The sequence below is a fragment of the Cervus elaphus genome, chromosome 30 (genome assembly GCF_910594005.1).
Source record: "Cervus elaphus chromosome 30, mCerEla1.1, whole genome shotgun sequence".
NCBI lineage: Eukaryota > Metazoa > Chordata > Mammalia > Artiodactyla > Cervidae > Cervus > Cervus elaphus.
In genome coordinates, this window is record NC_057844.1 from 74,185,039 (window position 1) to 74,257,127 (window position 72,089).

The following is a 72,089-nucleotide window of genomic DNA, read 5'->3' on the forward strand; positions in this document are numbered from 1 at the left end:
CATTGAATCGTCTTTATCTCTCATTAGGCTGTAAGTTTCTACATATATCTTAATCTCAGTGCTTAACAGAAAATAGATCCAGAACACATGTTTATTGAAAAAACGAGTAATTTGGTGCATGAGAATAAAGCTGCTAAGCAAATTTCTGTATTCCATGTTTCATGCTCCATGAGTCTCTGAGATTTAAATACATCCTGAAAAGTTTGTTTTTCAATACTTTCGACCCCTGATGTCCAACTTATTCCTTCAACAATTATGGAAGTCTGAGTTGATCCCAAACATTGTACCAACTGCCTTCTATGAGTTATCTCACTTGACCACAAGTATCCTCAATAGGTACAGTGAGACTCAAAGAAGATTAATAAATTACCAAAGGTCACACAGCTATAAGTAGGGGAGACAATGGGTAGTCTAACTTCAGAGTTTATGCTCTCAACTCTTCCGCTATTGTCAAGACTATATTCTGTAGATTCTCTACTATTGTGGACTCTCTTCATTGTTAAATATATCAGGGGGTCCCATCCTGAGTCTAAGTTGGGTCCACACTTGGATTCTGTCAAGTTTGGAAGGTTGGTTGGATAGGTCCCTCAAGAGTCTACCTAGAAAAGTTCTTAATAGAAATCTCAGCACACAAGTTCAGGTTGATGAAAATGATCCAAGGTCAAGTGGAAGCACAATTCTACATAGAGCATTATCTGTGACACTCAGGTTTCCCCCATCCCCACTCAGAAATTCATGCTGAGATCTTGAGTGGGTATGGGAGAAGGGAGATAGGCTGGCACCGGTGGACCACGTTGACATCAGGTAGTACCATTGCCTTTGGCCCAGGCAGAAGCAACATCAGCTCTGGTAGCACCTTCACAGCAACCATTGTGTTTGAGCCAGGCATCAGCCTTGGTGGCCTGGTCATCACTTGTGGTATCATCACAACACAGAGAGGAGGAACATGGCAGGAGTCGTGGTGTAGTGAAGGGTTTCATCTGAGAAGCCCACTGCAGACCATTCCCAGTGGGCTCCAAGAACAATCTGAGAGACATCTGAGTGGGTCTTGAGGAGCTAGAGCAATGCTGTTGCATTGTGACCCTGTTTTTACTCTCAAGCTGTGCATAGAGGGCAAGATGAGTTATATAATTACAGCTCCAACCCAAGGAACACATTAAACCCATCAGAGCTTTGAAAGTGAACTAGAAAACAAAGAACAAGCAGTCTATTTGAAAGAGAACAAGGAGAATAATCAGTAGGATGACAAAGAATTTTTAAGAAGGCAAATGTCATGGATGAGGCAGTAAACCAGAAGTGAGGAGATTTTAGTTCCAGTCCCAGTTCTGCCCCAAATATTCTGTTTCACTGATAGGCAGTCAGTTTACCTCTCTGAACCTCCTTCCTTACCTACTGCACAAGAGGACCAGGTTGCATGGATGACCAACCCTAACTCCACCTAGCTCACAAATGTTGTACTTCGGCAAACACTGGGTTGTACATTCTAACACCCATTTGACCTTTAAAATAGCCTTGCTTGGGATTCAACCAGCATGGGAACTGCATGACAATAGCAATACTGAGTGGCTTTCTGGGCTCTGAAAATCACAGCAGTAAAGCAACAGGAAAACTGAATGTGCAGTCAACTGGTATACCCCAGCAGGTTCAAACAGGGTGAATAGATTCCATTTGGGGATGTTACTAAATGCCTCTGGCTGAGCTTGGTCAAGGTAATTGTACATGTGGGTAAATCATAAGACAATGTATATTTCTGAGCTCATAAACCCACAGAGTGTTTACAGATGGATTTAGTAGCCATAGGTAAAATAATGTTGCATAAAAGGACACCCATTTGAGAGCAACACTCTCATGGCTTAGTACCTGATTAACATCTACCTAAACTCCCTCTGTCTCTCTAACTTTTTTTCACACAAACCTTCATGGCATTGTCACTTCACAAAGTTGGAAGGGAAGTTGATTTTCATCAGGTAGCTGTCACAGGACTCTCTGGGCTCTGGGGTTGGCACAGGCTTCTCTCTGTGCATTCACATTACATTTGACAGCTAAGGTCCCTCGGGCTTCTGTGAACTTCCCTTCTAGTATCCATCACTCACCAGTCAAGGGAGACCATGCCACGGACCAAAAATACACCCTGGGCTTTCCTGCCTCCTGCCATTCCTTCTGCTCTGACTCCCTCCTTACCCCTCATTACCCTCTGCCTATCAAATCTTACCTATCTTTTAGGTCCTTAAAGTTTCAATACTCTCTAAAGTCATTTTTACAATTAATGTAATCCTGATCAAAATCTTGACAGTGTCTCCTATGGATCTTGATTCTGAAATGTAGGTGAAGAGTATAAATAGCCAAGACAATTATGAGGAAGAATGAGACAGCAGAAGTGCCATACCAGTTGTAAAGATATTGTATAAAGCACATTTAAAAAGCAATTGGTTCAAGGATAAACCAACAGACCAATGGAAGAGAAAAGAAAGGCTAGAAGCAGACTCAGGACACTTTATATGTGACAGATATGGTGCTGGAGACCAAAGGACTTTTTGTCTTAATAAATGGTGCAAAGATAATAGGGTACCCACGTGGGAAAAATAAAAGTAGAGGTCAACTCACTCTAAGCACTAATCCACTTCACTGTGGATTAAGATATAAATATAAAAAACAACCATTTCAGTACAAACCTGTATGTTGTTTTCTCACGCTCATAACAATCACAGGGAGTGGGTATTTTTCATTCACTCTAAGTGGAGAGCAAGCTCAAATAAATAAAATAATTTACTCATGGTCAGAGAGCCGACACGTGACTGGGTGATAATCCCCAATTGTCACCCCAAAGCTTTACTTTTGTCACCATGCCATATTGTCTCTCCCTCTTCTAAATATTACATTATTTGATTTTAAAAAGTAACTTTGGGTAAGCAGTACTCTATCATTTGTCTAGCCACCCACTTATCCACTTTCGTCTTCTGTTTGTATATCTCATCTGTTTATCTCATTGAAGTCAGAGACCATGTCTTGCTCTGTGGCATTTCTGCAAGGGGCCTGATGTGGGTCTTAGTAATAGGTCTTCCTGGCATGTTAATGATCACTGATTATCCATAGTCACACCTAAACAGTTAGCAGAGAAAGAAGAACAAGAGCAAGTCTCTTCTCTCTTCATTCCTTCTGTCTATCCTGTCATGTGACTGATACCTTTGATTTGAAGAAGTTATACTGGAAAATGCTGACCCAGAGACCACTTTTTGTTAAAAAGTGGCCCACACTTCCACACAGACAACAGAAGGGTTACGCTTTCGTGTGTCTGCTCAGTTCTCTCACACCCATCCTCCCATCAGACTTTGATCTAAGTCAGAAATAAAAGAGCTTTTTCACCTGTGACACCTTTTCTTTCTCATATTGTTACAGGTTTGACTGTGCAAAAAAAAAAAAAAATTCAAAGTAACAGTGATTTCAACAAGATAACTGTTTTTCTCTCATAATAGTCCAAGCACAAACAATTCAGGAGTGGCCTATTGGCTATAGGTACTGGGAATCCATGCTCCTTTTCTCTTCTTAGCCTGTCATTCTCAACATCAGCTTCTATCTCAAAGTCAAAGAAGGCTACTCCAATCCTGCCATCACGTTCACAGTCCAACCAGCATGAAGAGCAAAAAACAGGTAGACAGTATGTATGTGCTCATTAAACTTGGGCGGTTCTATTAGTTCAGGAATAGTGAGGAAATTAATATTTATGGAACAACGAAGATCTTATCACATCTATTTAAGGAATTCATCCAGATTTAGGTGAAGAAAATTTTTTCAAGTGTACTTGCCGTCACACTTTCCTTCTCTCATAGAAAACATACTTCTCTTTGTCCAGGACTTGAAGCACTTCCAATTTAAAGGGAAAGAGAGACATGTAAGTTAAACATAGCAATATAGCACAGAGAATGTTGTCAACATGCAGAGGAAGAAAAAAAAATGAAACCTGCCTGGGTGGCTGTGGAATGGAGTGATTGAAAAGGTGTCACTGCCCTGGGAACAGAGGGACATCCTGGCAAAGGGAAGAGCTTATTCCACACCCAGGAGGAGTGAAAACACATGGCATGATTTGTGAACTGCAAGGATGTCCCTGAAGCTGGGAGGGGAGACGTGGGAGGTATAGCTAGTGGGTGGAGGCCTAGGGTCGGATCAGGAAGGGCCAGAGGCCACACCAAGAAACCTGAACCTCATCTTTTGTGGGGAGCAAGAGTGTGTTTCCAAATGTAAAAGAAGAGACTTGGTGGAAAGAGAGCTTTACTTTCTGCGAGAACTCACAGGACGTTAGAATGAAGAAGATGGGATAGAGACGAACAGTAGATGGATATGTTTGTTATTCACTTTTGTCACCCAGACCTTGAATTCTCTTCTGCAGTTGTAGACTCTTAGATCATACAAATCCAAGCCCACCTTCCACTAGAAAAGCTGAAAAATGCCAGACCCTTGTCAGCCTCCTTTGCTAATAATATACACTGACCTATGATCTATGTTCAGTCAATCAGATCCACCTGCCTCAGACTTTGACTTGAAATATAGTTACAGGTAGGGTGATCAACTGTCCTCATTTGCCTGGGACTGTCCTATGTTAAAACGGAAAGTCCTACAGCCCAGGAGACGTCTCAGTCCCGGTCAAAGCAGGATGGTTGATCACTCTAGCAGGGACCACACTGACAAGAGAATGAGAACTTGCAGAAATACACAAGCCGTGGAGCCACCGCCAGAGCAGAGCTGAGAAAACACAAAAGCCTGGTCGAGGGCAACAGCAGCGGGCTGGGGAGGGGACGGCTTCTGCTGCTCGTTAGAGGGGAAGTCAGCCAAACTCCAGGATGTGTGATTGTGTGGACAGAGATGAACGGCAACAAACGTGAGCCGGGCCTGGCTGTGAAAAGATGCCACCTAACAGAGAGAAGGTCCGTTCAGCCTTGGCCGTGCTGAATTGAGAGTCTAGGAACAGTACTGAAGGAATGGTCTTCACAGGCATTTGTTTCTGTTGCTCTGAAACTCAGAAGATTGACGGAGCAACGGAGCACCTAGCGCGGGACCTGGCACGCGGTTTATGAACATTCTGGTGAATGCTGTTGGCTGTCGAGGTCCCCTCATCAGCCCACACAGGACACGCAGCTCTATGCGCAACAGACACCCCAGAAGGATGTGCTGACTGACGGATTCATTCCTTAGCTCAGCACACCAGAGACATCCCCCTCAAAACTACCTTTTTTTACTGATTAGTTCACTTATTACTGGTTAAATAGAAAAGCTTTTCAGAAGAAAAAGTGTTCTTCTATTAGCTGGGCCCCACTTTAATTTCTGCCTATCAAAACACTGTGTCCCTTTCTTCAATTAAGCAAATATGGGTAAATTCTAGATCTTGCCTGAATTCTAATTCCAATCAAAATCCCTGTGTTTTCTCACATGTCCGAAAACATCACTTTTCCTGAAGACAAAAAACTAGGTTGAAATGACGTTATTTTTCACACTGGGCCAAGAAGAGAAGAAATCATGGTAAATAAAGCAAGCAGTTTTTCATCATCATCACCGTCATTACTATTATTATCATTGTGGGTAGTTTGGGAGAAATTGCTTAGAGGAGAACAAAGGAAAGAGTGGAAGTGGGAGTGGAAAACATTCTCTTTCTTACTCTATTTTATAACAGAGACCAGCGGAGGAAAAACTAATCAATCATTAGTATGAAAGAAGAGCTAGTAAAATAAATGGAGTTTTTTTATGAAAGAAATAAATTTAATAGCTGATATTATGTGCTAGGACTCAGGCACTGTGTCAAACAAAAACTCAAATGTATCAAGTAAGTTTTAAAATTTATTTTTGCATTATCTATTTGTTCTTATAAAATGTCACTAAATGGGTATATACAGTAATCAATAAATACAATAAACAAAAGACAAATGACAGGAAAAGCAGATGAAATTTCTAGTACCTCTTCCATACCTAGTATTAATATTTATAATATTAATACGAAATATTAATAGTGTTTTATTAATAAAACTTCAGAAATGAATCTAGAGGACTAGATGCAGGGAGGTAGAATATGCACCATAGTCCTATGTCTCTAACACTCTCTGTGTCTCCTTTTTAAAGTAACTCATGTAATTGGTGCTTTAGGGAATGAGCCCCTCAAGGAGCCTCAAAGAGCGGGAGCGAATGGGTGTCTTTTCCCTCCGAGGCCTTCCTCCAAAAGCAGACTTAGAAACAATGAGAGAACTGAGATGTTCTCCACTTTCTTTTGGAATAAAGACAATGACATCCAGTCCCATCACTTCATGGCAAATAGATGGGGAAAAAATGGAAACAGTGAGAAACTTTATTGGGTTCCAAAATTACTGTGGATGGTGACTGCAGCCATGAAATTAAAAGATGCTTGCTCCCTGGAAGAAAAGCAATGACACACCTAGACAGCATATTAAAAAGCAGAGACATTACTTTGCCTACAAAGGTCCGTCTAAGCAAAGCTATGGTTTTTCCAGTAGTCATGTACAGATGTGAGGGCTGAACAATGAAAAAGGCTGAGTGTCGAAGAACTGATGCCTTTGAATTGTGGTGCTGGAGAAGGCTCTTGAGAGTCCCTTGGACTGCAAGGAGATCCAACTATCCATCCTAAAGGAGATCAGTCCTGGGTGTTCATTGGAAGGACTGATGCTGAAGCTGAAACTCCAATACTTTGGCCCCCTGATGAGAAGAGCTGACTCCTTGGAAAAGACCCTGATGCGGGGAAAAATTGAAGGCAGGAGGAGAAGGGGACAACAGAGGATGAGACAGTTGGATGGCATCACCGACTTGATGGACATGAGTTTGAGCCAGCTCTGGGAGTTGGTGATGGACAGGGAGGCCTGGCGTGCTGCAGTCCACGGGGTCACCAAGACTTGGACAGGACTTAGCGACTGAAGGATAGCAAAGATGATGACCGAACAGAAGAATGGACAGGGTCGGCTCAGTGAAGAGTTCTCCCCTCAGGGCTTTCCCAAAGAAGATGCACACCCAGAGGTGAGCTCTGGGGAAGTGAAGATGCGTTCCCCACCCGTGTCTGCGGAGAAGTTGCAGACACCAGGTGCCCACTGGGCAGCAGCAGAGCAGGTGCCTGGGGGAGAGGGCACCTCGCTCAGGAGAGGCAGTGGGCACTCCTGCCCACCCCCGGCGTGGGCACAGCTCCTTAGCACATCCTGAGCACTGCAGAAGTGGGGCCGGGACCTGCAGTGAGGAGCGGTCCCCTGCGAAGTGTCTCTGCGGCATCTCAGACTTCACGGCTTTTGTATCTGCACACCGGAGGAACACAAGAGGGTCCATGAGGCGGCTTTGATTTGCGGGAAAAAGAACGCTGATGGGTTGGCAGCAGCCAGAAAGAAGAGAGGAGACTAGGAGGGAGAAATGGAAGAAAAAGAAATGTGATGTGAAACAGGGCAAAGCACAGGAGAGGGTTGTATATGGGGAGTAAAAGAAAAAGAGGAAGGAAAAGAGAAACTGATCTGCAATTTAGAGGAGAGATGGGAGGCTGCAGAGGATGATGGAGAATTAGACGTCTGTTCCTTTGCCCTGTACCTTCCATGATGCTCTCAAAACAGTTGCTCTGCATCTTTATTCACCAAGGTAAACGGGAAACACTGAAATGTAGCAGAATGATAGCTCAGCAGGTTTTTGTTTTTCCTTAAAAGTCGCTACCTTTTCCTCTGTAGACAGTCAGAATCCTGGAAATGAAGGCAAATAAAAGCCAAGAGGCTGTCAAGACCTCCAAAATGCCCCATGAACATTCTCAGAGCTTTAATGCTAGGGAAGGCTGACCGCCGTACTATCGGTTGAATGGACATGGAGGTAGAACAGACTGGTCCCTACTCACTGGAGACAGCTGTTATTCACCAGTGGAAGCCTGCCAGCTCCTTCCCCCTGCAAATGGCAACGCACAACCGTCCCGTGGTCCTACTAAACCAAGCCACGGAACTCTCAGTGGGCTCCCAACCTGCTGATCACATTGTAACTGCGGCGATGCAAATGTCACAGCTATTCCCAGCACCCTGCTAATGAATTATGTTTAACTACATTAAAAAATAATGATCTGGAAAGGCTACAATTATTATATTTAAAATATGAATTGCACCCAACAGATATTACATGCGGGCTTTGCACTCCCTCTTGCATTAGGAGCCTCACAAATATTCTTTTATCCTCTGAAAGAAAATGGGCAAACAGACTGATCAAATAGCTCACTCCAAGCAATTAAAACTTTCCATTACCATATGGAAGGATGTATGACTTGTTTCCAGAACACTTGACTCTAATAAGGATGTATTAACAACTGCCAACTGGAGTTCAGAAGTTAAATAAGATGGCAGTAAAGGGATTAGGAAGTAATGAAAAAATGTTTTTCCAATAAGGCAGAAAAAAGCTTGATTTATCCTGGAAAAGCAAGTTTTACATACATATAACATATATGTATATAATTTGTTGTTTAGTCACTAAGTGCTGTCCAACTCTTTTGTGACCCCATGGTCTGTAGCCCACCAGGCTTCTCCATCCATGGGATTCCCCAGACAAGAATACTGGAGTGGGTTGTCATTTCCTTCTGCAGAGGATCTTCCTAACTCAGGGACTGAACATGGGTCTCCTTCATCTCCTGCATTGGCAGGCAAATTTTTTATCACCAAGCCATTCGGGAAGCCCCATATATATACATATAAGCATGTGTGTATGCTCATATACATATGTGTGCTTGTGCAACACTCCCCATCTCATCTCAGCAAAGGTAGGTTTACCATTAGAGCAATTGTCTTAGCTCAGACTGCCATACAACACCATAAACTAGGTGGCTCAAACAACAGAAACTTATTTCTCACAGTCTTGGAGGCTGGCCGATTTGGTTCCCAGGGAGAGCCCTCATCCTGGCTTGCAGATGGGGACCTTCTTGCTGTGCCATGGAGTGGAGAGAGGAAAGGGGTGGAGAGAGAGAAAAACCTCCTCCTCTTCTTGAAAGGTCACCAGTCCCATTGGATTAGGGCTCTGCCCTTATGACTTCATTTAAATGTGTTGTCATTCAGTTGTTCAGTCATGTCCGACTCTTTTTGTGACCCTATGAACTGTAGCTCACCAGGCTCCTCCGTCCATGGGATTCTCTAAGCAAGAATATTGGAGTGGGTTGTCATTTCCGCCTCCAGGGGATCTTTCCAGTCCAAGGATCCAACCCGAGTCTCCTGCGTCTCCTGCATTGCCAGTGGAGTCTTTACCGCTGAGCCACCTGAGACTTAATCACCTCCTGAAGACCCCATCTAAAAATGCAGTCACACTGGGGGCTAGGGCTTCAGCATATAAATTGGAGGAGATACAGTTCAGTCTGTAATAATAATAATGAAGCTTAAATTCCAGGGCTTTTTTTCTCGCATACTTCCCTTTTAAGTCTCTGACCTACATTTGTGTTTGTAGCTTTATATATATATATATTTTTTTTTTCCTTAAAAATCATTCCTCAAGTTATATAAGCATTGGGCCCTACAAATCCCAGAAGTTCCCTGTATCTCAAGTCACAAAGTATTTAAGTGAGTTCCAGATACATATAAGAAATAAGTAAACCATGTAGTGGGGCTATATTGTCAAACACAATATTCAATATACACCAAGATACTGAGTGGAATTTTCCTGGTATCCTAGAGTTGTTATTAAGGCCTATAGCTAAGAACAAACTGGACTAAGTACCTTATGTGCTAAGCAAGATGGTAGCAAATTTGCTTAGTAGGGTCCAGCTTTCTCTCCCAACACCCGCCCCCACCCCCCACCCCCAGGCAATTAAGAGAACAGGCAGAAAGGGAAAGGAGTGAGTGGCCTGTAAGCTCTTTCCTCCCATGAGGAGAAAGGGAAGTTTCCTCTCCCTGGAACCAAGAGGTACGTATTTCATTTCCCGGTTGGATTTTGGGATGCTTAATTTTATGTGTCAACATGGCTAGACTGGGGTGGCCAGTTCTTTGGTCAAACACCAGTTTATATGCTGCTGTGAAGGTATTTTGAAGATGTGATTAATACTTAAATCAGTAGACTCTAAGAGGGGCCAGTTACCCTCTATCACATGGATGGGCCTCACCTAATCAGTTGAAGGCCTTAAGAGAAAAGGCTGAAACCTCCTGAATAGGCAGAAATTCTGCCTCCAGACTGCCTTTGGCCTCAAGACTTCAATATCAACTCTTCCCTGGCTCTCCAGCCCGTCCACATCCCCTATAGATTTTAGACCTCCCAGCCCCACAATCACATAAGCCAGTTCCTTAAAACCCACCTCCTCTCTGAAGGAGGTGTGTCTCTCTCTGAAGACATGCATACAAGCATCCTTTTTCCTATTGGTCCATCCTCTGGATGAACCCTGACTAATACAGAGTTTGCTCAGCCAAGTGCGGGTCTGACACCTGAGTGGGAAAAAGAATTAGAGGGAGATGGAGGGGTGGATATGGTGGACCTGGAGGAAATGGTTATTGGGGTGCCTTCTGCACTCCCACCGCTGTGCAACAAGAATATGTTATGTGAATGTCCCTTTGGTCAAGCAAGTATTCTGGAAAACACTGTGGCTTCCTCCATCTTGGGACTTCCCTTGTGGCTCAGCTGGTAAAGAATCTGCCTGCAATGTGGGAGACCTGGGTTCAATCCCTGGGTTGGGAAGATCTCCTGGAGAAGGGAAAGGCTACCCACTCCAGTATTCTGGCCTGGTGAATTCCATGGACCATACAGTCCATGGGGTACCAGAGTCAGACACGACTGAGCGACTTTCACTTTCACTTCACTTTCTACTATCTTGCCAAGCCCATGTGCATGTGCTAAGCCACCTCAGTCATGTCCTATTCTTTGCGACCCTGTGGACTGAGGCCCGCCAGGCTCCTCTGTCCATGAGATTCTCCAGGCAAAAATACTGGGGTGGGTTGCCATGCCCTCTTCCAGAGGATCGAACCCATGTCTCTGATGTCTCCTGCATTGGCAGGCCGGTTCTTTACTACTAGTGCCTCCTGGGAAGCCCACAGAACCCTTCAAAGGACCCACGACATGCCTCAGAACAGAGCCAGCACTCAGATGTCAGCCAGATGGGCAGTGAGACTTAATGAGCTGGGAAAGTAACAGCACCCAATCAAGGAGAGGACCACCATCACGACCAGCTAATGAAAGGACCATCAACCCTTTCCCCATCCTCCTTCCTACCATACACCCTGGAGGACCTAGAGAGAAGCCGTGTGGACCAGCATGATGGACCACTCCCACACAAGCTGCTTTCCAGCAGCAGTTCTCAGCCTGGGTCGCACGTTTGCATCACCTGGGAGGTTAGAAAAATATACTGCTGCTCGAGCCTGACCCCAGAATCACTCAGGGTGGGAGAGGTTTAACAGCTCCCAGTTGCAGCCGGGGCTGGGAACTATCTTGTTAGTGCCACTGACAGATTACCCCAGCTAAGACGAAGAGAGAAAAACAGCTTTGAGGTTGGACACCTGAGACTGCATCTTAAACCCCAGAATTAGACTGTTCTAGTCACCTCTTGTGGAGAGAGAGTTACAGAATCGGGCTAAGATATTATCACAGGACTCCAGACCCAATGTGTCCTAGTCGCCTCTGGTGGGTGGAAGGTTACAGAATATAGTAAACACACGATCCCAGGACAGATTACTCAATGCAATAATAGCTTTGGGCTTAAGTCATTGGTAAAAATTAAACTGAGAAGGTAAATTGCAGGTGCTGACCACAATGGATTGAGACCCCTTTCAAACGAGTTTCAAAAGCATCGCTTAATATACCCACCCCATCTTCAGGCTTTGTGGTTTATGCTTCATGTGTGTGAGCACACGCGCATGCATGCTCAGTCATGTCTGACTCATTGAGATCCCATGGACTGGACCCCACCTGGACCCCACCAGGCTCCTCTGTCCATGGGATTCTCCAGGCAAGGATACTAGATTGGGTTGCCATTTCTTCCTCTTATTCTGCGTGATCTTCTACAAATCAAATAGCCTGATAGTTTGGTTCCTATTACGGGAGCAGGATTTTAAATGCAAAGTTACCTAGGTGTTACTCAAGCCAGAAATGTATGTCTTCTCCAAAGCCAGTGCCTCCAGCTGTTCCCTGCTCTTCCTCAGACATCCGACAGCTGGCAGCCTCGGAAGCAAAGCCAAATTCTGGCTCCTGCCCCATCTCTCCCATCTCTCTCTGCCTCCTGGCTCTGCTCCTCTCATCTCCAGGCCAGGCAGTGAGAGGATGGTCCCCATCTGCCTATTTTTCTTGTCCACTGCTCACAGAAATACAAGCATGGGATAGGGGTCCTTTGCTATTTTTCCTGCTGACCATCCCACCTGCAGATAAAGAGACTGAGAAGGGTATGGGGGAGGGAGTTAGGGGGTGGCTGGCTTCCCACCATCTTCTCTCATTCCTTCTCCCTTCTTCCTGCTTTCTAAACACTTCCCTCCAACTCTTTTGTGATTGTTTCTGGCCTTACTGTAGTGACAGACAGGTGGCTGGAGGTAGCTAAGCCCCTCCTTAGCTACCAAAATCAATTTGGAATCTAATCACCTGCCACCAAAAGGCCTTCAAGCATGAGTCTGCGAGTAGGTGTCTGCTTGTGCATCCCCGCATGCATATTTGAACTGTTGCACCTTTATGGAAAAGGAGTCCTTCAGGGCAAAAGCTGTGTAAGAGTCTATATTTCAAATGGGAAAAATTTAATACCTCATAAATTATGATGTGATCACTTAAATGGAGTATCATGACTTTTGAAAATAATGTTTCCAATTATTATTATCGCAAAGCAAACAGTAATATCTGGCAACATTTTATTATTTACTCATCATCAAGTACTGGGAACTATAAAGTACTTCCCACACAGTAGCAGATTTCTTTTCCACACACACACACAATCCCTTGAGGTAAGAGATAATCTTCCCATTGTCCAGGTAAGAAACTGAGACCCAGGAGAGATGAGGAAGTTGCTGTAAAGATGAGACATAGTAGATAAGAGAGAACACAAATGAAAACCTGTCTGATTCCAGGAACCATGGTTTTAACCATAGCCTTCATACAAAACAAATACTAAGCAAACATCTTCAGATGAATTTTGGAGAAGGCAGCTAGCTGCAGGAACATCAGAGTCACCCTAGTTAATGTATTCTCGGATTAGCATAGGTCCACAGGGACAGAGGAGCCTGGTGGGCTACAGACCACAGCGTCTGAGAGTCAGATACGACTGAAGTCACTTAGCACACATGCACAGCTGCCTATGGTAATCTCACAGAAATATTCTGAACAAGTCACAGAATTTGTGTCTAAGAATTTAGAGGGGTCTTCCCAGGTGGCTCAGTGGTAAAGAATCTACCTGCCAATGTAGGAGACTCAGGTTTGATCCCTGGGTCAGGAAGATCCCTTGGAGGAGGAAATGGCAACCCACTCCAGTACCGTTGCCTGGAAAATCCCATGGACAGAGGAGCCTGGTGGGCTACAGTCCATGGGGTGGCAAAGAGTCAAACAAGACCGAGAAACAACACATGCACACAGGAATTTAGGGAACCATTTCATCAACCCTTCAATCCTTGGGTAAAGCCACACACATGTGCATTATAGATGTGCAATCTGCTTTTCTAAAAACCATCAGAGCACATTCTCTAACTTCTTTCAGGGACCAATTCCAGTACTTAACAGCACTCCTAACGGAGCAATTTTTACATCTAAACCTATTTCTTTACATATTCAATGTGCACTAAGAAAAGCCGATCCCCAGTTTTTTTTTTTTTTCATAATTACTTTTCATCGGTTTGAAGGCAGCCACAAAATTTCTCTTCATTGACAAATAATCTTAGTTCTTTTCATTTTGTTTTTTTAAACCCTAACATTTGCAAGCTTTGATTAATGTGTGTGCCTCTGCTCCCTGAGTCTCCTCCAAGATTTTTCATGTCGCTGCCAAAGCCGTGGGAGCCAGAGCCAGATGAGGAGGTCCGGGCTCCAGGATGGGCGTGGGCTGAGGCTCCCTGCTCAGGTAGATCCTATTAGGCTCCCTCACTTGCCCAGAGCCTTTCACAGCTGAGTCACGATGCCTGGGACACTCCAAATGTCACCTAGAGCTACGGCAAGCTCCTTTCTTCCTGATGTCCTCATCAAATTACAGTCTCAAGGCTGTGCTCTGCTTAGTCACTCAGTCGTGCCTGACTCTTTTGCGACCCCATGGACTGTAGCCCGCCCGGCTCTCTCTCTCTGTCCATGGGATTCTCCCGGCAAGGATGCTGGAGTGGGTTGCCATGCCCTCCTCCTCCAGGGGATCTTCCCAACCTAGGGATGGAACCCAGGCCTCCCGCATTGCAGGCAGATTCTTTACCGTCTGAGCCGCCAGGAAAGCCCCACAGTCTCAAGGCACCTGATATCATACACTGCAAGGGATATTGATGGTTAAGACGAGCGTCAAACCATATAGCTTTAGGGCAAATAAATACACCAGTTCCAACTCTCATTAGAGGGATCACACAACCAATGTTCCAAGTACGTTTGATGAATGAAATAACAAATAAGCCCATTTAACTTGATGAAGATTAACTTGTCTGCACCTCATTTTGGACTAACTCCATCATGCGACTCTATCCTGCTGAGGTGGGCGGGAACCTGGAAGAATCTCATAGGAATGAGAGGACTGAGTGTGGTGAGTCTGCAATTCGAGGGTTTTATGTGAAATATATTTTGATTGGGAAAGCCTTCCCCCAGAGCAGTCTTAAAAACCAAAACAATTTGTCTGTATTTCTGAAATAATTAAATAATAGTCATTAGAATTGGAGAGTATACAAGACTTACTTAAGAAATAGCCTAAACCCGCCCCGAAAACTGGAATAAGCTGTCATCTCCTCCTCCAGGATGGTCTTACCAGCAAAGTGCATAAGAATAAGGACTCTGGAGTCCAATACTCCAGGTTTAAATTCCAGCTCCATCACTCACTGACAGTTCTTGCCTGGAGAATCCCATGGACAGAGGAACCTGGCGGGCTACAGTCCATGGGGATTGCAAAGGACACAACTACTGAGCATGCACGCACATGATTAGACTCTATTTTGAAAAAATGTCCTATAACAACTTACTCCTAAATAAGCATTCAACTATTTATTCATTTACTGGTCACAAACACTAACTGAGCACCAATAATAAGTACTATGTTAAAATGTAGTCACAGGGATGACTAGGCATGGTCTTGCCCTTCAATAGGTTCACAAAATCTTATAAAATAATTGTAATCCAGGGTTACTGGCAAGCACCATGTAAAAAGGGAATTGGGAAAGCAAGACATTATGTGTGCTCAGGGGAATATGGAAGGGTCCATGGAGGAGATTTCCAGTGATTTCCAGTGGGGAGGGTGTTGTGAGCAAGTGCTTGGTTCTGTCTGGCCAAACCTGAGTGTATGTGGTACAGAGGACGCAGCACAGAGGCAGGAGACAGGGCTGGAAAGGAAAGTCAGGTATCGTCATGGAGCACCTAATATACTGTGCTGAGGGCAGAAGGGAGCCACTGAAGGTTCCTTAGCAGGGGGAGCATCCTGGTCAAGCCATAGGATGATAACCTGCCCAGCAGCTGGAGGTTAATTCAGAGAAGAGGACCACATGACTCCAGGGGAAAGAGCTAGGAGTCAACTTGCAGTATTTCAGGGAAAAAAATTGATAGTAATGGACTGGACCAAGGTGACCTACATGTAGGGAGCAGAAAGGAAGAGACCCAGGAGGACACTGTCTGATCACACCCTCACCACCCTGACATCTCACTCTGCAGCCACCAACACTGAAATTTCTGCAAGTCATTTTCTCTCCCCACTGGTGACTTTCCAACACCGGCCAAGCTGTGCTCTTTCCGGTTCCCGGAATTTCCACACCAGTCCTTCAGCCGCTGCTGTCTGGCCTCCTTATCCAAAGGGCAAGACCTTCCTGCTCCCCGGACTCCTGCAGGAATCTGACACCCACTGCTTCTCAGTGAATGCTTTTAAGTGACATTGAACTGTCTGTTCCAGTGCATCCGCAAAGCGTTTCTGTTTGACCTACGGAGACGTCACATTCCGGGTCAGCAGCACGCTCTCCTGGGCTGTTAATGCATGACTAACTACCTTAATCACGAAAATAAGCTCCCCATCCGTGGTATTTTGCAGGTACAGGTGCAGAGATCTCAGCAACGGCAGAGTGCACTCGGGCACCATGGCAACCAGTGCGTCAGCCCGGGTACCCTCCGCAGTGTGGAAACAGTCAGCTCTCCATTCATTTTAGCTGACAACAAAACCGAGAGGCATTCCGCCCTCCCCTGTCCTCTCAGGGGATGTCTGGCAGGTCCCCGGGTAGTGAGGATGCTGGTCTCTATCCCTGGGGAAATTTGGGATGGGGGCTGCAGCCCAAATCAACCCGGATGCTTTCTGGTCCCTCTTCAGAGGCTGTCTTCTACTGGCGCTCTTGGCGAGGGCTGGTGGGGTGTGCCTGCTGGCTGTGGTTGGCTCACATATGTTACTTTAACTTGATTTAAAATCAGTTGCCAGAGACTTTGCCCCACCTCTGCAGCCCCACAATCAGGGGGGCTTACAACATAATGTGCATTTTGGGATTACCATTATAACTCCTGTGCAATTGATGTCTAAGGTACCCAATGTTATTTGTAAGTAATGTCTAAGGTACCCAGTGTATTGTGGCTTTCAGGGGTGTTCTGTAAGAGATGGAAACTCAGCTAAAACTATCTTAAGCAAAACTGAGCATATAAAGGCTTATGTAGAAAAATGAATTTTTTTTAATAATAAAGGCTTATATAACTGGGCAGTCCAAGACAGAGCTGACTTCAGGATTCGAATGATATGATTCTGTTCTCTCTCTTCTCTGTCTCTGTCTTCGTCTCTCTCCGATACCCTGACTAAGTCCTCCCTGTTCCTTATGGTCTACAGAAGAGCAGGGCCTGCCCATAGGCAGTTTTAGCCTGACTGCCACCACAGAGCAAAGCCATAACAAAAGGAGAGCGTCTTTCTGCCAGGGTGTGCAGAGAACATCCCAGGGAAGTGTTCTGATTGGACTGTCCTGGGGCACGTGTCCACATCCAGTGAGACTATGAATAGTGTCCAGCCAAACAGGTGCCTATCACTCTGACAGAGGAGCAGCTTCTATGATTACCCGACCCAGAAAGACAAGGAGGGCTGTTACAAGAAAGAAGGAAAAGAGGGTGGCCACGCTGAAATAGGCCAAGCTAAAAATGTAAGGGGGGGAGGGAATCTCTCAACTGGCTTCACCAGATTTCCCACTTTGGAGGGCAACAGCTGTAACAGTGCAGGGAAGCCCAAGTTCAGAGGGTACCGTTAACTCCGCATCCCATGGAAGGCCTGCCGGGGAGGCCTTTCATGAGAATACTGTGGGAATTCTGCCCTGGAGTTGTGCGACCTCAGGCTCTGCTCACTCCTTGAGGAAGAAGAAGGGAGATGTCAAGGGTCAGGGGCTGAAATCAAGACAGCCAGAGACCAGTGCCGCAGCACTCCTGGAGATCTGAGGAAAGCCAAAGGTCTGGGAGATGGGAAGCTGTCAGGGCATATAGAGCCCATCCAGGCAGGAAAGTAATAATAGCCATGGAAGCATGAAAGGCGGCCTGCTGGGGATGGATGCCGCTGGATGCTGTTGGCTCTCTGGCTTCCAGTCCATATGTCCACAGGCATGAGCATCTCTGAGAACACAGTGGGTAACTCCAGCTAGAGGAACCGAGTCTACGGGGTGCTTGAATCAGAAGCAGGAGAAGAAGAGGGGTGGGTGCTCTTGCCTTTGTCAGCCTGGCTCCCCAGCAAACGCACTGTCTGGCTTCCAGCCACCTGAGCTGCTGGGCAGAGCAGCCCAGTGGTGAGTGCAGTATGTGCTAGACAGGCTGATTTTCAGCTGGATAGAATACCCTGGCCCCACCCGTGACTGGCTCATTCCCTGGTGGCTCAGGCAGTAAAGAATAAGCCTGCCTGCAATGCAGGAGACCTGAGTTTGATCCCTGGGTTGGGAAGATCCCCTGGAGAAGGAAATGGCAACCCACTCTAGTATTCTTGCCTGGAGAATCCCATGGACAGAGGAGCCTGGTGGACTACAGCCTATGGGGTCACAAAGAGTTGGACACGACTGAGAGACTTTCATTATCACCAGTGACTATCATCACCAACGCCCACTCCAATTGCTTAAGCACCTGTCCCAACCGGTCATCAACTGTGTTTCACTACCTCCTGGATGTGGGTGTCCACGCCAGAGTCATGCCTTCCCCGCCTCTTACTTTTCTGGACCCCGTGCTCCATCTCCCAAATCCAATGACATCTCTGACAAAGGAATCGTGCTGCTCACAGCTTTCAAAGGAAAGCACTCTGAGCCCTTCCAAAGAGACCATGTCCTCTATTATTTCATATTAGACTTGTTGGTGACCCTGAGGGGAAGTGTAGTTACCAACTGGGAAAGGCTTCCTCCTAAGGCCAGGGCTTGTCTGTTAGTCAAGTCACCGTCTATGGGCCTCCCCTCACCACCAAACAGACAGATCTTCCTCTTCAGCCCTGGCCCTCAAGGGGAAGTGGGAGTGACCTGCGACCCTGGGAGGGAAGAAGGGTCCAGAAAGGGAAGCTTTGGGGAAGTTATTCTGTGCAGGGAGCTCAGGCAAGAAAAGTAAACCAAAACTGACACTTCCTTTTACTGCGCCAGCCCATTCCGTCTGGGAGTAAACCTTGGATGAAAGTGGGATCAGAAACCTGTCTGGGCTCTATGCGTTCTCCCAGTTTCTAAGCGTTTGAAGGGCTTACGTGTCTGTCTATTCTTTGATTTCTTAACTCATCTGGAAACCCCACAATGTTCTTTTACTAACCTCAGATGGTGTTAAGAGGTGTTGCATGGACGTGTGTTGGGAGCAGAGAGGTTGGATGAGCAACCCACCTGCCATGAAGCCACGTCTCTTCTGGTTTGCCCCTGACAAGCGAGTCTGGTGCCTCTAAACACCCCTACCTTGAACCGTGCCTTCGGCTGTTCCAAAGCTTGGAGGGAAACCCCAATGGTATGTAAATTCAGCTCCTTCTGTGAGGGCAAAGGCAAACTTCACAAGTCCCATATGGGCTGGCTCTTGGAAGAAATCATTGTTTCTTCTTCTCGACCCTTCTCCAGCCTCCACAACCTGTCCAGGCTGGAGCTCCAGTGTGTGCGGGATGCTCCCGAGAAGGGCCCCTGCCTTCCCTGCGTGCCCAGCTCAGCCTCCCGCCTGCGGACTCAGATGGAAATGGCTTGGATTTGAATCATGGCTCTGCCTCTTGCCAGCTGGGTGAATTTAGGTATGTTTCCTAATTTATCTGTAACCCTGCTTCCATATCGATAAACTTGGGGAAATAATCACTTCATTTATCTTGGGGTTCTTGTGAGGATGAAATGAATTATTGCACTAAAAAGTGGTTTTAGTCAATTTTATGTTATGTATGGTTTGTTCACTTGTGCATAGTCTCTCAGTCGTGTCTGACCCCTTAGGTCTCAAAAAGTCGTACACTTTACCACAGTGTAAAAAAATAAGTAAATATTTTTTAAAAAGAGGTATTGTTGTGGTTCTTTAGCCACTAAGTCATGTCCAGTTCTTTGCAACCCATTGCACTGTAGCCCACCAGGCTCCTCTGTCCATGGGAGTCTCCAGGCAAGAATACTAGAGTGGGTTGTCATTTCCTTCTCCAGGGGATTTTCCCCACCCAGGGATCAAACTGGAATCTCCTGCATTGATAAGCAAATTCTTTACCACTGAGCCACCAGGGAAGCCCAAATAGTGGTATATTACATTTTATCAAATGCTTTTTTCTGCATCTACCTAGATGATGGCTTTTTTTTTTTTTCTATTCTGTTCTGAAGTACATAGTGACATGTGTGATTGGTTTGGAATATTAAATTAACTTTCTGTTCTTGAATAAAGCCAATTAGTCCATGGGACATCTTTTTTTAATTATTGGATTTAGTTTGCCTTTTTTTCCCCCAAGATTTTTACATCTATCTTCATGAGAAAATTCAGCCTATGATTTTCCTTTCTTATAAAGTCCTGGTTATGTCTTTGGATTAAGGTTATGCTGGCCTCAAATATAAGCTGAAAAGGGATTCCTTTATTTTTTCTTTTCTGAAAGGTTTTGTATGATATTGATGCTATTTCTTCCTTAATTTTTTTTTCTTTCTTCCTTAAATTTTATAGAGAGTTTTCTCAGGACTAAATATGGACTAAAATTTTCTGTTGGAAAAGGTTTTTAATTACAGAGTAAATGGCTCTCATAAAAATGGTACTGTTCACATTTTCTACTTTCGCTTGTGTCAATTCTGAGATGTTCTATCTTTCTACGAATATGTTCATTTCATTTAAACGTTCAAATCAGTTGACATAAAGGTTTGAAATGATCCTTCCTGATTATGCTTTTAGTGTGTGTAGGATCTACAGTGCTGGTTGCTTTTTATTTCAGATATTGGTAATTGTGCCCTCTTTTTTTTTTTCTTGCCAATCTGGCCAGAGGTTTATCAATTTTATTAGTCTTTTTAAAGAATCAGTTTTTGACTATGTAGATTTTCTCTATTATAAATTTTGTTTGTATATCACTCAGTTCTTCTTCTTAACCTTTTTTTCTTTTTCCTTAGGTTTTTCTAACTTCTTGAGGTAGACCACTTTTTTCAATCTTTTTTCTATTCTAGTACATGCATTTAAGGTTTCAAATTTCCCCTTAAGCATAGCATTCATGAAGCATAACATTTCAAGAATTTTGATACGCGGTATTTTTATTATTTAGTTCAAAAATGTTTTAATTTCTGGTGAAATTTCTTCTTTGACCCATGTGTTAAACTGTATTTCTTGTCTTCAAAAAATGGCTATTTTCTAATACACTGCTATTGATTTCTAGTTTAATTGCATTGTGATGAAAGAGTATCTCTTTAACCCCCTTAAGTTGTGTGAAATATGCTTTATGACCTGCTTGTGGTCAATATATGCAAACATTTTATGTGCAGTTGAACAATTGAAAAGCATATGTATTCTACAGTTCTTGGGAGTTCATTCGTGTGTGAGTGTGTATGCCTGCCTGTGTGCTAAGTCACTTCAGTTGTGCCCAACTCTTTATGACTCCATGGGCTGTAGCCCGCCAGGCTCCTCTGTCCATGGGATTCTCCAGGCAAGAATGTTAGAGTGGGTTGCCACATGCTCCTCCAGAGTATCTTCCCAGCCCAGGGATTGAATTTGCATCTCTTTGTGTGTACTGCATTAGCAGGTTCTTTACCACTGGCAACACTGGGGAAGCCGTGTGTGTGTGTGTGTGAGACAGGTGATCAAACAAGTGCCCACATGATGAAATAAGTGCCCATGTGAAACAGGAAACAAGTTTTCCCACATCAGCTCCCAAGTCCTGACAACACTTACCTGAAATGCTGCAAATTCATTTCTCCAGCAGAGCTGGACCATCTGATACTGTATTTCTGAGAGTATATCCTCCCAAGGCCGCTTCTGCCCTTCAAAGAAGGAATATTCCAGAAGAGCCAACAGCTCACTGGCAAGTCTGCAATTCTAAATGTGAGTCAAAGAGTATTCTGCCAAAATAAAGAATAAACAAATGCTTTAATTTAATTGAATTTGTTAAAGGGCAGAAGTCAGGAATATGAAGAGGGTATTGTTATTCCACTACCTACCAAGAGGAAGCAACCATGATGATATGACAGATTCTATTTCTTATTAAGCATTTTCCATAGTTGAGATCATTCTGTATTTACAACTTTGTAAATGCCCCTTGTTTTGGGTGGGGGGAATACTTAATGTTATTTCTCTAGTATTTCCAAGACAATTTTTTAATATTTTTTGTGTTTTTATTTTTAATTGGAGGATAATTGCATTACAATGTTGTGTTAATTTCTGCTTTACAACAATGTGAATCAGCTGTATGTATACGTATATCTCCTCCCTCTTGAGCCCTCCTCCCACCCCTGCCCCATCCCATCCCTCTAGGTCATCACCGAACCCTGGGCTGAGCTCCCTGCATTATACAGCAGCTTCCCACTAGCTATCTGTTTTACACATGGGCATGTATCTATGTCAATGCTATTCTCTCAGTTTGTCCCACCCTCTTCTCCCCGTCGATGTGCACAAGTCCATTCTCTACATCTATGTCTCTGCTCCTGCCTTGCAAATAGGTTTATCAGTATCATTTTTCTAGATTCCATATATATGTGTTAATATATGATATTATTTTTCTCTTTCTGACTTACTTCACTCTGCAGAACAGGCTCTAGGTTAATGTTATTTCTCCAGTATTTCCAAGGTTATTTAAAAATGTTTATCAATTCCATTTGTAACTTTATGGCACTGTGGAGATACTGTGATTTTCTTCAGTTCAGTTCAGTTCTCAGTCGTGTCTGACTCTTTGTGACTCCATGAACCGCAGCACACCAGGCCTCCCTGTCCATCACCAACTCCCGGAGTCCACCCAAACCATTGAGTCCACCCAAACCATGTCCATTGAGTCGGTGATGCCATCCAACCATCTCATCCTCTGTCGTCCCCTTCTCCTCCTGCCCTCAATCTTTCCCAGCATCAGAGTCTTTTCCAATGAGTCAGCTCTTTGCATCAGGTGGCCAAAGTATTGGAGTTTCAGCTTCAATATCAGTCCTTCCAATGTGCAACCAGGACTGATCTCCTTTAGGATGGACTGGTTGGATCTTCTTGCAGTCCAAGGGACTCTCAAGAGTCTTCTCCAACATCACAGTTCAAAAGCATCAATTCTTCAGTGCTCAGCTTTCTTTATAGTCCAACTCTCACATCCATACATGACTACTGAAAAAACCATAGCCTTGACTAGATGGATCTTTGTTGACAAAGTAATGCCTCTGCTTTTTAATATGCTGTCTAGGTTGGTCATAACTTTCCTTCCAAGTAAAAGTGATTTTCTTAAAGGGTCTTAATATTTTTTGACTCAATAATAATCTTTATCATCTACTTGGTACCTTGTTCATAAGCCTCAGAACTTCAGTAAGATTTTTTAAAACTTTGAAGTGCCAACTTCGTCCTTCCAACAGAGCTGAAGAATCTGATTACAGTTCTCTCAGAGTGATAGTCGCTCACACATTTTTTTTTCTTATGGCACATTTTCCCTACTTTACATATTTTCCCTTCTTGCAATTTTTCAAAATCAGCCTTGAACTGCTTCTAAATAGGTTTCTCTGTGGCAAGGTATTCTTGTGCTATATTCTAATCATCTTTATGGCCATTTTGGAATTCTATCAGCTTTTCAAACAAGAGCTATTTAGATTTATGAATGGCGGGTACTGCTGCATGGACAACTTTGTTTGGTGATGCTAGGAAGAAACTGCAATATTTGAAAATGAAGTCAATGTTCGTTCCCACCCCAGCACCCAGGTCTGTCTTACAGCTTCACTTCCAAGCTCAGTGAAAATATTCTTAGTGATGCAAGATCAACTCAAATGTGCTGGAGACGGTAAATCAGGCATCTGTCAGGTGAAAGATACAGACTCAGAATCTGCTTTCCCTTGCACCTGCCGTGTAGCTCTTATGCTGAATCCAGAGCTTAGAAATTTGCTGACAGTTGCCTTCTGGGGATGGGGAAGTCAGCTGCAGGCATTCACAATGTCTTTCCGTGGCCAGACACTGAGATCACCTCACATGGCCACGTACCTGAAATGCATCTGAGCCGAGTACCAGTCCCCCTACACATGGGCATCAGGCTGGGAAGGCATTAAGCCACTGTGGAACCCTAAACCTAATTCATTCAATAAAAATCACATGAGGGTTTACAGTGCACCAAGGTTCAATGAGGGCTATGGAGACATAGTCCTTGCCATCAATGAGCTTAGAGTCTTATGACAGAGACAAATATGTAAGCTAATAACAGCTGGGGATATAACTGGTGATGGGAGTGGTGGGTATATCCTAAGGGGTAGGAGGGGACAATAGAAAAAGTGATAAATAACCAGCGGAGGAAGAGACACTTGATCTGCATCTTAAAGGCTAAGTCGGAGTCAGACAGATCAAAGAAGGTAAAAGAGGCCAGAACGAAGGAGTAACAATAATAGAAATTACTGAGCATTTTCATATGTGCCTGGTCTACCCCAAGCCTTTTCTGCATATTACCTCATTTAATCCCCACAGCAGTACCCTAAGGCAGATTCTATCCTAGTCCCAAAACACAGAGAAGCTAAGGAACTCACCCAAGGTCATACGTGCAGAACCTTAAACAACAAGATGCATTCAAGTAACTGTCATCATTTTGATATTTCTGGAGTGCAGAGTCTGGTGGACTCGGGGCCAGAAAAGAGGCTGTGAGCAAGAGGGGCCAGATCTCAAGTAGCCTGAATGTCACACTAAGAGATTTGGATTTTAATCCTGCCTGCTGTAGAGAACTAAATATCCTGATAGCTATGGTCATACCAGAGTCAGGAAGCCAATTAGGAGATTATTAAAACAATACTGGGGGAAAAGGATGAGCCTTTGAGATGAGGGTGAGAAAATGAGGGTGAAGCTGAGAGATGATATAATGGTCTTCCCTGTATCTCTGCTTCCTCTTCTTCAAAGTATGCAATATCAGTTCCTCAGTGGGGGCCAGATACTGCCAACCAAACCCACATTTGGTTGGGTTCCCAGGGACCTGGGACAGAAAATGAAGAGAAGGAAGCGTGTGGCCAGTGGTAACTCCACTTCCTGACCAAAGTGTCTGCTACACTGTTAGGACCTCCAGCGGGCACTTTCCCCTCCCAAGGATGGTGCTCCCCTTCACCACACAAATCAGGCAAAGATAATGCAGCTCACAGGCCTGGGGCTCACACTCCCAGGGTCACTTCAACCCAGCAACACAGAAGTTGGCCTAAGAGTGGGATGTGGTTCTGAAAATTCTCCTCCATTTTTTGTATTCTTCCCTTCTAGATCTGCCAAAGTACAGAAGCAGAAAATTGCACAGGATGAGAAAAACAATATAAATTACAGGCATACCTGGAAAATAGTATGGTTTTGGTTCTAGATCATTGCAATGTAGTAAATACTGCAGTAAAGAATCACATAAAATTTTAGGTTTGGCATATAAATGGTATGTTTATACTATACTGTAGTCTACTAAGTGTGCAATAGCATTATATCTAAAACAATGGACATGCCTTAATTTCAAAATGCCTTATTGGTTGAACATACTAACCAAAACATCTGAGCCTTCAGCGAGTCATAATCTTTTTGCTGGTGAAGGGTCTTACCTCCATATTGATGGCCACTGATTGATCTGGGTGGTGGTTGCTAAAGGTTGGGGTGGCTATGGCAATATCTCAAAGTAAGACAATAATGAAGTTTGCCACATTAACTTTTCGTTTCACAAACAAATTCTCTGTAGCATGGAATGCTGTTTGATAGCATTTTATCCACAATTGCACTTCTTTCAGAGTTAGAAATCTTCTCAAATCCTGCCATTGCTTTATCAACTACATTTATGTCATATTCTAAATCCTTTGTTTTCCATTCAATGATTTTCATAGCATTTTCACCAAGAGTAGTTTCCATCTACTTTCTTTGTTCATCCATGAGAATCAACTGCTTGTCCATAAAAGTTTTATCATGAGATTATAGCAATTTGGTCACATTTTCAGGATCCTAGGTCTAGTTCTCTTGCTATTTCCACCATATCTTCAGTTACTTCCTCCACTGAAGTCTTGAACCCCTAAAAGTCATCCATGAGGGTTGGAATCGACTTCTTCCAAACTCCTGTGAATGTTGATATCTTGGCCTCTTTACATGATTACTAACGTTCTCAATGCCGTCTAGTTGAATGGTGAATCCTTTCCAGAAGGTTTTCAACTTACTTTGCCCAGATACATCAGACAAACCACTATCCATGGCAGCTATAGTTTTCTGAAATGTATTTCTTATATAATAAGACTTGAAAATGAAATCACTCTTTGATCCATGGGATGTATATTGGATGTTGTGTTAGTAGGCATGAAAACCACATTATTCTCACTGTATATCTCCATCAAGGCTCAGGTGCAGTCAGAACACATACATTTATTGATTAAATTCACCAATTTAAATGGACGAGGTTGGCTGGGGGCCCAAACAGTTACAATAGTAACAGCAGAGATCACTAATCACAGATCATCATAAAAATATAATAATAATTAAAAGGCTTGAAATATTGTAAGAATTACCAAAATGTGACAAAGAGACACCAAATGAGCAAATGCTCTTGGGAAAATGGTGCCAACACACTGGCTTGACCACAGGGTTGGCATAAACCTTCAATTTGTTGGGGAAAAAAACCACACACACACAGTATCTGTGAAGCACATTAAAGCAGACAGCACTAAAATGAGGTCTCCCTGTGAAACTCTGAAGAGTTTTATACAGAGCAGCAACATGTACAACAAAATGGTATTTGGGTTGGCTGTGTTTTCTTTCAGTTTATTATAGCCACCGCATGTGAACTCTGATCTACTTTCTGCGGTTGCTCTTCAATAATAACTAAGACTCTACTGTGATGGAAAATTCTAGGGTGTGTATCATTTGTCTTTTGCTGATGTATAAATATGAGAACTTTATGATTAACTGATTAAAAAGAGAGGAAAGTTTCATAATTGGGTTTTATAGAGCTATGGATTTTGCATTAAGTGGTTTACTACAGAAAGTTGGAAACACTGATCTGAGACATTAGACCACTCTGATTAAATTTATGGTACATTGAGAATACTTGGGCCAGTTATAGGATTAAGCATTCACAGTGCTGATATAATTTCACCTAAAATATGGCCTGTCTGGTGATTATTTTAAAACCCTTGACCCAGTCTCTTCTATATTCTCGTTTCCTTAAAAAATTTTGCCTACAGAGAGGAACTGGCACACTTAGCTTTCTGTAACTGAAATGAAATTCAAGACCTCATTTAAGTTTCAAATCCACTTGGACAAATTTGTGGGACAAGTTATAGTTTTAGATCTTGTCATTTGTAAGAGTTAACCTTAAAATAAAAAGTTTTTCATGCCCTACAACAGATAGTTTTAAAAGATGATTTGAATATTTATATGATGTAATATTAAGCAAATACTCTTAATCATGTCATCACAACTACTGAACTCCTTGTGAAATGTTTATAACATGATACTAAGTGGAAATAAGATTGTTGTCGCTGTTCAGATGCTAAGTCGTGTCCGACTCTTTGCAACCCCATGGACTGCAACGTGCCAGTCTATGTCTCCCGCTGTCTCTGAGAATTTGCCCAAGTTTATGCCCACTGAATCAGTGAAGCTACAACAACGTATTCACTGTGATCCCAAATATGTAAGCTTGCACACATGTGTGTGCAGATATTTGAGAGCTGGAGATTCTAGAATAGAGTCGACAAAAGTTTCACAATGGACATCTCTAGGGATGGTGTAACAGCAAATTTCTATTTTTCTACTTATTTATGATTTTCCAAAATTTTGGAATTGTCTACATTAAATATTAATATGTCCTTCTTTTACAACTGAGGAAGAAATAATTTTGTAAATGATTATTGTCCCTCAAAGTAGCTTTCTGGGAGCTGCACAATTGTTGCAATGACGCTGCCTTTGCCTACTTTTTATAATTACCCCCAAACCCACTCTATGGTCACAAGTCAAAAGTGATGTTTTTACCTTATAACTACACTTCATTTTTTGGTCTTATTTTAGAAAATGTTCTTATTCTGTTCACTCATCCATGTTTATTCAATAGCTTTGGCTTCAAACAACATTTGGCTGATTCTAAAAGTCAAATGTGCCTTCTTACAACAAAGATTTGCTATCCAGCGGGTATTTAAAAGACTGTTTTAAGGCTTCTATATTAGTCAGCTCAGATGACCATAATAAAATAGCCTAGACTCAGTGGCTTTAACAGTAGAAATGTATTTTCTCATTGTTTCTGGAGGCTGGAAGTCCCAGATCAGGGTGTCATCTTCTCAGTTTCTGATGACAACTCTCTTCCTAGCCTGAGGACAGTCACCTTCTGTCTGTATCCTACATGGTGGAGGAAGAAAAAGCTCTCTCTCTTCAAAAAGGCCACTAATCTCATTGGATCAGGGCTCCACCCCACCCCCATGACCTCACTTAAACTTAACTCCTAAAGGCCCTGCCTCTGAACACAGTCAGATCAGAGGTTAGGGCCTCCACATACAAATTTTGCAGAGACACGATTCATTCTATAGCAGTCTCTGAAAGCATTTTGAAATGAAGAATTTTCCAAAGTTTTGAGCACTGTTTGCCATAAAGCATATTGTTTGCCAGTTTCCTACTGAGAGGGTAACAGGCAGGAAGACCAGAGGTCTCCAAATGGAGGAAATAGGCTGCAAGTATCAGACAATTTTTTCTCTCTCCCTTAAGCGGCAGGAGGAAACAAACTCTCTGTGGACATGTTTTTCTTAAGCTATGTTAATGAAACTATGTATTTGCTTTGGAATTTGCCTTTCTTCAAAATGGTTCCACCTAAGACTAACATTTTTTTCTTTTCTCAAACCTTGGGCTGATAATAGCTCAACAAACCAGTGTTCATATCAATTGTTTTATGGCTGGGGGATGTCGCGCCTTGTGCCATCTTATCTCAAAAATGCATATTGTGGGAGAGGGGTCTGGTGAAACTCCACCAGCCTTGAGGTGTCTCTCTTATCTGACTAATGGCTTTCTGACAGACATAAAACATCTGGCTAAAGACTCTCCGACCCCCTTCTGATGTCTATGTCAGAAGCTTTCCCTGTCCCTTTTCATACTTTAACCAAACTCTGCTACACAAAAGCTCTTGAGTGATCAAACCTGGTCCCTGGTCCCAAAGCTAAATCTTCTTTGGAGATCAAAAACCCGACACCGTTCACCATAAGCTATCATCTCGGGAGCTCGTCTGGGATCTTCAGGACAAGGTAAGAACACTCAGAGCTCTAGAAAATTCTGCTCTACAAAAGCTCTTGAGTGATCAAGCCTGGTCCCTGGTCCTGAAGTTAAATCTTCGGAGATCACGAATCCGACACCATCCACCATACGCTATCACTACTATGAAGACTGATGCTGCTGCTGCTGCTGAGTCACCTCAGTCGTGTCCGACTCCACGCAACCCCATAGACGGCAGCCCACCAGGCTCCCCCGTCCCTGGGATTCTCCAGGCAAGAACACTGGAGTGGGTTGCCATTTCCTTCTCCAATGCATGCAAGTGAAAAGTGAAAGGGAAGTCGCTCAGTCGTGTCCGACTCTTAGCGACCCCATGGACTACAGCCCACCAGGCTCCTCCGTCCATGGGATTTTCCAGGTGAGAGTATTGGAGTGGGTTGCCATTGCCTTCTCCACTATAAAGACTATATCCCTTATTTGTGTGAATGGTTTCATTTTATAAAATGACTTATCTATTCTGCTAGAAAGCCTGTTTCTTTAACACAAATTATCTCACATCTGATCAAGAAATAGGAGAATGATATTTGCATTGCTCCTGTCATTTGTCTGATTACAATTTTTTTTCCTACTGAAACAAGAATAAGCTTTCTCAGCATTAGGGAAAAAGTCTTAGAAATATATGAAGATCTTTAAAGGTTTAAAATCCCATAGAAGTAACTTTAGTGCAATCAGTGGCTGGTTTAATGATCTCATAAACCACAATGTTTATTTTAAGCCTATTTGGGGAGGCTACAATTATAGATGAAGAAGCTACAAAGACATTTACCCCTGGGAAAAAACCAAAAATGACACTGAAGAAAACTTGATGCTGGATTACATGTTTAATGTTGATGAAACTGGTCACAATTAGAAACGAACTGTGCATCAATTCCAGTGTCTTAAACTGCAAAGGGTCAATACTGGGTCCTCTGACCAACAAGCAGGGTTTACCAGGCCAGGGTTTCATTGGATTATTATCACTTCTCTCTGTCTGTCTCTTGTTACAAAATGTTGTGGATTTTGAGGAATCTGTCCTATCCCATCTTTCCCTATAAATTCTATTTTGTTTTCAACACAGCACAATCTTTATTTAGTGGCCAAAGAATGGAGAAGCAGGAACTAAGTTCACAGATCAACTTTCTCTGCTACTTTCAATCCACAAATTTAAAGACAATGCTTTCAGCAACCCATGTATGGAGTTACTGACAAAGTGCTGTACATAAACTATCTTCTACAAATAAAAACATATAAGTTACATCATTTTAGAACCATTCCCTGTCTCGTCCTTTCAAAACTCAGTTCTTCTGAATAAACTTTCTAACCATCACCCTCCATTTGCATCCCCATCAGTTTAACTGCCTCCTCCACCCTCTCTCTTTTTTCCTACTTGTTGGACCCTGGCCACACTTTATTAAATTTCTACTGGTTTCTACAGAGTTTCTTGCTTCTGGGCCTCTAATCGGGTGATTCAGTTGTAACTCTCTATTTGTCTTTTCAATTTTGGGGACAGTGGTTTGCCCTGTGATCTCGTTTCTCTGATGGATGTAAGAAGAGCTATTGATTTTGGGTTTGTTCAGCTTCTTTCCTGTTCAAAAGCTCCTTTCATGCTGGACCAGAATCCAGAAGTCCAGATTTGTCCAAACTCCATCCAACCTGGGAAATGGCCTTCTGCTCAGTCCTGACTGACTCTTCCTTCCTGCAGCTTTGCCGACATGTAGCACGACATGGGCTCTGTGGAGGATGAACCCCACATGGTTCAGGACAGGAGACTTTGCAGTTGGTATCTTTCAGAATGGGAGATCAGATGTTTCTACACGCAGTCACTCAAAATTCACAATTTTAAATTTTGGATTTTTTATCAGATGCCATTCAAATCATTTGAGATAGCTATTTATATAGAAATAGTTTCATATGATAATAGGGGCTTCATGTGATAGCAAGAATATTTATAAGAGGTCTTTTTATTGAGATCAAAGAAGAAAACTGACAGAACAGTATACACGCTGCTCTTCTGTGACTAAGTCAAGTCCACATTTTTTGTTGTTGTTGTTGCAATATTCACTGTCTGAAAACACATATAGGCTCTAGAGGAAATTACTAATGAGTTTACTGTCTAATGAGAAAGGCAAAACTGACAGGAACAATTGCATAAAAGGCATTAATTACACACAGATTCAGAATACTCACAGAAAAAAAACAAAGGCTGAAGATTAAGGAGGATGAAGGACACGGCCAGGCTCTTCCTTGAATGGGTGGGGAGAACAAAACCAAATGGACCTGCGATGGGCTGATGCTTCTGAAATATCAGCCCATGTTTTCCTTCACACTTCTACTCCACCTGTGGTTTCCCTCCATCCCTCCTGCCTACATCCCAATTAAGCCATTTTGTGTTTATTGCCTCAGAGGAGAGGTATGACTTCGTGGAAAGGAGAAGATAACAAAGAAACTTTTATCTTTTCTGGTCCAAAGGCAGATGTGCTTAGAGAAACAGAAAAGCTTGGACAAAATGCCTGCTGGAGGTAACAGAGGACATTTTCTCCTTCCCAGACTTGAAAGATTTCCAGAACTCGTGGAACATAAAAGAGAGGGACAGCTGGCAAGCGCACAGGTCAGCATCTCTGTGTTGAATGAGTCCATCAATAACAAGAAAGAAATATCCACGGGTCCCAGATGAAAGGGACCTGTCTTGTGCATTAGGGTGCCAGGGAGGCAGCAAAACCCACCAGAGGGTTGATGAGACCCAAAGGTAGAAGAAACTTACACTCTTGGACTAAATAGATCCCTCCAAAGGAAACAAGACCCTTGAGAAGGAGTATATCTACACATGGACCACAACAAAAAAACAATGAATGGAGGATATGTCTGTGGACAGATGCCATGAAGGACCAGATGTCTCCCACCCCACTCCTGAGTCAATGGCAAACCCAAGCTCCTCAAGTTCTCAGCGTCAGATGGACATAACCTGCCTCTGAACCAGAGTTGACTTGCATTGTCTGGAACCTTTTGAAGTCACTTCAGCTGAGTTATTCCATGCTGGAGCCAGCAAGTCTGGCCTTGGCACTACCTAAGCCTTACCTGAGTATACCCAATGAAACTCAAATCAGCATTTCTATTCATCCCAGAAGAATGGAACCCACATTAAAGGAGGCTGAATTCTAGAGAAGCATAACATGTGTTTATGGACTAACATTAAAGTCACGCCTGCAATTGGCTAATTGGAAAAGTTTGGTCCATCTCAACTTAAATGAATATCTCTTATGTGTCAGAGACTAAACCAAGAGCTTTCCTCCACTTAATGTTCTCCATAACCTGCAACATAAAGAAATCATGCTCAGGGAGTTTAGGTAACTTGCCAAGATCACCAAGCGAGTGAGCTGGATAATCAAGAACTCCAGCCATGGCCAGCTAACAGTCTGTGCTCTTAACTTCTCTATTCTGATTCCTGCTGGAGAGCAAAATACATTGGTGAGATGCTCGGTTCCTGCCCTCACTAAGCCGATGGCCTAGAATGAATCAGGGGATGGAGAGGGCTTCCAAGGAGACTCCCCCAGCCCTGCTGAGCGGGAAAGTATAGGAGCAAACAGTGTGGATCATCCTTTATCTTCACGAAAAGGAAGGAAATCTCAGCTGGGGATTGGAAGGCAACGAAGTGTACATTACGTACTTTATAAGTATTATTGGTTTTAAAGTCAGAGTTTGGTGCAAACCTGGGTTGTGAGGTGCATCAGCTGTGTGGTCTCAGGCAAATAAACTAATCCAGCTGAATTTCACTTTCTTGACCATTAAAACAGAAGTCATAGTACCTAGGTCATACAGTTATCATATGGATAAAACATGCAGCCTAATAGCTGACTAGGAGTCAACATACATTAGCTCCTTTGCCCTCCCTCCAACACAAAGGATCCTTGAGACCTGCCAGCCCATCCTGAGTCCTTCCTAAAGAATTCTCAATTTGAGATGCCAGGTGAACCTTCCACAGTGACAGCAAACCCAAGCTCCTCAAGTTCTTAGTGTCGGACGGACATAACCTGCCTCTGAACCAGAGTCGACTTGCGTTGTCTGGAACCTTTTGAAGTCACTTCAGCTGACTGATTCCATGCGGGAGCCACCAAGTCTGGTTATAATTAACATGGCCTCTGGTTCCAAAGTCCTGGCCATAATCTACTTCTGGCAGATAGTGTTCTCAGCCTGGCCCTCAGAGGTCATGTTTCCAATTTCAGTGAATGTGTATTGAGTTCCCCTAAGTGAAAACACATGGTCTTTGGCCCTCCAGGAGTTTACAGACTGGAGAAGGGAAGGGATATATACAAAAATAACTAACACAAAGCAGACGGATAAATTCCACCAGAGAGAGTGAAAGCGCTCTAAGACATGGATTTATGCTGACTGAAGAGGGAGTCAGGAAGGCTTCTTAGAAGAACTGACACTTAAAGTAGGCCTTGAAGGATGGCTGTGACTGAACCTGAATAATATGAGGAGTCTGACAGAGGAGAGTACATAGATGGAGATTTCAAAGCAGAGGGAATATCTTCAGCAAAGACAGATGGCTTAGAAAGCTCATAGTGTATCCAGGGATGAGATGTGACCAAAATGAATGTGTGGTAGGGAGTAGCCCTGAATGGCCAAAATGGAGGGTTTCTAATGCCAGTTGAGAGTCTATCTTCTATATAATGGAGAGGCATCACAGACAACTTTGTAAAATGGCTAAAATAATTCTGGATGAATGGGGACAGAAGTTATTGTGATTATTACATGTTTTAACTAGAGTAATTACATGCATCTTTCTGAGTAATTACATGCTAAGGAAGTAGCATCACTGAGCTAAAAAACTTTGACCTCTGCTTCTGAATTTAATACTTTTTCCCACTAGTCCTAATCCAGGAGCTGTCAACTCAGAACAAAATAAGATCATCTGAAGAATTTTTTTTTTTAATACCTATGTCTGGGTCCCGCCCCCATAAATTTTGAGTTGCTTGATCTGGGATGGAGGTTGGGCATTGTTTTTTGTTTGTTTTGGTTTTTTATTCCCCTAGGTGATTTCAATGTTTAGGCACATTAAAATCCACAAAGTATGGACTCCGGACCACCAGCAGCAGCATCCCCTGGGAGCTTTCCGTAACTAGGAAAACAGGAAAAATCAGGTCCTAACCCAGACCTACTGGATCAGATTTGCTTTTTTTTTTTTTTTTTTTTAATATCCCCAGGTAGTTTGTGAACATCAAAATGTAAGAAGCACCTGTATATACAATATTGCCTACATGTCCCCCACTTCTGGCCAAGCCCATGTTAGCCTGAGAAGGGGAGACATAAAAACCCCAAGCACTAAATATGAGATTGTTACTGAATCATGTAACAGAAATGTGAATAAACGTATCTCAAATCTGCCAGGTCAGGGCTTCATTGCATGGCACCAGGTGACTTGAAGAGGAAGGAAAAGGGGTGGTAGGGGGAAGTGTTTAAGTAGAAGGAATTCCTGACAGAAGGACTAAGTCCTAAAATAGTCAGAGGCAGATGGGGGTCAGCAGAAGCCTTCAGTGACTGGGACATGACTTAGCACATGTTCCTGACACGGCAGTCTGGGCTCATGGGACAGTGAGTCAGCACCTGGGATCTGCTCCTGGTTCAGCCCCGGCTCCTCTGAGGACACAAGGCTTTCTCTTCCACCTCCATCCGTTCAAAGGACCACACGTCTATTGTCCTTTCTATCTGTAGCCGTGAAGTTTCAGGCCCCAGTGTATTGAAGTTAAAAGGAAAAGCTCAAAGCCAGCCATCAGTTTGCTGCAACTGGAAGCAAAGACCATCATGGAGACAAAGAAACAAGCTTTTAACTGCCCAGGGCTGCCATGGTCTGAATGTCTGTGTTCCCCCACCCCAAATTCATATGTTGAAACCTAACCCAAAGGTGACGATTCTGGTAGGTGTGGCCTTTGGGAGGTAAATAGGCCATGGCATTGGCGGGGGGTCCTCATGAATAGAGTTAGTGCCCTTATAAAAGAGACCCCCACAGAGCTTCCAGGTCCCTCCTGCCATGTGAGGACAGGACGTGACGTCTACAACCTGGGTGAGGGTCTCGCCAGACTATGCTGACACCCTGATCTCTGACTTTCAGCCTGCAGCACCGTGAGCAATAAATGCCTGGTGTCTATAAGCCACCCAGTCTGTGGGGTTTTGTTATAGCAGTCTGAATGCACCAGGATGGAAGGCATTACTAAGCACCCCCTTGGCTTCAGAAAATCATTATGAAATTGCAAATTTTTGCTTTGTTCTTAAAGCAGGAGCCTAGTAGGGAGCCAAAAGTGCTCAAGGGCACAGACAGCTGATGTGAGCTGGAAGAGAATTTTCCAGTAAGAAAAAATTCATCTCAGAGAGAAATCAAATCTGGCAGAAATATCTACCACCCTCTCCTTCTATGCCTTCCAACTCATTTCTGAAGACCAGCAGAACCTCAGGATTCACATGGAAAAATACATCACTTAGGTCTTCAATGTGTGCCTGTAACCAAGTTTCAGTGAGTTAAGAAGCCATCCTGAAATTTGAACCTACACTCAGTAACCAATGCCCTTCTCTGTCTATTGATGGTGGGAAACCCCAGGGTGCTTCAGCCCTTGTCTCCTACCTAGAAAAGGACCAAAGGGTTAACCTCTCTTACCTGGATTAAATTCTAAAATGATTTACTTTCTAGCTTCCTAAAAATGTTATCCTGAAAACATAAATTCTAAATAAATAGCCGAATTGGCATATACACTGACCACATCTGGAGATGCTTAGACCCAAATCAGGTCCCTGCAGAGATACACCAAGCATGTGAAAAGCAGCCTCCCTTCACCACTTCCTGGAGACACACTGCTTCTCACCCACATCCTGCAGGACCATAAGTGTTCAGTAGATGTTTACTGGTATCTTCATCTTTATTGTTAATATTTTAGGTTGAATGCTATGAAATTGCTATTTTTGTGGAGCAAAAACAGTCAGATGTTGGCAAGTTCAGAAGTTCAAACTAGTATCAAGTTGACTAAAAGAGATGTTCTGACTTTAGAAAAATGTACAATGTGGGAGTTGCGGGAGTTGCGAGTTTTATTTGGGGGCAAAATGAAGACTACAGCCTGGGACACAGTATTTCAGATAGCGCTGAGAAGCTGCTGCAAAAAGACAGGGGGAAGGTCAATATAAACATGCTTTTGGTGAAAGGGAAGCACATGCAATCAAACACATATTTTTGCAGAAGGTTTCTGCTAGCCACGAGGAGCACACGTCACCTTGAAGGAATTTAGTATTTTTCTAGATACAAGAAGATGCAAGAATTGGGTTCATAAAATCAGATCGTGGAAATATCTAACTATCTGAAGATCTCTTCTGACAGTTTTTCCAGAGCACAGAGTGCCTCATTTCTGCTCTCCACCCTGAACTCCCTTCAAGGGGTGCTGAAGGTCAGCAGCTGCAGTGGCTCATGATTTAATCCTTGTAGACGTAGATGGCAAGTGTCCTTGGCAAGTGCCAATTGACACTAGCATATGATGGAGTGATATTTACAATATCCTATCAGGTGTTTTCTTTTTCTCCAATTTACTTATTTTTAACTGAAGCATAACTGTTTTACAATATTGTGTTGGTTTCTGCCATACATCACCATGAATCAGCCATAGGTATACAAATGTCTCCTCTCTCTTGACCTCCGTCCCACCTCCCACCTCATCCCATCCCTCTAGGTTGTCATAGACCACCAGTTTTAACTCCGTGAGTCATACAACAAATTCCCACTGGCTATCTATTTTACATATGGTAATGTACATGTTTCCACACTACTCTCCCCATTTGTCCCACCTTCTCCTTCCCCAACTGGGTCCACAAGTCGGTTCCCTATGACTGCATCTTCACTGCTGCCCTGCAAATAAACTCATCAGTACCATCTTTCTAGATTCCATATATATGCATTAATATACAATATTTGTTTTTCTTTTTCTGACTTCCTTCACTCTGTATAATAGGCTCTAGGTTCATCTGCCTCATTAGAACTGACTGAAATGCATTCCTCTTTATGGCAAAGTGATATTCCATTGTGTATATGTACCACAGCTTCTTCATCTGTTGATGGACATCTAGGTTGCTTCCATGTTCTAGCTCTTGTAAATAGCACTGCAATGAACATTGGAGTACATGCATCTTTTTCAATTACTTTCAGGTATTTTCTACGAGCCAGGTGCTACACAGTCCAAGTAGTAGAAGATTTGCCAGCATAAAAACCAAATAAGACCATCAATAATACATAGAGGGATGGGGAGAAGTAGGCTTAGTACCAGACTCTTCCAGGCTCACCAGACTGGGAGATGAGAAGGCATATAGCGGTGGCTTTGCTGAATGTGCTAGGTAGAATCCTGGGATGACCCCTGTGACATTTATCTTAATCTAATCCCTTGTGGGTGGAATTTGTGATATGATGAGATACCTCCATTGTGATTATGATCAAGGTTGTACTTAAAGGGATTTTTCAACTGGTTTTGAGTTCATCAGAGGAGAGATTACTTGGGTAGACCTAATCTAATCACAAGTGCCTTTAAAAGCAGGAGTTTTCTCTGATAGCAGAATAAGAAGTCAGAAAGATTCTAAACACAGAAGATAAAGGAGTCCCTTTGAAGATGGAGGAGGTCAAATAGAAAGGAATGTAGGTGGCCTCTAAAAGCTAAGGGTCATCCCTATTGACAGCCAGCAAGGAACTGAATTCTACCATTAGCCCAAATGAACCTGGAAACAGATTCTTTTCTTAGAGTCTCCAGATAGAAGCTCAGCCCAGCCAACATCTTGATTTTGGTTTGGTGAGACCCTAAGCAGAGAACTCAGCTAAGCCCACCCCGACTTCTGACCTCCAAAACTATGAGCTCATCAATGGGGGTTAAGTCTCTAAATTGGCAGTAATTTGTGAGGCACCAATAGAAAATTAACACACCAAGTGCAAGATGCATTGAATGGTTACCATGAAGCTCTCAAGGCTCCAGGCGAACCTCAGCACAGCAGATATTCCTAAAGCACTTACCTTTACCTGGGACTTATCTCTTACCTGGGAGCTCTGATCTAATCAGAAGTGCAATCACTGAAGCCGAGATCTTTCAGAAGTACCAGGCCACGGAGGATGGGATGGGATGCCAGGCCACTGGAAACTAGGAGATGAAAAAGTAATATTAGAATTTCTAGTAGCTGCCTAAGTTTCACCTCTGTCTCCCCACCTGGGGTGGGATTTAGTTGGAGATAATAGTGAAAACTGCAAAGGAAGATGAGATGCAGAATCCCATTAGCATGTCAAGAATTCCACTCTGGAGCTGAGTTAGACAGTAGGGGTTCAAGTGAGCTGCTGGAGTCAAGGGTGCAGTACAAAAGGAAAGTAGGCAAAGAAGGGGTTGGTGGAGGCACCGATGAGCCAGACAGCTCTCCTCATTCTCCCTCGGGTACAGTTCACCTTGCACAGACCTGCTTTGTACCTGTGAAATATCCTTCTTCAAAGGTCCACCTCTGTTCTTCTCCATCATCTTCTCTTTTTTTAATTATTCATTTATTTTGGCTTCACCAGGCCTTCGTTGCAGCAAGTGGTATCTTTCATTGCAGTGCACAGCCTCTCTAGGTGTAGCGTGCAGATTGCAGAGTACACAGGTTTAGTTGCTCTGCAGCATGTGCAATCTTAGTTCCCTGACCAGGGGTCGAACCCGGGCCCCTGCATTGCAAGGTGGATTCTTAGCCACTGGATCACCAGGGGAGTCCCCTCCATCACCTTCCCACTGTCCCTTCAAGGACCAGGAGAAATCCATCTCTTCCAAGAAATCTGCTCTTGGAACAACTGCCTGAAGTCACCTTCCTACATCAGAACTTCAATTTTCAGAGAAAGACCTCTGATCAACAGGAGGCATTTCCGACTTGATTAGTTCCAAGGGCAATGACCTCATTTCTAGAAGCAATAACCCACCCCATTTTGAGGCAGTTTTCATGGATAAAGAGCTCCTCCTTGCCCTTAATAACAGTGATACCAAGAGAGTGACTCCCTCTCTGAGGCCCACTTTCCTCATTTGCAAATGGGAAAAAAATCAGTACCTTCCTCTAAAGATAGTCGGGAGGATTAAATAAAATAGTTCAAGTAAAAAAGGCTTTGAACTGTGTCTGACACTTTGTCAGGGCTTGACAAATGGGGTTGTTACATTGGAGAAAGAGATGTTATAATGTGTCTATTACAATGGCTGGTGCCCTGTAGGCGCTCAATGAATGGCAGCTCTTATCAGCCATGGCAGCTGTCTGAAGCCACGCAGAGTCCCAACTCCTCTCTTTTCAGCTGATACCTCCAAATACATAAAGACAGTTGTATAAGCTGCCTGAAATAAAATATATGATCAATAAATGCTATTTCCTTTATTTCCTAAATGTTCTCCTGTCCAAGCAAAAGGCCCACTTTTCAGGTCCTCTTCTTCCACACAGCCTCTACCAAGTTAATAACTGCCTCCCTCCAAATGAACCCCCACCAACCAAAGAGAGTTCTAGCCACATGACTACATATTCAGTGAATACAGAGACGCCATCATCTCCCTTCAACTGGAAAGAGCAGTTCTCCTAATTTGATGGTATTACTTTTTCAAATATAAAATCCGGACTTTTGATCACTTACATTTCCATCCACAGGTCTCTAATTTAATTTAATCCTTCAAGATAATTTGAAATTTTTGTTCTCTTATCCATTATATTTGCTATTCTTTTCAGCTTTGTCATCTGAAAATTTGAGAGCCCGCTTCCCAAACCTCCATCACCATTTGGCACTAACTTCGTTTTTATATCTCATCTCCTAATGGATTTAAAGAAGTTTGTGGGTAAAAAAAACTTCCATGCTTTATGGTATCCTCTACCATAGTAGCTTTTAAACTTTTGTAAGAGAGAAATACATGGTGAGAAATACATTTAACACTGCAATTCAATTCATTTACACATACATATCCTGATTAAAAAAATTAATAAGATAACATTTATATTTATGATGGTCTCTGATATTCATTCTAATTTTAATAGATTTAATTAATTTATTAATCATTGGTTGAGATCCACCTGATTGGTTTCACAATGTGTTAACAGATCCTGGTCTGTTGTTTGCAATATGCTGTTCTATCAATTGGCTTTTAAAATTTTCCACTAAGGTGGCTAAGTAAAGGTCATCTGTGTTCTGGGGTAAGGTAGCATAGCTGCCCAAAGAAATCTTTGCTTTCGGAAAATCATTTAATGATTGTATTAATTCCTTACTTCTACACGAAGCTCAAAAATAGGGTAGAACTCCCCTGGTGGTACAGTGGTTAAGAATCTGCCTGGCAACACAGGGGTCACAGGTTCGATCCTTGGTTGGGGATGATCCTACACGCCGTGGAGCAACTAAGCCTGTGGGTCACAACTACTGAGCCTGCGTGCTGCAGCTACTGAAGACCACGTGCCACAACAGGAGAAGCCACCACAGTAAGAAGCCCACCTACCGCAACAAAGAGTAGCCTCTGCTTGTCACAACTAGAGAAAGCCCGCATGCAGCAATGAGGACCCCGCACAACCAAAAGCAGATAAATACTTTAAAAAAAGAGTAGGGTAAAACTCATTTAGTCAAACTTCTCAAATGTTAGATCTGCAAATGGAGTAAAACTAATTTAGTTAATCTGCTAATTTAAAGAAATTGAGATACTTCATGTTAAAACTCTATAATATGGAATAAACATCCAAAAACAAAAGGCTACCTTATTCTTTTTAGCAAGCAGAACTTGAGATGACCAGTACCTTGGACTTTCCAAAGGATCGAACCTGTGACCCCTGCAATGCCAGGCAGATTCTTAACCACTGTACCACGAGGGAAGTCCTACCCTATTTTTGAGCTTCGTGTAGAAGTAAGGAATTAGTATAATTACTGAGGGACTTTCCTAAAGCAAAGATTTCTTTGGGAAGCTATGCTACCTTGCCCCAGAGCACAGATGACCACTTAGCCACTTTAGTGGAAAACGTTAAAAGTCATTTTATAGAGCAGCATACCGCAAACAACAGACCAGGATCTGTTAATGCATTGTGAAATCAATCAGGTGGGTCTTAACCAATAATTAATAAAAATTTAAAATATAATAGAATGGATGTCAGGGGCCATCATAAATATAAATATTGCCTTATTAAATATTTTTATCAGGGGGTGTGTGTGTAAATGAATTGAATTGCAGGTGTTAAATGCATTTCTCACCATGTATGCAGAACCTAACTCACTTAATCGGATGTTTCATGTGTGCTCAGCCGTTCAGTCATGCTCAGACTCTTTGCGACCCCAAGGACGGCAGCCCACCTAGCTCCTCTGTCTGTGGGATTCTCCAGCCAAGAGTACTGGAGTGGGTTCCCATTTCCTTGTCCAGGGGACCTTCCCGACCTAGGGATTGAACCCACGTCTCCTGTGTCTCCTGTATTGCAGGCGGATTCCTTACCACTGAGCCACTGAGGAAGCCCTACAAAAACCAGACAGATATAAGATCTCAGGTCCCAGAAGTGAAAGTCTCTCCGTCGTGTCCGACTCTTTGCAATCCCATGGACTATAGCCAGCCAGGCTCCTCTGTCCACGGGATTCTCCAGGCAAGAATACTGGAGTGGGTTGCCATTCCCTTCTCGAGGGGATCTTCCCTACCCAGGGATGGAACCCAGGTCTCCCACATTGCAGGCAGACTCTTTACCATATGAGCTACCAGGGAAGCCCAATGTTCTGTGATATTGATTGAGTCAGACAATGGTGCAATTCAGGCAGTCTAAAACTGCATGTATGATTTTTAGTTCCTTAAATTCAACAGTATTCCCATAATTTCATCTTTAGGGGTAGTATTCCTAGCTAAGAAATTTTTCATAGATAATTCACAAGTAAACTTACCAGTCATATTTATCGCAGACCCTGTACTACTGCCATCCCCATGGAGGCAGTTGTATCAGAGACCTATGATGCTGTCTTAGGGAGACTGAAAACTACTAGAGCAGGACAGAGCTATCTGAATTCTCTGATATGAACACAAGTAGGAAAACACTGCCATTCAGGTAAGGACCAGAGGCCTCTCAAGAGACCTGGTCCAGACGGGGTGGATCTGAGAGTGTCTCCAACAAACACTGTATCTACAGACTAGGTGGAGATGGTGGTTGTTATTGCTCAGTCATCAATTGTGTTAAACTCTTTTGTGATCCCATGGCCTGTAGCCCACCAGGCTCCTCTGTCCATGGAGCTTTCCAGGCGAGAATACTGGAGCAGGTTGCCATTTCCTTCTCCAGGGGATCAAACCCACATCTCCTGCATTGGCAGGCAGACTCTTTACCGCTGAGCTACCTGGGAAGCCCAGGTGGGAGCTGGACCACACATCAAATGGCTACAGAGCTAAGTCTCAATAAAATTCTTTCCAAAGCCCAGTTAATACACACTAAGAGTTTCTTAAAATGGCTGTCAAGACATTTACGTTTTCAGGTTTGGAGAATTCATTGCTTTTAGGTTCAGAAAGATCTGAAAAAGCTGGTGATGGGCATTCCCACAGCACATGAATCTCTGAATCCCACTTGATCCCAGGCACACAGTGAGTGCAAATCCAGACTGCCACCTACTGACAGGCAGAAGCGGTGGCCTGGCATTGTCCTGTTCTCAGGTACAACAAGGATGCTGTTGATTACAGATGGTGTACTGAACCCAGCTGCTGCTTCTTAAAAACCCAATAGAAATGAAGCAGTCATTGATTTGAGACCTGAAGTATGTATTTCTTAAATGTTTGGGGGAAAAAACTTTGTCCAAACATATGTAACATCTGCTGATGGGTTCAAAAGAAAAGGCATATGGAGACTGAGGAGTAAATATAGTTTTAATTCAAACAACCCCTCCTATTTCTTCAGTATAAGAAATGAGAGGCAGCAGGCCTGTATCACTTAACTGAAGACTCCTCGAAAGCAGGAATTGTGTCTTACATTTCTTTTTTCCTAGGCTTGACCTCTTTCTTAGTGCATTTTGAACACAAACAACATTTATTAAATGAGTGTTTATAATCTTAATAATAATAGTAAAATTAAAAAGCAAATCAGAAGCTCATATAAATGAACCAAGACAACCCTCAGCTCAAACCCTGCCCCTGATAACTGTCTACTTGAAGCGGATTACTTAACCTCTCTGAGTTCGGGTTATAATTTTTAAAATGCAGATGAAAATGGAAAGAAAGAAGGGATATATGTGTACAGACAGCTGATTCACACAAACTAACGCAACTATATCCAATAAAGACTAATTTTAAAAAATGCAGATGACATGACCATTGGGTTGATCTACTGGGATTATGTAACAGAATTCACATGATGTGCTTAGCACAGTGCTTAGGACACAGTAAGTCTTGAATAAATGGAAGATTTTTTAAAAAGTAAAACAGGGGACTTCCCTGGAGGTCCAGTGATTAAAACTCCGAGCTTTTAATACAAGGGGCACGGTTTCGATCCCCTGGTCAGGAAACTAAGATCCCTGCATGCCGCTGCCAAAAAACAAACCAATTAATAAATATAAGAAGCCTAGAGTTCTGTCTGCTGACCCAGGGCAATGAAATCATCTCCAGCTCAGGATCCTGTAGCCTCAGCTCCCTTGGTAGTTTCAAGAGGTTCTTCAGCTGGCTGGTTGCTTGCACACACCTGACACGTGAGTGCCAGCCGGAGAACCTCAGCAGAGCAGGCTGGGGAGGCAGGGAGATTAATTGAAGACTTTTATTATTGTTATTTTTAGTTACAAAACTGCAGGAAAACCGTTCCTGTCAGCGGGTGCATCTCTCGCTGCAAGGCAACACGCAGGTGGGAGGAGGACTGACCATTAATCACAGGGAAGCAGGGAAGGAAATTGAGACAGGAAATGTCGGCAGCAAGATGTCCTTCCTCTGGGTCACTCGGGCGCAGCCGCAGGCCAGCGCGCTCAGAGCCGGGGTTTGGTCCCAAACAAAGCCAGGCCAGAGGAAACGGCCAGCCATCGGATGTCAAACCCAAAATAAATCAGGCAGGCTTCCTTCTGACACCGAGGGACCAGCTCTGCTTCTGCTTGGCTCCCAAACGCTCACGAAAAGTCTGGGAATCTGTCTCGAAAAAAAGTGCTTTCGTTAAGGATGAGAGTTAGATGCCGAAGTAGCAGAGGATAGGAGCATAGCTTCACATAACTTTTCTGAGCCTCTGTTTTCTAATCTGTGAAATGGGAATTTCCAGGGCTGCTGTGGAGACCAGAAGCCTAAGGTGATGACATTGGGCTTGTCCTGACTCTAGGAATTCTGTTGACTCCTCTCAAGATAGAAAATGAAAACCCAAACCTTGACGGCCCCTATGCCCCCAACTGAGGCAGGGCAAACCCAGTCTGCCTGGGGACCCTTAAACTCGACTTAGGATGAGAGATACTGCTTCCAGAGGCATCACATTTATGCCTTTGATCAAAGCTTCTGAAGAACATTTGCTTCCCTTTTGATTTTTTTTAAACGTCGGCTTTTCCAGACAAGTATTTTTCAAGGAATATATTTTGTCAATATTACAAATTAAGCCCTAAGGGATAAATGAATGAAATACATGCTTATGTTGTGATAGCTTTTATCCCTAACAAATCTCTTTTACTCCAAATACTATTTTTATCGTCAGATATTTCAGCGTTGGAGAGAGTGATTCAGAACACAGGCTAGTAGTCAAACAGATCTCAGTTCAATATCCATATCCTAAGCCTTCTGGATGAATGACTGGACATTTAAACTTATCTATGCCTCGGTCTGCTCATCTGTAAAGTGGGAGAAATAAACACATGATAGAAAACCCCACACTTAACGGTAACTAGTGAGTTTATGATTCATTGAGACCATAAAGTTTTGCAGTCTTATTTTTCAATAAATTGGCAGGTTCATATTCGTTCACTCAGCATTTATTCCAGACCTATTGCCCTGGTTGCCATATGAAACAATTAATTTGCCAGTGAATAGAGCTGGATCACTCAGTCTAGTTGATGACAGAAATGTGCAAACCATTGCAATTTCATGCAATGAATGCTGTCCCAGAGGAAAGTTCTAAATTAATTTGGTCTCCAAAGAAGGGTGTGGTTAAGAATCTCCTTGCAAGGTAAGGGAATCCCTGGCCTGGGAAGATTCCACATACCAAGGAGCAACTAAGCCAGAGCACTGCAACTGCTGAGCCCCAGTGCTGCAACTACTGAAGCCCATGTTCCTGGATCCCTGCTCCACAGCAAGAGAAACCACTGCAGTGAGAAGTCCGCACACCAAAAGGAGGAGTAGCCCCTGCTTGCCGCAACTAGAGAAAGCCAGTATGCAGCAACGAAGACCAACCACAGCCAATAAATAAATAAATCTTAAAAACAAAAGAAGGTATAATTGCTAAAACACAGAAGTTCTTTGAAATTTTTTGAGGAGAGAGAGAGAGGTGTGATGGAAGGAAGGGAGGGGGGTAAAATGTGGAAAAGAAAGGGTTAGTCACTTAGCTGAGTCTGACTCTCTGCAACCCCATGGCCTGTAGCCAGCCAGGCTCCTCTGTCCATGAGATTCTCCAAGCAAGAATATTGGAGTGGGTAGCCATTCCCTTCTCCAGGGGATCTTCCCAACCCAGGAATCGAACCGGAGTCTCCTGCATTGCAAGTGGATTCTTGACCATCTGAGCCACCAGAGAAACCCAAGAGGTGGACAATTCTCCCTAAATAACCTTTTTTAAACAAAAATATGGGTGTTGGGAATGCAGAAGTAAGGAGCACAGGTCAACTTTCAAGAAGCATGCATCATCTGAGAACATGAATGGAAACCAACAATTATGGAACAGGGTATACTGTCTCACATTGACCGCAGACATCTAACCTCCAGAACAGTGAGACTATAGATTTTTGTTGCTTATATCACCCAGTTTGGAGTACTTTATGAGGGCTGCCCTGGCAGACTACTAGAAGAATATCCTTACAAGAAATAAAGATCTCAGCAGATTTTCAGTCACTCACACTGCAAAGACAGCACTTTGATTCAGTCTGGTTGTCTCGGTGAAACAAAAGTCTTTCCGCCTGATCTCTGGGCAGAGGAAACTCAGGAAAGCAGCTGAAAAGACATGATCTGGAGACCAGAACAAGAAGTGGGTGTCTCTGTGGCTATCTCTGTTCCTCCATCCAGTTGGAGGGTACCAACTTGATTAGCACCACCTTCCCTGGTGGCTCAGATGGTAAAGAATCTGCCTGTAATGCAGGAGACCAGGGTTCAATCCCTGGGTCAGGAAGATCCCCTGAAGAAGGAAATGGCAACACATTCGAGTATTCTAGCCTGAAGCATTCCATGGACAGAGGAGCCTGGTGGGCGACAGTCCATGCGGTCGCAAAGAGTCGGATAAGACTGAGGTACTAACACCTCTGCCCTCACCTTCAGTGATAGTTTAGGCTTTATAGTCAAGGGTGTTTTAACAAATGTACAGTATATACATGTATAGCAAACTAGCTCTTCAAAAAGAAAAATGTGTATGTATATGTTTACTATAGATTTTAACAATGTGTACATGGCATCCAATTTACAAATAATAATACACTTGGTTGTAAATTTCTAGCCAATGCAGTCTCATGGAATGCTTTCATTGATTTTTGCCAAACTCTTGCATCCAGCACCAACTGATAATTACAATTAAACCATGACTGATAAATGGAGTTGCTTCCCAACTCACTAACTCTCTTCCCCATGAATGTGTTGTCCTTAAATCTGCTACGTGATTTTCTGTTAAACTAATTTCTCACCCTTGTATTAATTATATTCATTAAACTGAACATCTTCCAGCTTTGGCTGTAAGTCAAGCTCTAATTTACACTATCTGCTGATCTCAGTGGTGTAAATACTGCACAAGGACCAATTTCAAGCTACTGTAGTGTCATCATCGAATGCAGATTTGAGAGGAAATGCATAATAATACTCCATTATATAATGTTTCCACCATACAGAGGCCATAGCTATAGAAAACCCAAGAATGTAGACGAGATGTACTAAAACATTTAGACAATGATGGATTTTATGTATTACTGTCTTCGGTTTGGGTATAATGCTTTTAACTGTGAGTTTGTATCACTTAATTTTTTATAATAACTGTGTTCAACCATCAGCTTTCGAAAAAGAAAAAAAACAATCAGCTTTCAAAATACATAAAAAGTTAACAATCGGCTCTCATAGTCTGGTGCAAGTCAGCCCAGCACACCACTGCATGTGGCTATTACCAACTTGTAGATTTCCCAGTATGTGACTACAGCAGAGTTTCAAGCTATAGTCTGAAGAGGAAATAACTGCACCTAATACAATATCCAAAATCACTGCGGACCGTTATCGCAGCCACAAAACTCAAAGACACTTCCTCCTTGGAAGGAAAGCTATGACAAACATAGACATAGTGTATTAAAGAGCAGAGATACACTTCTCTGACAAAGGTCTGTCTAGTCAAAGCTATGGTTTTTCCAGTAGTCATGTACAGATGTATGAGAGTTGGACCATAAAGGAAGTTGAGCGCTGAAGAATTGATGCTTTCGAATTGTGCTGGAGAAGACTCTTGAGAGTCCCTTGGAGAGCAAGGAGATCAAATCAGTCAGTCCTAAAGGAAACCAACCCTGAAGTTCATTGGAAGGACTGATGCTGAAGCTGAACTTCCAATACTTTGGCCACCTGATGCAAAGAGCCAACTCACTGGAAAAGACCCTGATGCTGGGAAAGATTGAGGGCAGGAGGAGAAGAGGGCAACAGAGGATGAGATGGTTAGATGGCATCACCAACTCAATGGACAAGAGTTTGAGCAAACTCCAGGAGATAGTGAAGGACAGAGAAGCCTGGCATGCTGCAGTCCGTGGGGTTGCAAAGAGTCAGACACGACTTATCAATTAAACAACAACACTTCTTTACTCTTTTTCCAATATTACTTTTTCCTTCTACCATGCCTCACCCAAGAGGCAATCCATACAGTTCAGCATCATCAATCATAACTATTGATTATATTTTCATGATGTACACCAGTCTGTGAGTCCTTGAGATGAGGGACCGTGTGGCCACAGCATGGAGCACAGAGTTGAACACACTGTAGCTTCTCAGTGAATGTTTGCAGGACCAGTGATCTAAAATTATCACCTAGTACTCCAAGCAATCACAAGTCTACTTAGGGTGCATGATAATTTTTTCCCTTCATCATCCCTTTTCCAATCAATTTATGGACAAAAAATGGCATACAAATTAACAGACAAAATGAACTGGGCCTACAGTCATCCTTGTCTTCCTCTTCGACTCTTAGCTGTTAAAACATGGCTGTTTGGCTTGATGGGGGAACAAGTAAAATTGTCTGAATGTAACCCTAGGAGCCCTCTCTGGAGTCTTGGACTACAAATTCAGCTAGAGTCAGCAGAAGGGGCCACATCCAGTGGAACCACTAACTTCCTCCCTCTAGAAACAGGATGGAGCAAACAAGCTGCTCAGTCGTATCCGACTCTTTGCGACTCCGTGGACTGTAGCCCACCAGGTTCCTCTGTCCTTGGGATTTCCCAGGCAAGAATACTGGAGTGGGTTGCCATTTCTTCCTCGAGGGGAACTTCCCGACCCAGGGATTGAACCTGCATCTCCTGCACTGCAGGCAGATTCTTTACTGTTTCAGCCACCAGGGAAACCCAGAAGAAGAATATGTAACCTCTTATAGGCCCTGAGGTTTCTAGCTAATGAACAGATGACGTACCCAGACAATTTCTACCTATATTCAGCAGCCCAACCAGAGCCTACCTGCTACCGAGCAAGCTGTGTATTCCCCACCGACCTGGGTACTCTCTCTGAACTGTGCTGTAAAAAAAGACTCCTGCAGAGAGGTGCAGTCCAAACACCAGGATGGAAATACACACCGAGGGTCTATCCATGCCGGGGCCCACATATCTTTCTGGGACGATGAGAAAATCAGGGGTCCACCCCTTCTCTTCCATCAATGCCCCCCTGGACTCTGTGAGTTTTTTACTTTCCCAGTAAAGCCTGTATTATAACCCAAGCTGTGTAACACTGTTGAATTGGCATCAAACCCAAATGAGACTCATTTGGTGGAACAGGAAGGGTCCCAGAAGGAACCCACCTTCAGATCAGGCACCCACGATGTTCTGCATTAACTGGGAATCTATGCATGTTGGGGGGAAGTCTGAGCCAAGGAATCAGGTGGCCAGGAGCCTGACAATCTCCAAAATAGATGTTTTTGAGATCTCTAGTCCTCAAATAGCTTATCTCTGAGTTTCCAATAACACACAAGCTAAAAAACAAGATAGGCAAAATTAAAAAAAAAAAAAAAAAAACAAGATAGGCAAACAAAACTAAATGTCCCTCAGTGCCACAAAGCCCATTGAGCTACCACATTCAATGCTGTGCAATCTTTACTGGTGATTTCTTATTGATGCCCAGGGGGAACTGGGGGCTCACTGTGCATAGTCCAGAACCTAAAGGGGAACTTTGTTCTAGGATTGTTTGGGATACAATGAAAGAGGTATAACAGACGTGATTCTGCCAGATGTTGTGACAAATCAATACGTATTTAATAACAAACAAATGGTAAAAGGTGAGTCTTAGTTCATTGAAGGCTCTACAGATGATCTGATGAAAAGAATGAAGGTTCCCAAAAGATGCCAAATTATACACCAGCATATTTTGTCCCTTTAAGTCTTTTTCAGTCATTATTGTGAAGGGGACACCTGGGGTCATCAATAAGATGAAGTTGATGGTCACCTTAACAAATGCAAGACACACAGTAACTCTAGACCAGACACTTCTGTGTGACATTTGGAAAAATATTTTGAGATAACTTCTGGGGCACCTCATGGCCAGACCACACTAAAAGAACAGCAAGTTCTTCATGCTTCTTCAAGATTTCAAGGGCTGTGCAGAAGTGAGTTGCTTCAAGTCCAAAAGAAAGTGGAATCCATTTTATGTTATTCTCTTGATTCCTCTGCAAAGATAGAATAAGTCTTTGCAGAAGGACAGGAAAATGAAACGGAGCTTTGCTTCTCATGAAGTACAGCTCAGCAGTGGTGAGCACAATGGGGCTGTGATCTTCACATCAACCCAGGCCCCACCCTACAACTAGTCCTACTGTGACATGCTGCTAATGGGTTGAACTGTGATGGTGTTTACAGGGGACATCAGAGAGCAATAGCCACTGCTTAGCCAAACCTCCAGGTGGCTCAGTGGTAAAGAATTATTCACCTGCCAATGCAGGAGATGCACGTTTGATCCCTGGGTTGGGAAGATCCCCTGGAGAAGGAAATGGCAACCCACTCCAGTATTCTTGCCTGGCAAATCCCATGGACAGAGGAGCCTGGCGGGCTACAGTCCATGGGGTCACAAAGAGTCAGACACAACTAAGCATGCATGCAGCCAAGCTCAGGAGCAGGACCATGTTCATTTAAAACACCAAGGTCAAGATGTTTCAATTCTTGAAAGTCACAGTGGTGCCACAAAGCACAAAGAATGAAATCCTTTCATGTTGAGATCTGGTTCTGTCCGCAAAGGACCACATGGGCTATGAAAACTCCTTCACAGCCACCAGCAAACAAATAAAATCCCAAGTCACTTAGTCTATCCCAAAAGTCACTTGGAAAACACTGAATTATTTGGGGCAGTGAACTTGTTTCATGAAAATCTACAGGGATCACTCTGTGGATGAATGTGAAGGGCTTTGAATTTCAAATGGAGGAATCATAACCCATACTTGGCACCATTATTTTTATAACTAGCACAGTGGTCCCTTTTGAAATTGCTTAGGGCGTCATTAGCAGTGAAAGGATAGGAATCTGAGACTTGTATATCATGATTACTTCTTTCTACAAATGATACGTATTTTTTATGTTGGGAATTAGATTCTTGGTTGAGGCAGTTAAGTCACTGTTACTCAACTGCTAAGTAATATCCGACTTTTTGCGACCCCATGGACTGCAGCACTCCAGGTTTCCCTGTCCTTTACCATCTCCTGGAGTTTGCTCAAACTCATGTCATTGAATAGGTAATACCATCCAACCATCTCATCCTCTGTTAAGTAATTACCAACAGAAAAAAAAACCAGCACAAACACAATAGCATGCACCCCTAGGCTGCTGACACATCCCTCTAACTCTGGCCCTATAGAGAAGATGCTTTTTGAATAGAGAAAAAATGCAGGAGTAATGGCAGCCATAGCCACAGAATCTGGTTACAATAAATGCTGTCAAGAAATTGTATGCAATACGACATTAATTGTGATTGAAGAGCTGTACTTACAGTTTCTGTCTGCAGACTCCCAGATGTTTCCTGTGTGCTACCTGAACCCAAAGCCCTGTGTGGAAGACTGAAGGTCACTGCAAAACTCAAATGTTAACAGCTTGGTTTTGATGGAATCAAAACATCAATATATCTTCCATAACCTATTTATTTATTACAGGGCTTCCCAGGAGGCTCAGTGGTAAAGAATCTGCCTGCCAGTGCAGGAGACATGGGTTCAATTGCTGGATTAGGAAGATTCCTCTGGAGGAGGACATGGCAACCCACTCCAGTCTTCTTGCCTGGAGAATCCTATGGACAGAGGAGCCTGCTGGGCTACAGTCCACAGGGTTGCAAAGAGCTGGACACGACTGAGCGCGCGCACACACACACACAGAGACACACACACACACACACTTACTCATTATACACCTGCCTGATACCTGGCACTGTTGTTTTCACATACAACAGTGTAACATAAAGACAATCTTGTGATATAATATTAAGTGAACAAAGAAGGCAACCTACATACACACAAGGTTCACCTTTATATAGTTCACATCTTCTCAACAAATACCTATAGCATTTGTATTCAACAATCTCTAGCTGTATTTGGAGCACTAGAACTAGGTCATTTTCTCCCTTAAAAAAAAAAACACAGCATATTTTTTTCAGGGTTAGTATAGTTGTTGGGTTTTTTTTCTTTAAGATTTTTTTATGTGGACTATTTTTTAAGTCTTTATTGAATTTGTTACAATATTACTTACATTTTATGTTTTAGTTTTTTTTGGCCACGAGGCAGGTGAGATCTTAGGTCCCCAACCAGGGATCAAACCTGCACCCCTACACTGGGAGGCAAAGTCTTAATCATTGGACCATCAGGGAAGTCCCAGGATAGCTGTTTTGACTCTTCAATCCAGCACATGACAATGGTGAAAACTATGCTTACCCTAAAGATACAGGATAATTCTTAGAGGGCTCTGAAACCCACCAAGTGAGGAGCATCTGAGATTTTTAAAGATATTCATGTTGTAAGCTCTTAGCATTCAAACCTAAAATAAATGGTTTCAAGATGGACAATATAACACTGATTACCAAACTCCAAATTAACATTTGTGTTCCCCTTTTAAGATGATACACCTGGTTTTGATTACCAGTGTGTTTAATTTCTCTAATAACTACAAATTGGCAAATTACACCTCACATAGTCATTGAATTTCAGTGTTTTGAAGACAGTCCTATCTGGGTTTCAACAACCTTGTCAGTATTTTCAGATCTAGTCATCAAACCATAGGGGCAGATGTGCGAAAGTGCAAAGTCCCATGATTTAGGAATTTATAGACTTCAATAACATAGATGTATGTTTAAAAGTTAAATTTTAAGAAATTATTTATAACTTTAATGTTTTAAGAGAATACAAGAAGATTTGTCAATTTTGGTGCATGATGGAATATATGGATTCAAACTCAGATCTGACTAACTCCAAACCCTATGCTCTTGCTTTAGACACAGAAATTTCCAGAAAGGTCTGCCTAGCTTGCTCTCTCCACTAACCTTGGAATTTGTCTTTTAGCAAAATGTCTCCGAAAGGCTTGGCTGTCTTTCGCAAAGAGGAGGCATCAGGCAGTTGTGAGATGGGAAGACCTTGACACAAGTCCTGGAGGCTGGTCTGCACAAGGGACTCTGGAATGTTCTTCCCCAGCAGGGGCATCTCATGTTATTTGCTGTCCTGGAACATTGAGGACACTCCCCTTAATGCCCTTGCTGCATCAGCAGGCTCCCTTGCCCTCTGACTTACAGCTGGGCTCAGTTAATAAGGGTTATGAAGAGAGAGTGAAAGTTGCTCAGTCGTGTCCAACTCTTTGCAACCCCATGGATATACAGTCCATGGAATTCTCCAGGCCAGAATACTGGAGTGGGTAGCCATTCCCTTCTCCAAGGGGTCTTCCCAACCCAGGGACCAAACCCAGGTCTCCTGCATTGCAGGCGGATTCTTTACCAGCTGAGCTACAAGGGAAGTCCCCAGTGAAGAGAGAGTGAAGGTAGAAAATAGTACATCTGGGGAATTTGTCTACCAGGCTTCTGCCCTACAGAGTCACTGCGTCCTGCGTACGAAGGTTTCAGTTCCTGTTTTGTGGTCAGCCCCTCAGAGCTACCATCACCAGGCCCTACTGACAACTCTCTTCCCCTGCCCTTTTAGGCCCTGACGTTACAAATGTCCGCACCTTGCTGTCTTCCCCTTGTAGCTTCCATACACCTTGCCCTTACCTCCGTAAACAATCCCTTTATGAATTCTCCTCAAATTACCCAATTTGATTATGCACCTGTCTCCTTCCTGCCAAAACCATGGCTAACACAAACACTGAGACTCAGGAAGTCTCAAAAAGGTGATATTTGATTTGAGTCTTGAAGGATGAGTATAATCTTATCAAATAAAAAAGGAAGTATCAACAGCCACAAGCAAGTAGAATATTTCCCTCCAAGAGCACTACAGCTCTGGTGGCGCAGTTCCATGGGACATCGTTTACACCGTGTTCTCATAGGAGGCATCTGGAATTAGGCAATAGCATCATAATTGCCGGACTGAATTTTAGTCCATATCCAAAGGTGCATGCGAAATACTATTTTCCAAATTTTACGCAGTTCAGCTTTGGTTTCTATTTCAAACAATCCATCCCCTAGAAAACAAAGTCTCTAAATCAATTTGAGATTTCTACTCAAACTGAAATGGGGCTATCTGGAGATCTTAAATTTTTTTCAAAAAAAAAAATTTCAGCAAATATTTCAAAAACACCCAACTATGTTGAATGACATTTTATTTCTTTGGAATACACTAACTCAGCATTTTTTAAGAGTTCAGTGTTAATAACTGTGTGGGTTAGTGTTATATGGTTCAGTGCTAGAGTTCAGGATGGCCCATGAAAAGAGGTTCTGCCAAGCAGTTGATTAGGCTGAACGTGATTCAGGAGCACATTTAGTCTCTGTATGAGAACAAATTATTTTTAGGACTTTGGTCCATCAACTGTTTGTATGCAAATAGCAATGCTAATTATACATAAGTTTTATCTACTCAGTACAGCAGCTTTTTTTTAATCTACTCAGTACAGTACATCAACTTGGAAGTCTTCTTGCAGAACTTTGTGAGAATTGAGTTGCTTTTAAAATACATTTGTTTGAAAAAGGTCAATCTAGTAACTAATTTACATCGACCTTCCATCTAATTAGTGCCCACTAGCAAAGTTTAACCACAGCTCGACAGGAATGATGGCAAAAAAAAAAAAAAAAAAAAATTTAGCCAAAGCATTAGAATAGAATCTGTAGGATCCCAGATGGCTAACAAACACATGAATAAATGCTCAACATCACTCATTATTAGAAAAATGCAAATCAAAACTACAATGAGATATCCCCTCACACCAGTCAGAATGGCCCTCATCAAAAAGTCTACAAATAATAAATGCCAGAAAGGGTGTGGAGAAAAGGGAACACTCTTGCACTGTTGGTTGGAATGTAAATTGACCCAGCCACTATGGAAGATGGTATGGAGATTCCTTAAAAAACTAGGAATAAAGCCACCATATGACCTAGCAATCCCACTCCTAGGCATATACCCTGAGGAAACCAAAATTGAAAGAGACACAAGTATCACGTTGTTCATTGCAGCACTATTTACAATAGCTAGAACATGGAAGCAACCTAGATGTCCATCAACAGATGAATGGATAAAGAAGCTGTGGTACATATACACAATGGAATGTTACTCAGCCATAAAAAGGAGCTCATCTGTCAGTTCAAATGAGGTGGATGAACCTAGAACCTATCATACAGAGTGAAGTGAGTCAGAAAGAGAAAGATAAATACCGTATTCTGACACATATATATGGAATCTAGAAAAATGGTACTGAAGAACTTATTTACAGGGCAACAATGGAGAAACAGAAATAGAGAATAGACTTATGGACATGGGGAGAGGGGAAGAGAGGGTGAGATGTATAGAGGGAGTAACATGGAAACTTACATTACCATATGTAAAATAGATAGCCAACGGGAATTTGCTGTATATCTCAGGGAACTCAAACAGGGACTCTGTATCAACCTAGAGGGGTGGGATGGGGAGGGAGATGGGAGGGAGATTCAAGAGGGAGGGGATATACGTATACCTATGGCTGGTTCATGCTGAGGTTTGACAGAAAACAACAAAATTCTGTAAAGCAAGTATCCTTCAGTAAAAAATAAATTAATTTTAAAAAAAGAATATAATCTATAGGATCCATGAGGCACACTGAAATCTTTTCAAATCCAGATTAGGGGAAAAAAAAAAAAAAAACCTTGAAATAACTAATTAAAAGAAGAAATGGCTACCCATTCAACCAGCTGAGCTGAAGCATTTACTTAATAAGGTTAATGGCAATAAAACTGGATCAGAGGAGAAGAGTGGAAAAAACCTCCATACACAAAGGCCCAACCGAAGCCAAAATTAAGTATGCTGATCCTTGCTTTCAACCTGAGATAAGATCTGGAAATTCTAGTGCTTACCACTGATTAAGCATCTGTTTGGAATTCCTCTGTTTCTTTGTGTGCGTTCACACAACACCTGCTGGGGAAGTCCACAAACCTGCGAGATCATTGGAAACCAGGACATGAGCTGATCTTTCCATCTTGATGTAGGAACCCCAGTGCCTCTCACAAACACCAAACCGAGAGTTGGACCACAGGAAACAAGGCTATGGTTTTCTTCCTAGCCAGCTACACTAAGAAAAGCATCTGGTGTTCTGCACCTAAGGTACAAGGAGAGCTGTGGTTCAAAATACTTGTTTCTGTTGTCCTATCATTATACAGCTGGGAGCTCTCTGCAATTCCACTGACGGGATGAGGGAGGAGGAAGTCATCCTCCATTTTCCTTGATCACTCACCCCATCCAGCTTCTTTCAGTTCAATTCAGTCGCTCAGTCGTGTCCGACTCTTTGTGACCCCATGGACTGCAGCACGTCAGACTTCCCTGTCCATCACCAACTTCTGGAGCTTGCTCAAGCTCATGTCCATCGAGTCAGTGAGGCCATCCAACCATCTCATCCTCTGTCATCCCCTTCTCCTCCTACCTTCAATCTTTCCCAGCATCAGGGCCTTTTCTAATGAGTCAGTTCTTCGTATCAGGTGGCCAAAGGATTGGAGTTTCAGCTTCAGCATCAGTCCTTCCAATGAATATTCAGGACTGATTTCCTTTAGGATTGAGTGGTTTGATCTCCTTGCTGTCCAAGGGACTCTCAAAAGTCTTCTCCAACACCACAGTTCAAAAGCATCAATTCTTTGGTGCTCAGCTTTCTCTATCCAGCTTCTTGGGAGACCATAAGGATGACATGTTTCAGGTATAGACACACCCACCTGATTCACAAACCACATCTCCCATTCTTTTGCTGAAAAGAGTATACTATATATCAATCAGAGGAAGCTAGTCTGTACTGCGGAAACATGCCGCGAATCTCAGTGGCTTCAAAGGCTGATATCTCACTGGTAGGACACACTCCTCATTACTGTCTGAGGGCTCTAAGTCGCCCTCACACGGGGACCCAAGCTGACGGAGCGGCCAACCGCCTGGAGTATCGCATGTGCGTGTGTGCTCAGTAGTTTCTGTCGTGTCCAACTCTGTGCGACCCTATGGACTGCAGCCCGCCAGGCTCCTCTGTCCGTGGGATTCTCCAGGCAAGAATACTGGAGTGGGTTGCCATGCCCTCCTCCAGGGGATCTTCCCAACCCAGGCATTGAACCCACATTTTCCTGCATCTCCTGCATTGCAGGCAGATTTTTTACCCACTGAGCCACCTGGGAAGCCCGGAATATTGCCTGACTCTATGCCAAATAACACATGCATTCTTGAAACTTCTGCTTATATTCCATAGACCAGAGCATGCCATCAGAACATGCTGGAGCCAGCCTTGCCATGTGCATAGAGTAACAAAAATCAGAATATTTGTGAATAGTCCCATGACACTTCAAAATACTCTACATATTGCTGCTGGGAGGGGGATAGTCAGAAAGGCAGAAAAGTGGAAGGAAACAGAAGCAAGCTGAAGTAAAGCAAAGAGCAGATTAGAGATGCAGAAAGGAGAAAACGTGAGAGGAAAGGATGGAATTTGTGGCGATGATTTTTAATCACTCATATGACCTATATTTAGATTTTTGACAGTTGCATATGCACAAGCAATTTCTCTTCTCACCTTCTCCTTACTTTGGCTCCTCAACTGATAAAGAATGACAAGCAGAGGGGGTGATAAGCTGACAAGACAGCACCACGCTCTGTGTGTGTGTGTGTGTGTGTGTGAATGTGTGTGCTGGTGTGGAAGAGCTGTCATATGAGGCAGGTTGCTTTATTAATCCTCCAAGAAAATGACCAGGGTGGAGGAGGCTGTGAATGAGTGTCTGCAGCAGATAGCTCCATTGTGACACTTGTAAGTGTCCACACCTTGTCCCCGCCAGGAGCTCCTTGGCTAAGGAAGGGGGAAATGCTGGAAATTCTATAGATCTCCAACCACAACTTTCAGGACTTGGAAATGCGTGAATCCAAAAATATCTCAGGCCCAAGAATGGATGCTCAGATCTGGCAAACAAAATGGATGCCCCAAACACAGATACCCAACCCAGGGATCGAACCCACATCGCTTATGTCTCCTGCACTGGCAGGCAGGTTCTTTACCACTAGCACCACCTGGGAAGCCCACTGAATATATAAGATATGTTAAATACATTTTTAAACAAAAACAGTATGGGGGAGACTTCCCTGGTGGTCCAGAGGCTAAGACTCTGTGCTCCCAGTGCAGGGGGCCTGGGTTCACCCCCTGGTCAAGGAACTAGATCCCACGTGAGGCCACTAAGGGTTTGCAGGCCTCAACTGAACATTCCCTGTGCCACAGCTAAAACCCAGCACAGCCAAATAAGCAAATTTCTTTTAAAAAAATACAGAACCTTATTTTTAAAAACAATCCAGTGGGTCAAGGATGAGCTATTTCATAAAAAGGACCCGGAAATCAGAAAGTTCTCTGGAAATAAATCCATTTAGATACCTGCTACAGCACATTACCGACGGACATAAATTCCCACTGAATTCAGGAGACAAGCATTCCAATTAAAGCACTAAAAGAAAAAGCTAGAAGAAAATAGAAGTAAATATGTACCTGGCGTCTGGATGGGAAGGGTATTTTAAACATTAAAGCCACAGGTATTTAATTACAAGAGAAAACAGCAATAGATCTCACGACATAAAATTTTTAACTTATTGTGAAAAAATCAAAGTACAGACCTCTCTGGCGGTCCCATGGTTAACAATCCACCTTGCAATGCATGGCAAGCAGCTTTGATCCCAGGTCAGGGAACTAAGATCCCACATACTGCAGAATAACTAAACCCATGAGCCACAACTTGAGAACCCAAGCCCTGCAACGAAAGATCCCGCATGCAGCAGCTAAGACCTGACGCAGCCAAACAAAGAAATACATATTTTAAAAAATCAAAATAAAAGCTGTGTCAGACTGGGGGTGGGGATTCGGCATCTAATGTGATAGGCAAAATGTGAAAGGCAAAGATGAACACATCGTCAGTTCGTTACGAGCTCTTATAATTCGATAACACAATAAAGAATATGGCTAAACATAAGAAGCCAGCTTCAGCTAGTGAAAACAGGAAAGAAGGTAGGTAGACCAAGCAGAGAGGCCATATCCCGGGGAGGCCAGGATGAAGGACAGCATCATTTCTGCTCTATGGTTGGCTACATCCCACGGGTAGACTAGTCAGCGTACCCACCGCAGACCCACCTGGTGTTCACCCAGGTACATCCAATCTCTCCTAATCAGCCCCTCTTTCCCTCCACCCCCTGTACCACCACCGTAATTGCTGAGTCCACTATCTCCAAAATTAGTCACAAATATTCTAAGCATGTCTAGCAGTACTGTATCAGACACTTATTTATCTCTTGTCATTTCCTTACGTATAGTTTTTGGCTACCCCAATAAATGGCAAGACTCTTTAAGAGTGTGAGCTTCCTGTCTTCTCCAGAGGCAGCTTGTTGAAGTGAAAAGAAAATATAAATTGATTGAAAGTTGCAACCCACCACCTGTGACTCTGCCCACTTGGTGTCCGACCTTAGGTCAGCCTCCAATTCTCTGTAAAAGTGGAAATGATTACACCTTCTTTGCCAGGTTATCATGGGATAACCAATGTCTTGATAAATTTAAAGTGTTATAAATCATAAAGTCTATAAATTCTCAAGAAGCTTGCCATCAGTTTTCAGTTCAGTTCAGTTGCTCAGTCATGTCCGACTCTGCAACCCCATGGACTGTAGCACTCCAGGCTTCCCTGTCCATCACTAGTTTTCACATACGATAAAAAACAATAATAATTAACATTTTTGTATGTTAATTATTTTAAATATTTTGTATGTTAATTATTTTTAATTTAAAATAATTATTTAAATTATTTTCACATCTATCAGATGATTTACATAGTAAGCCTATAAGGTCAGTGTTATATTCATTTTTAAGGTGAGAAAATTGAGATGCTTAAGGTAGTTAAAGGGCTTCCCTTGTGGCTCAGATGGTAAAGAATCCGCCTGCCATGCAGGAGACCTGGGTTCGATCTCTGGGATGGGAAGATCCCCTAGAGAAGAGAATGGCTACTCCAGTATTCTTGCCTGGAGAATCCCATGGACAGAGGAGCCTGCTGGGCTACTGTCCATGGGGTTGCAAAGAGTCGGATATGACTGAGGATCTAGGCACGTGCACAACAGAAGTTAAATAATTTGCCCAAGACCATGGGTAAATGGCAAAGAAGAGACTCCTTTATTACTTTGTATTTTCCTTTGGGCCTAGAAGAGTGTATCCCACATAATGCGTTCAGTAAATATGGATGACATGGTGAAGCCTATTTACACTATTTATGTAGCAAAACAGAGCTATCTTTTTCTTTCTGGGCTCCTTTGCTGTAATAGACTTTTATGACATGTTTACATCTAAAGAATACAACGTGCCTTGAGGTTTACCAGAAGTCTGGCAATACGGGGCTCTGTGTAAGCCAATATGACCACACTTAGATCCAGGGGGTAATAACTTCTTCCCTTCCAGATATTCACTCTTTGTCACTAGCTATAAATAGTCCCCTCCCTGGTAGGTAGTACTTGAAATTTTTTCTCCGACTTTCTATCTCCCTGAGCATCTCCACCAGGAAATCCTTACGGGCAGCCAGACTGGCAGAGCAACGCCTGCATCGATCTCGGCATCTCAGTGTCAGCCAGACCCTAAGAGCCCTCAAGTGCTTGATTCACTATGGTGACAACGCTCTTCTTCCCTTCGCCCTTGGATCTGAGGTTTCTAAGTTACAGTATTTACCACAATCCTAAAAGATATTTACTGCTTTTATCTGCAGGTGAAGGCTCTGGTTCAAGGCAGCCAAATATAAAAAATGTGCTTCTTTGCAGGCTCGACTGCAAAATGAGCACAAATCCACTGTGTTTGTCTTTGCCTTCCTGTGACAGCTCACACCATTTTCAAGCAACTTTGCTGCATCCTCTGAGATAATCCCTCCAAAAATCAGAATTTCAGAGTCCACAGTTTACAGATGAGGATCAGAGGTTGAGGGAGGGGACATGCTTCATTCTCCCTAAAGATCTGATTTGGTCTTAACACAGTAACCAAGGTCTTTAGGGATCAATTTTAAAGACTGGTGGAAAGAAGTTTATTTCACTCCACCCTTCACTCATCAAGGATTGCAAGTGACCCGGAGGGAAGAAAAGGGGGGCTTCTCAGAATTCTGGTTCCTGATCCCTGGACATTTTCAATCACCTCTGCCTAATGAAGGACTTCCTAGGTGGCGCTGGTGGTAAAGAACCCGCCTGCCAATGCAGGAGATGCAAGAGATGCGGGTTCGATCCCTGGGTCGGGAAGATCCCCTGGAGTAGGAAGTGGCAACCCACTGCAGTATTCTTGCCTAGAAAATTCCATGGACAGAGGGGCCTGGTGGGCTACAGTCCATGGGGTCGCAAAGAGTTGGACACAACTGAGCAACTAAGCACTATATAATGAACATTTGAAAATTACACAGAACTCAAGAACTTGAAATCGCTTTAGCAGCTAATCAGCATTATGAGCAGCGAGACTCCTGGAGCAGAAGGACACAGCATTATTCCACTTGTCAAGCTGTTGATGTTTTCTCATTCATCATTGGTCAGGGAGCTTTGGCCCCTCTTGCCTTTCTGGTTCCCCTTTGAAAAAACAGCATATGAGACTGTATTAAAGGCATCACAGGCCTCATGCTTTACGTGGTACTTAAAGCTCTCTGGAAGCATCTCCAGGCATCACACTGAATAGTTGGACCATGAGCTTTGCCTGGGATGATTCCCTCTGCTCTTGATTCTTGAGGGAAATCATTTGTTTGCATCAAGCCTCACAGACAGCATCAGTCCTGGAGCATTGGCAAGTGCAGCCACACAGAGCCACATATCTCACCAGTTCTCATATTCACACCAGAGGGTTCTCAGTTATGCCTGAAATTCCCAAGAAGCTTTGGTGTTCTTGGAGCATCTGCAGAGGAGGGAGCAAACAGAAAATAAGAAACACTGGCAGCCAGTGAACCAAATGAAGAGCACGTGGTTGAGGATGCTAATAAAACTCCTCTCTCTCTGACACCCTTGGCTATCACCTTCATCTACTCCTGCAGATACCTGCATCCTGCTGATGCCTTTGATTGCATTTGTGGAGCAGGCAGACCACACCAGCTCTGTCAAAAAGGGGACAGTAACATCATCGTGAGAAGTGGCACGCTTTACTTCGGAAGTGATGATGAATTTAGACCAACGAATGCCTGCAATTATGAAATCAAATGCTAAGAAACCTGGGCACTGGCAGGAGGAAGAGGGTGAGTCAGCAAGGGAAGCAGGAATGTTATCTGCTTTCCCAGGCTTTTACCTCCTGGCTTCAGAGCCACCCCCTCTGTTCTGCTCCACAGGCTTCTGTTTTAAATTAGCACTAAATGAAACAGAATTAAAATATGATGGAATAGCCTTTAGGTGACTCTGTTCTGCATTTAAATCCTTGAAAAATATTGCATTTCCACATTCTGAACACTTTCATGTTCAAGGAATAATTTGAGTTTGAGGATAAGAGTGATTTTTTTTAATGGCTTCTTTGTGGTAAAGAAGAAACTATTGCTAAATTTAACAAGGAAGAATGTGATGGGGTTGAAGAAGAAAGTCAACTGCAGCTAAGAGAAGAGTCCCTGGTCCCCTGCCTCTGACTCCAAATATGAAAAGGGAGGAAACTTGAGGATGGATTTGACATTTCCTAGGATTTGAAGGAGTTTAGCAACATAGTTGTAGCCTTTAGACTGGGCCAATCTGGTACCTTCCAACATTGTGATATTAGCCCACCAGGCTAACTCTGTCCATGGAATGATCCCGGCAAGAATACTGGAGTGGGTTACCACTCCCTTCTCCAGGGATCAAACCCAGGTCTTTATCATCTGAGCCACCAGGGAAGCCGCATGTGACAAGACCAATTCAAATTGATGGTGGAGCCAGTGTCCCTAGGTATTAAAGAACCACCTCGCCCACTCCCTTCATCGACCCCTCCAACCACATATGTTGAAGATCAGAAGAGTTAGGTAACTTATCCAAGATCATCCTGCTGGGTGACAGGAGACTGAATGCCACCATTAGCCGGCCCCTGGGGGTCTCTCCAATCTCTCACACAGTCTAGTATTAACACAGTGTCCAAGGCTCCAGGCTGGAAAACCAAAGCCACTAAAATGGACACACACAACCTGCTATATTTAAAATAGATTACCAACAAGGACTTACTGTATAGCACAGGGAACCCTGCTCAATATTCTGTAATAACCTAAATGGGAAAAGAATTTGAAAAAGAATAGACACATGTATGTGTGTAAATGAATCACTTTGCTGTACATCTGAAACTAACACAATATTGTTAATCAACTGTGCTCCAATATAAAATAAAAATTAAAAAATAAAATAAGAATTAAAAACAATAATAAAATGAATTCTTTGAAAAGATGGAAAAAAAAAATAAGAAGCCCAAGGACTGGAGACTCTGTGATCTGATAAAGAAAAAGAAGTCTCTTTACTCATTCCAAGACAGACTTTTTTGATACATTTGTTATCTGATCCATGCTGGTATAAATAAATGATTAAATATAAATAAATGTGGGACAAGAAACAAATCTCCCATGCAGAAGCATTCCAAATAATTTATGTAGACACTCAGCTTTCAAGGAGGTGGAATACAACCCCCACTCATGGAGTGTGAGTTGCACAAAGTGACTTCCTTCCGAAAAGTGCAATGTGCAAAAGAGAAGGAAAATAGAAGCAACTTTATATTAACAGTAGAGAAACCTGATAAACGTTACCTCAGCCAGTTGATCAATGTCAACATCAAAAGTCAATGGTATGTTGATGCTATGTACCCTTGATACCATGTGAAGAGAATGGCACTTTATTTCTGTGATTTTCCTCCCCAAACCCATAACTACAGTCTAATCATGAGAAAAATATGAAATGAATCTGAACTGAGGGGTGTTCCACAATATGCTTGACCAGCATTTTATTCCTTGAAGCTGTCAAGGTCATCCAAAACAAGAAGAATCTAAGAAATTGTTGCAACCAACAGCAGCCTAAGAAAACATGATGACTAAATGTAACGTGGTATCCTGGATAGGATCCTGGAACAGAAAAAGAACTTTAGGGAATAACTGAGGAACTCCGAATTCAGTATGGACTTTAATTAACAATAATGTATTAATATTGGTTCATTTGTAACAAAGGTAATACTATTCATAACAGGAAAGTGGCTGTGGGTTACATAGGTATTCTCATATTACTTATCCAGTAAACCTGTAAATCTAAAACTGTTTTAAGTAAAAAGCATATTAACAACAACAATAACAAACTAATCATCACCACTAAGTGAGGTCCAAGAAAGCTGGTTAATAAGCATTTAATCTGCTCTCTAATTTCACATTTGGCTGAAATACTTTTGTAGGCATCATCTCCGGGTTGGAACAAGTATGATTCATTAAAGCAGCAATAAAATTATCTGCCCTGAATGTTACAGTTTCACAAGGATTCCTGGAGGGTGGGAAAGTTCCTTCTGCCCCCAGCTCTTCTTTATTTCTTCCTCATGATCACATTATGAGGTTCGAAATAGAGCAGACATTTCAACAGGCCATGTCCCTGCCCCGCCTCCCCCATAACACTGGAATTTGATCTAGTAATATACCTGAACCACCTCATTATTTCAGTGTGGCCAAGAGGAAATTAGGACTGAAACCACATTAATTCTTAATTGGGTATCATTTTATTAAACAGAAAATGGGAATTACCAGGTACTCATCTGCCATTTGAGGCACTAACAGCTATGCAAAACAGCCTCTGGATCTCAAACTTCCTCTCCTGTGACTGGTTTTTCATCACAGGATCAGAGCATGAAAGAGTCAGGTGTGGTAATAATAATATTAAAGATGATAATGACAATACTTATCATTTATTGGGAGAAGGCAATAGCACCCCACTCCGGTACTCTTGCCTGGAAAATCCCATGGACGGAGGAGCCTGGTGGGCTGCAGTCCATGGGGTCACTAAGAGTTGGCTACAACTGAGAGACTTCACCTTCACTTTTCACTTTCATGCATTGGAGAAGGAAATGGCAACCCCCTCCAGTGTTCTTGCCTGGAGAATCCCAGGGACGGATGGGGGAGCCTGGTGGGCTGCCGTCTGTGGGGTCACACAGAGTCGGACCTGACTGAAGCGACTTAGCAGCAGCAGCAGCAACATTTATTGAGTCCTTCCTATGTGTCGGGTTCTGGTCTGTATGTTTTTGTGTGGTTTTTTATGCTTGTTTGTCTTTCAAAAGGGCTCCACCTGCCAATGCAGGAGACTCAGGTTCGATCCCTGGGTGAGGAAGTTTCGATCCCTGGAGGAGGACATGGCAACCCACTCCAGTATTCTCACCTGGGAAATCTCATGGACAGAGGAGCCTGGCAGGCTACAGTCCACGGGGTTGCAAAAGAGCCAGACACGACAAAAAGAATAAGCTGGATTCAGAAGAGTACAAGAGGGTAAAACAACTTTGTTATCCTTATACCCGTGACTTTCAGCTATGCTATCTCATCACAGTCCTAGACGATGCATCAGACAGCATTTTCCAAGTCACTCTCATGGATGAACAAGCATCCCTACTTTGATACATAAAAAGTCCAGCCCTGTCTTACATCAAAGCATCAATCTCTCAACCAATAGGAAGCTTCTCCTACAGAAGCTCAGGCTTGACTCAGACTGAAGTCACCTGAAAGGGCCAGAGGGCGGTGGGGCAGGACCCTCTTTGTTGCTGTTTCTCCACCTTTTTCTTCTTCATCACCTCACGCCTCTAACTGTGCTTGGAGGAGGGAAAAGAGAGAGGATAAGAAAGGAGCAGGGGCAGTCTCACCTGACTAGCGCTGCTCTAATCTGCGGCTGATGTCTTTTCGGGGGTGGACATCGACTGAGTCCTTGGAGTTTTGACATTAAACTGATTATGATCAGTATTTTAATATGTTTAAAATAAAGCTGAACCACAAAGAGACAGCATCTCACAGCCATTTGGATGGTGAAAATTAAAAAAAAAAAATAATAATAATAATAATAATAAATGTAGGCAAGGACACGGAGAAACTGCAACCCTTGTATGTTATTGGTGAGAATGTAAAATGTTGCTCCCACTGATGAAAATAGGATGGTAGTGCCTCGAAAAAACTAAAATACAATTACATATGATTGGGCAATTTCATTTCCAGGAATATACCCCCCAAATTGAAAGCATGGTCTTGAAGAGATATTTGTGCACCCATGTTCAGAGCAACATTATTCACAATAGCCAAAAGCTGGAAGCAATCCAAATGTTCATCAACAGATGAATGGAGAAACAATACGTGGTACCTACAGACAATGATATATTATTCAGCCTTAAGGAGGAAGGAAATTCTGACACATGTTCCAACAGGGATGAAGCTTGAGCATATTATTTTAAGTGAAATAAGTCAGTCACAAGAAGGCAAGTACTGCATCATTCCACTTATAGGAGATGCCTAGAGTAGTCAAAATCATAGAGACAGAAAAAAGAATGGTGGTCGCCAGGGCCTTGAGGGAGGGGGGTGGGAGCTATTATTTAATGAGTACAGAGCTTCAGTTTTGCAAGATGAAGAGAGTTCTGGAGATGGATGGTGGTGAGGGCTGTACAATAATATGAATGTACTTAATACCATTGAACTGTACACTTTAAAATGGTCAAGATGGGGAAGTCCCCCTGGTGGCCTAGTGGTTAGGATTCTGGGCTATCACTGCTATAACCTGTTTGATCCCTGGTTGGGGAACTGAGATTCTACAAGCAGCCAAAAAAAAGAGTCAAAATGGTAAATTTTATGTGCATATGTGTTGTGCTGCACTCAGTTGCTCGGTCGTATCCAACACTTTGTCCCCATGGACTGTAGCAAACCAGGCTCCTCTGTCCCTGGGATTATCCAGGCAAGAAGATTGGAGTGGATTGCCATGACCTCCTCCAGGGGATCTTCCCTACCCAGGAATTGAACGCAGGTCTCCCACATTGCAGGCAGATTCTTTACCATCTGAGCCACCTGGATATTTTACCATAATTAAAACATGTTTAAACTGAAATGTAACCTCTCTAAAGTAATAAACTTGTGGTTAACAGAAAAATAAAATGAAATAATGATATATGAAAACAAAGTCTGTAAGTAACTAGGAAAGCAATGAGCTCAGCTCAAAGTGTGGCTAAAAGATAGAAGAGAGAGATTCAACACAGCGCTGTTGAAAGATGGTAGCAAAAGAGAAAGAAATTAAAAAGCTTCTTCATGATTTACTCCCTCTAAGGACAGTTTGTTCCATGAACTAATTACATGGACTAATTTTTTTCCTCACAACAGTTTTATGAGGTGAAGTGGAAAGATATATTTTCTGAAGAAATAAACTGTTCTTAAATGATACATTCTGATCATCCATCAGAATGCACCAATTCCACTGATACTATCTGTGTAGATCTTTTGGGGCCAGGCCTCGCTTCTAGTGACTGCTGAAGTAAAATTCAAAATGGCAAGTTTCCAGGAGAGGAGATACTTTGAGGAGAAGGACTTTTCTAGCTCCTAATAAGGTTGTTGTTATTCAGTTGCTGAGTCTTGTCCAACTCTTTGCACCTCCACGGACTGCAGCACATCAGGCTTCCCTGTCCTTCACCATCTCCCAAAGTTTGTTCAAATTCATGTCGATTGAGTCGGTAATGCCATTCAACCATCATCTCATCCTCTGTCACCCCCTTCTGCTCTTGCCCTCAATCTTTCCCAGCATCAGGGTCTTTTCCAATGAGTCGGCTCTGTGCATCGGGTAGCCAAAGTATTGGAGCTTCAGCATCAGTCCTTCCAATGAATATTCAGGGTTGATTTCCTTTAGGATTGACTGGTTTGATCTCCTTGTAGTCCAAGGAACATTCAAGAGTCTTCTCCAGCACCACAGTTCAAAACCATCAATTCTTCATCAGTCAGCCTCAGGCGGATATAAGGTGCAAGAAATTGTTTGATCATCGAACATTCATCAACCAAAATCTCCCTCCTTCTGGCAGGAAGTGGGTTTAGATTTCAGTTGGTCTATAAATCCAATGAAGCTCCAGGTACAATGACTTGCATTAGTGCAGAGAGCTGGATAGGGTAACCATTAATCCACTGTGCCTTTATATCATCATTTACTTTTCATTATCTTTGCCCACCGTCTCAAATCCTGAGACTTCCCTTGGTCTGCTATACCAAGTTACAACTATTACCTCACTTACTCTCCAGGTCTATATGAAGTAGTATATGAGATAAGTCTGCAGAATTCGTTGTTGTTATTACTGTTATTGTTGATTTCTACTTGACAGCACTTTTAGGAACGGAGAATTTCCATCTCAATCACCTGTTTTCTAGAAAGTCTTGAGGCTTCTAATGGTCTCTATTTGGACAAGAGGTACAATTCAATTGGCAAAAACATCTTAGTCTTTTTCTTCCATTAAGCCCAGAAAATACTGAAGTTTGCATATTTTTCTTTCATCTTTCTCCAACAGTTAAGGAGTTGTGGGGATATCAAGATTATTGAAAACAGAACAGGAAATTGAAATAAAAGCAAACAAGTGATAGGTATTAAGCTGGTTGCTTTGAATTCGAAGGAATGTGGGCACAGAGGTTGTGTCAGCGTGTCCTTACAGAGAGAGTGAAATGGATCACATCGAAGTGTCCTAGCTTTCTATTGCTGCGTAGCACATCATCCAAAAACTTATCAGTTTGAAAGAACGAATACGTATTATCTCATAGTTTCTGTCACTCAGGAATTCAGGTGTGGTTTAGCCAGATGAGATCCCATAGAAGACTGTCTCATGAGACTACAGTCAAGATACTGGCTGGGCCTGCAGTAACCCCAAGACTCAGGGGCTGAAGAATCTGCTTCCAAGGTGGTTCACTCTCCAGTCTGTTGGAAGAAGACTTCATTCCTTGCTGTTGTCAGGGGACCACAGGGCCTTGCCACATGAACAATCCACGGGACTGAATGTCTTTACAACATGCCAGCTGGCTTCCCCCTGAGAGTGACTGAGCCAAAACAGACATCAAAGAAAAGTCCATAATGATTCTTTTTTCCCTAGTTTCAGAATTCAAACACCATCACTTCCACCATATCCTACTCATTACAAGAATACAATACATGGTGTCTTACACTATGCAAGAACATAGTGCAGCCCACACGCAGGAGAGAAATTAAGCTCCATTTCTTGAAGGGAGAAATATCAAAGAATCTGTGTACATATTTAAAACCAACACATTAAGATTTGGAGATGGTGGTGGTTGTTTCCTTTGTTCGTTTTGCACTTAAACTCGCAGTGAGCAGAAGTATCCTCGAATGAAACAAATACAAATGCCAATTTCAGAGGCTCCTTTTAATAAGATATAACATGACACCCTTTATTTTCAGCCACAAGAAGCAAAAGATTTTTCTCCTTTGAATAGTGAGAGAGAGAGAAAAACTCCTAAAAATCTTACTCCAAAATTCTAAGTAAGAAGAAAAACATTTGAAGATAAAAATTCTTTCAAGAGTGTTCTTTTTTCCAGCACAAAAGTGATATTTTAATAAAACAGCATAATTAAAGAAACTGCTAATGTACCTACAGAGTTACAGTTTTTAGATTCAAATGACTGGGGTCCAGTCTTATTTCCTCCTTAATAACAATAGTTTAATCAAGGAGGTAATTCTTGATGAAAAGCTAATGCCCAACCTTTTATAAACAATTACCACAAACTTCTCAGTTAATCAACTAGCATTCATGGTGCAAATTAACATCCATGATATAAAACTTTCAAGTTCTATCTAGGTTGATTAAGCAAGGCAAACCAGGACCCATTCACATTAAATTGGTTTCAATTTACTTCAATACCATGGAAGTTCTTCCACATACTATTTATATTATCTGTTACATAATGCATTTTAAAATTGCAAGAGGAATGAACATTTGAAGCACGGTATAGGACATTGGGATTCCCTGGTAGCTCAGTTGGTAAAGAATCTGCCTGCATTGCAGGAACCCCAGGTTCGACCCCTGGGTGGAGAGGAACCCCTGGAGGAGGAAATGGCAACCCACTCCACTATTCTTGCCTGGGAAATCCCATGGACAGAGGAGCCTGGCAGGCTACAGTCCATGGGGTCGCAAGAGTTGAATACAACTTAGTGACTAAACCACGATAGGACATTGGAAAAATTTCTTTGGGGATATTACATATGCAATTTTAAAATTATTTGGTAGTTTTTTGGTTTAAAAAAAATCTATAAATGGTTGTTTTGATACTTGTCTCTTTTCTGAAACTGAAAGTCACTCAGTCATGTCCAACTGTTTGTGACCCCATGGACTAGCCAATCCATGGGATTTTCCAGGCCAGAATACTGGAGTGGTTAGTCATTCCCTTCTCCAGGGGCTCTTCCCAATCCAGGGATTGAACCCAGGTCTCCCACATTGAGGATGGATTCTTTACCAGCTGAGTTACAAGGGAAGCCCAAGAATACTGGAGTGAGTAGCCTATCCCTTCTTCAACGGATCTTCCCAACCCAAAAATAGAACCAGGGTCTCCTGTATTGCAGGCGGATTCTTTACTAACTGAGCTATGAGGGCAGAAATTTGCTCATTATGCTGCTCTTGACATTGTTATCAAAACTAGCATCAGCATGTTGTAATACATCATAAATTCCACCTGTCTTTATAATTTTGAAGCTGAACTTTCAGTTTAAAGATGGTGGCTTAAGGTCAAAATATCCTCTGATCCTCTTAGAAATCACCTGAAAACCACAAGGAGAATGAGACATAAGAAATGCAAACACTGATTTTGGTGAAAGCAGGCAAGAGAAAACTCCACACCACTGAATAGATGGAAAGGCTGCCAAAGCAGGGTTCAAGCAGGAACATGTGTTAAAGAACAAAAGACTAAGAAAACGCAAAAGCCAAAGTGGAGGAGAGGGTCACAATTTCAACTTTGTATGTGGCTGAAAATAAGATTAAATTTGGGGCAAAAAGGACTCACTGAGAATAAGACAGGCACTCTGAGAAGAAGGCACAATAGTTTCTAATATTCATGTACCAAAAAAACATAGAATAAATATTCATAGAATGTAAAACATAATCAAGTCTCTCAAAATCTTCATGATTTTTCTAAATATTTGATTCCTGTTTTGTTGCTAATCACACTTACACTCCTTTTTTAGTTATGCTTCTCTTTCTAGAATGAGACATACTCTGGAAAAGGGCTTCCCAGGTGGCACCAGTGGTAAAGAACCTACCTGCCAATGCCGGAGACATAAGATGTGAGTTGGATCCCTGGGTCGGGAGGATCCCCTGGAGGAGGGCATGGCAACCCACTCCAGGATTTCTGCCTGGAGAATCCCATGGACAGAGGAGCCTGGTGGGCTGCAGTCTGTAGGGTCACAAAGAGTCAGACACAACTGAAGTGACTAAACACACACACACAAAGGAAAAATCAAAAGGCCATGTCGACAGGCTTTTTAGGAGCCATTTTATGCAGGTAAAAAGATCTACTGGGGAACCTGTAGGTAGAATCCATGGGTTCTTTCATATACCGCCTTTATTAACATTTTTCTAGATGTTCTAAAATTTGGTTTTGATTTCACATCTTTGAGCTAAAAATTCTTTAAGAGGGAATTAAAATTTTCCAATTGATAGAGGCTTTTTTTCTTTTGAGTGTTTAACTATGTACTAGTATTATTAGACTGTGATAAGTACATGTTTCTGTATTGTCTTCTTTTTAGATTTTTATTGAACTAAATTGTCAAAAGCTCTGCCAGCCAGAGTTAAGACTATAATTATTTAAGATATAAGACCTTTGTTCTCTCCAACTTTCTATTGGCAGGAATCAGGCTAAGACAGCTTATTCTTTAGTGCCGGCTTCAGAAGTAGCTAAGGAACATGATGGTAAAGAAAGAAGCTTCTAGAGAGCAGCATCAAGAGTCTGAGAACTATAATATAAGGACCTACTCTAAGTGGGGTTAAAGTTCAGGCTAGTAAAGAAAAATGCTCTATTCCCAGGATAAGGAGCCAGGCAATACCTGTCCATAAGACATGCTGTTGCTGCTGCTGCTAAGTCGCTTCAATCATGTCCAACTCTGTGCGACCCCATAGACAGCAGCCCACCAGGCTCCCCCATCCCTGGGATTCTCCAGGCAAGAACCCTGGAGTGGGTTGTCATTTCCTCCTCCAATGCATGAGAGTGAAGAGTGAAAGTGAAGTCGCTCAGTCATGTCCAATTCTTGGCGACCCCATGGACTGCAGCCTACCAGGCTCCTCCGTCCATGGGATTTTCCAGGCAAGAGTGCTGGAGTGGGGTGCCATTGCCTTC

The 72,089-nt window shown here is 42.8% G+C and overlaps 1 long non-coding RNA gene across 1 annotated transcript; it reads left to right on the top strand.

Annotated features, from left to right (window-relative positions):
• Window positions 1-18,787: 18,787 nt before the first annotated feature.
• Window positions 18,788-39,757, top strand: LOC122686572. The gene is made up of 3 exons (XR_006338834.1): window positions 18,788-19,011; window positions 19,119-19,282; window positions 39,601-39,757. It is a non-coding gene; the product is annotated as an uncharacterized LOC122686572 (long non-coding RNA).
• The last annotated feature ends 32,332 nt before the right edge of the window (window positions 39,758-72,089 follow it).